Raw genomic sequence first — 72089 nt, forward strand, 5'->3', positions numbered from 1 at the left:
TAGACACTCACAAATCTCAATCGAGCCGCCACGCTCTCCCACATAGAGCTCCACGACTCCGGCCTCACTCAGCTCTCTGCTCTGCTCCAGGCTTCGTCTCAACGTCTGCGACACTCCTAAATCCAGAGACACATCCGCCGACTACGCAGTTCATTTTTCGACCCCAATTACCAGCCGCACCACAACCTGATCCTGCGACGACGGACGATCCTGTGCGACCTCCCACCCTACGACCCCAGTTAGATGACATCAGCGAAGAGGAGGAAGTTAACTTTGATGGTTATGAAACGCGAGCAGGGCGTACAATTCACCGACCAGCTAAGTTCCTTGATCAAGTATTTTTCCTTTCATCCCCTGGGAGGGGGAGTTCTGTAGCGAGTAGATTATCCCAATAATATACTCGCTCCAAATGCATTGTTAATATTCCTGTCAACCTTTGGAGATGAATGAGGTGAGGCGTTGCCTGGGCAACACGGTGAGGTGTTGCCCGAGCATATAAGCAGCGGTGTAGCGAACATTGGCTAGTCTACTTTCAAGTGTATTAAAAACTTTCATTTTATTCCACATGCATAAGAAATTTTATAAACCATTTGATAAATATATTCCAGAAACTGATTGCACAGTGTTTATCCAAGACAGTGATGAAATACTGGCATAAAAATAATTTACAACTGGTTCTCTTAAATTCTCTTAATCAGAGGTACTCCAAGTTTGTCAAATCTTTAAATTGTCTTTCATCCTGCAGACCATTCAGCATTTACAACATACAAGTGCAGCTAATAACTTCTTGCACAAGACTAAGATTTAAACCTTATTTGAATTACAATTTATTCTTATTACCTACCAAGTCAAGGTCATAATTAAAATTTAGCTTTTGTGACTATAAACCTTAAACTGACCTTGCACCAAAGCACAGTGCAACCTCAATTGTCTCGACGAATTGGTAAACCTTTAAATGTTCAGATAACTGGAAACCTAGATGTAATTCTTTTTTTTTTTTTTAGGTAGTACAGTATATTGGAGATGTGCTCTAAAGTTATGGTGCTTTAATAGAAATGCATCAATGTATGTAGGAAACCAATTAAATAATTGTGTTATTTGGCAAGAACAAGTATCCTACACCTCTGAATTATGCCGAGATTTTATAGATAGCATTGTATGCATTGGCATTGTTGTATTGTATGCAAAAGCATTGTAGGCATTGTATGTACTAGCTATACCTATAAGTTAAACAATCCTTGTAAATATTTATTGTATGTATGTACCTTACCTAAATAAAATTGTATTTTATAAAATTGTATTGTATTGTAGATAATGGAGTTAACCACCTCATTACCAAGACATGCTTCAGTGAGCGGGGATGGAAACCTAAAAATTCCATGTTTGCATAATGGAGGTTCCACTGTACATGAAAATGTGCCTAACTCCATTAAACAGGTCTTGAACAAACATTGTCTACATAATATTGGTATATACAAGATTGTCAATGATCAGGTCTCCATGAATAACAATCACTGAGCTGTACTCTATTCATTATAAATCTAACATGATTATTCGCACCTGGACTTCAAAGACCCAATTACAAAAATATAAAAACTAATAAGCACAAAACCTCAACAATATATAATAAATGTAATCTTTGCTACCCCTCAACTTTACGCTTAACAAAACATTAATTAAACCTTACTTGTGAACCTTTCCAGGTATTCAATAAACAATTAGCTTGCAAGCCGAGAAGCGTTCTCCCCAAGCTATAATGGGTACTCGTGTACACGATTTCTAGAATATTAATGCAAGTAACTAATTCAGCATAACTAATTTTTCAGATTAATAAATAAATAAATCTTTACATAGATAAAACAAATGCCAATTCATACCCATTAAGCCATTTTCTTAACAGGGTAGCATATGCCAATCGTTCATCTATATACTTCAAACAAATCTTAACCTTGCCCATCCACCAGCAAATCTCATCATTTTCTTCCTAAATACCTCTGTACCAACCAAATGAGTAAAAGCTGGATTAAGTTTAACATTGCACACTCCAAAAACCAAGCAACACCTTTTCCTTTCCCTCACACCAATGTACATATTGTATATATAAGACCAAAAACTCTCCACAGGATGTGTATCAAATAGGCATAGTATTATCAGTAATGTGACAAGCTATTTATTTTGCTTTTAGTAAATTAAAAAGGAAAGTTATCTAAGGTTTCTGTAATAAATTAATGAAAATCCTGCTGGTGAAATGCTCAAGAAAAATGTGTTCAATAATTCTTAGCTATACTGTATATAGTACTGCATTGTTAAGAGCTTCAATTAACACAAAGCCAAATCCCATTTATTCTCTCCACAGGTGTGAATAATACCGTCTAAAAGGCAGGGCGTGTTTGCCAAGCCCTGGGATTTGGCATTTTGTTGCTTCACTGCTAACAGTAAATAAATTCCACTTTAAAAAGTGACAAAAACAATAAATTGTGTACAGCATGCTAAAAAAAAATAATACAACTGTATATTCAATATTACAATAATTATTCTTCATATGGCGAGCTGTAAGCCTCCATTGGAGGACATGTACAAACGAGATTGCGGTCACCATATATGTCGTCTATGCGACCCACCGTTGGCCACCATTTACTCTCAGGCCGGATATATGACTGGAAAAAAAAAATCATGTAATAATTTTTATGTAGCATTTTTGAACACAAGTGTATAATACTGTATTATTATTGTAACAAAATTAATTATAATTATGATTACTGTAAACATTTACATACACAATGATGTGAAATTGTGTAAGTATTCTAAATCAACAATTGTTCATGTGATATCTACACAATGTCTCATTCATACACACAATTATTGCGAGGTGTTGTACTAAAGCATTTTAAGGTCATATGTAACATCCTATATCTAAGAACTAGCATGTTTACAAATGTATATTTGTATTTTCCCTCCTCACAAGTTACCCAAACACCACAAAGTTTACTTACAGCAGGGAAGGCTGCCTTTTCTCGTGTGTATGGCCTGTCCCACTTTGACGATATCACAGTAACTAGTGGATGAGGCGACATGTTCAGTGGATTGCATGCTGGATCACTCCTACCTTCCTCAAGGTCTCTAATTTCTTCTCGTATTGCTGTAAAACGACAATACTAATTAATAGCATGATCAACATATGATACTTATGGTAGTGTTATGTCTGTAAAACTATTGAAAAAATTAATGTAAAATAATCCCAAGCTACATGACCAGAAGTTCTTACTGGCAAACCTGAAGTTCACGATACACACTAAAGGAAATTTCTAAATGTATATAAAGACAATATTATGTTTATTATTCACCTATTTCTATCTACTATCGGCATCGTTACACATGATATATTTCTCGGTACAATGCCATTTTTGAAGTCATTAACTAAAATGCAAATCTGCAACAGAAATAAAAACTATTAGTGCCAATTGAAGGATAATTTAGATGCATCCAGTAATGTGAAGTAAAATATGTAGCTAAAATAGTTTTGAAACCTTAACTTTACAGTATACTGTAGCTACTAACTACCACTATTCTTAGATAGTCCAGTACCTCACAGGTATTATTCAGTCCCGATTTTTCTCTATACACACCATACAGAACATAACTACATACAGTATTGTACTTACAAATCATAGCATCACAAAACCTGTCAAGTTCTGCCTTGTCTTCAGATTCTGTTGGCTCCACCATGAGGCTGCCTGCCACTGGCCATGACATGGTAGGTGCATGGAAACCTGTGGAAGTTATCATGCTAATTCAGACTGCAGAAACAGTTTTAAGAATTATATGCATCATTATGAGGTACTGTATACATAAACAGAAAATATTTGAGGGTAGGTAAGCCAGCTAAGAGAAGATACAATGTACTGTAATTATAAACAGCAAACAGAGGGAGAACGCCATGTACATTATAAATAAAACATATTTACCATAATCCTGAAGACGTTTAGCTACATCTGTAGCCTCAATGCCTGCAGTCTTCTTAAATTCACGCATATCTAGGATGAACTCGTGAGCAACCAGCCCCTTGTTGCCACGATACAAAACCTGCAGAGTTAACAGTTATTAATTTATTCACCTTAATACTGTCACATCAACACACTGTGTACGAGTTCTGGCTTTCCCATAGCAGTCTATCATCAACTCAGAGGTTCATATGCCCTTATTATGTACATATACAGTATATAACATAACGGTAAAATACAGAATAAGAATTATATATTACTGCGTTCTTATATGTTCGTTGTTGTGTGGCTTTCATTCCCTGCCTTAATTGTGGCTCGCTATTTGATGACAAACACGAGTGGTTATGGGCCATGCCACCCGCTCCCAGAGAGGGGGCGAGGAGACGAGTGGTGTAGGGAGGGGTTGGTTAGGGAGCTGGGCTAGGCTAGGGGTAGCTTATCCACCAAACATCAGTCAGTTTTGGGCACTCATCTAGTGCAAGTTGAAACTTCACTGGTATTAAGAAACTACTCCAGCAGTTTGGTAAGAATTGTGGGTTTGGTAATATAACTTGTTTTTTCTTTATTTTATTTTATTGTCAGTAACTGAGCTATAATTTGTGTTTGGTTTTGCTTCATTTGTAATCATTACTATTTAAGTGTGCAAGACATATATTGCAGGTATTTAGTTTTTGTTTTACAAAATTAACTTTTGTATTAATTTTGGATTTTTGACCGATTCTGTTTACTTACAATCACAGCAACTTAAAAAAAACAAAAAAAAAATCACGTTTATGTTGTGTTTAGCAGTCGATCAGCTGGGTATAACCGCAATACTTTAATTAATGTAACACTATTGTATATTGTACCATATTTTCTGCTTTACAACCACCTGTATAAGCCAAAGGGGCCTGTTATAACCTAAAGGCTAAGTGGTAGCAAATTAAATATTACTGTAAATAACAAAAATATGAGGAATGCAGTCTTGTAGTCTTTCATTAGATACCAGTTTTCTACTGACCTAACATTATTAATAAAGGACATAAGAAAGCATTTCGTTTCATTACTTCATTAGGGCATTTTGAAGTGCAGCAGGAGTTGTACGTTTGTGAACGGTGACAATGAAAAATATATTCAAGTGTAAAAAAACACAATACCAGTGCCGCTTTGGCACCACGCGAATCGTATTGAAGCTATGAATTGTTATGGTGTTAAAATACATGATTTTGTTATCTAAAAGTCGACACTTTCCGAAGATCTACTGTACTGTACCTTGTAATGTTTTTCAAGACGTTTGGCCATGTAATTTGCATTCAATATGGCAACCTGGGTTGCTTGTCTTAATCCCTTAGGGCCCATCATCTGATAGATAGAAGAAAAAAAAAAAGAGATAGATGCTGTTCATGCAACAGAACTAAATTTCATATATGAATATTCTAATTATTTGTTAATATGCAATTATCTACATTTCACTTTGAAAATGTCTATAATTTTATAATATAATTTTACCCCTCATTTTTCTCTCACCTTAACATATGCCCAAGAGATGGGAAGGATGGCTGCAGAGCCATAAGGTGCAGCAGAAACAACACCAAAACTACGAGCTCGCTTCTGCATCAGTGCCATCGGATCCACAATGGGGTGACTGGGCAGATATGGTTCCAGATGGCGCTTACTAAATAGCAAAAGAAAGTGCTGTATCAGTTTAATCCAAATTTTCAGCAGGATTGAGCCAGCTCAGGTTCAGAACAAAACCTGCAGCATGGTATCAAATTTCAAGGCTAATCCATTCTTGTGGAACAAACTTATATCAGTATTAAGTTTTGAAAACCAGGGGCCAGATTCATGAAGCAGTTACGCAAGTACTTACGAACGTGTACATCTTTCCTCAATCTTTGACAGCTTTGGTTACATTTATTAAACAGTTGACAGATATGGTTCCATATCTGAAGCATGAAACTTCCCCATCAATTGTTGTTATTGTTATAAACAGCCTCCTGGTGCTTCAGAGCTCATTAACCGTTTAATAATTGTAAACAAAGCCGCCAAAGATTGAGAAAAGATGTACAGGTTCGTAAGTGCTTGCGTAACTGTTTCGTGATTCTGGCCTCAGGAATAAACCTTAAACAAGCAAGACTTATCTACTGGCCATGTGAAATAAAATAACTTTCACAAATAATCTTACTACATCATGTAAAGAACATTTGTCTTCAACATCTTAAATTCTTCCATTTCCTACTCTAATTTTTTTAATAATGACAATACATAACAGTTATCATGCATGTTTCCCTATTCACAAGTTTTGAGAAAGAAATGGTAAGATATCTCACACTCCAATAGGGCCCATGCCAGGACCACCACCACCATGAGGAATGCAGAAAGTCTTGTGCAAGTTCAGATGGGAGACATCGGAACCAATATCCCCAGGACGACACAACCCAACTTGAGCGTTCATGTTAGCACCATCAAGATACACCTGTCAGGAGACTTTCGGTCAACTCATGGTGTTAAATTTGAAGTTTAGTGCAAGAGAAATGAATGCTTCAGAACAGCTATATACACATAGGCGAGCCTTCTAGATTACACTATTTGGCACCAAAGCTCGTGTAGATTATTGATAACATATTTAGGTTCGGATTTTTTTTAAGTTGCTCTTTATAAGATAGGACAATTATGTATAATATAAAAGGCAACAGATACAGGAATAAGCACAGGTACCAAAACAGAACAGAAACTAATAGAATAAAGCATTAGATTAAATACACATACCTGACCACCGGCTTCGTGAACCAATTCACACACGTTCTTTACATTGTCCTCAAACACACCATTTGTGGAAGGATATGTGATCATCAGACATGCTAGATTTTCTCGATGTTTCTTGAGCTGAAAAAATGTAATCCTGGACTATATAACTAAACATGACATTTTAAAAAGTTTCTATTTAGCAAAATTTCCACTAATGTTAGTCAAATTATAAATTTAAACTAAACGACAATTTATTCTTAAAGCACTACACTCTATACCTTTTTTCATGGTCCAACTCTTCTAGTTGTGACCACTGAAAACCGACCACCAGATTTTCAATCGTATTACAATATTGTCTTTCTTCACAGGAAAGACTATTATTGTAATAAGATGGCTCTACCAACCAGCCCAACCACTTGGGCTGGATGGTAGAGCTGGATCTCGCTTCATGCAGGACCAGCGTTCAAGCCCCGACCGTCCAAGTGGTTGGGCACCATGCCTTCTTTCCTGTCCCATCCCACATCCTTATCCTGATCCCTTTCAAGGACTATATAGTAGTAATGGCTTGGCACTTTATCCTGATAGTTTCCCCCCACCCCCACCTTTCCCACAGGTTGGCCCATCGATATTAATTTTATAAAATTATAAAAGTATATTGCAGGCCCATCCAAGTCAGAACCCCAAAAGGAATCAATTGGAACTTATGTTAATTGACCATTAAACCACAGTACGCTAACTGAGAAAGAACCAGATCATCAGGCCTACAAACAAGGCACCTGGCAGTTGTTGAGGAATGCCAGAAAGCAGATTCCCCAGAAAACGAAGAATTTGAAGGCCAATGCAAGTCAGCCAAGCACGGCCTGTAGGCAAAGTGATTCAAGTGGAATCAAACTTGTATAAGAGGAAGCTCAACCCCCTTAGAATAGACGTACAGTAACTGATAAGGTAGAGCCTTATCCTTATCCTATAAGGTAGAGCCTTAGGGTCCTCTGCAAACCAGAGGATATGGTTGGAATGAAGTATAAAATAAGATACACAATGTGGGTAGCATAAACACAATCACATTTAAAATAAAATACAGCAATTGCCTCCCTATAAAAACAAAAATTCCAGGGAAAACCAACTCCACTTAGTTGACCAACTGTAGAGGGCCCAATAGAGACCAAGTGAAAGGAATTCTGTCATGCTGGCCCACGAGTACAAGAATACGCAGGCTGGGACTGTGGGTGACTTGAGTGTCACGTGATGGTGGTCGTGTGCATCACACTTATGGTGGTTTCCCTGCAGCAACAATCACTTGCCCATTTACTTAGTGATTACATTCACTGAAACAGTCACTGTTTTGTTTTGCCTATGCTTTCTGGCAAGTTTTTTCCTGGGCTTGGGTTTATCTACGATTCCAAGGCTTCCCTGTGCCTCGAAGAGCAAACCAGATTCTGGTCAATATTTATACTATATTACAGTATTTCCTGAAAAAATAATGTTAATAATAACCCTACAAAACACACACATGCAAAGAAAACAAAAAGAATCTGCAGAAAATTACTATACACCATACAACAATTATCTGGATTTCACAGTGAACGTTATTTAAAGAATCAATTGAATAAAATTTTTGGATTAAACAATACAATAGCAGAATCAGTTCATTATTTAGATGAAATAGACAATATTAATTATAAGAAGGTAGAAATATTGGACGTTGCGTTGTTCAGTATTTATAAAAGAAAAAAAATATGAACCTTGTCAGAAAGATGCTTGTAGTCAATGGATCCTTCCTTGTCTACATTGACTGCTTCAACTTTCATTCCTGCCATTTGAGCTGAAGCAGGATTTGTACCATGGGCAGAGGTGGGAATCAGACAGACATTTCGATGGCCTTCTCCTCGAGCATCTAGGTACGACATGATGGCTCGCAGACCAGCATACTCTCCTTGAGCACCACTATATGGGAAAAAATGTTTATCGGTTTTATTGTAAAGCTGAAGATTGGTAAGAATGTGCACTATACATTTCTTTACAAATAGCCAATGACAGCTAAATATAATTAAACAGCAGAAACTTTGAAGACAATGAGAAAATGTATGGAGATATACAAGGCGATTATCATCAATGCTCCCATCTCCCATTATAGATAAAGAATGGTCCAAGAAGTGCCTACTAGCATTTAACTCTTGAAAGTACAGAGACATAAGCCAAGTGATGGCAACAGGAAGCCAAAGAGAATGTACCAAACAGGAGAGGAAACGCTCCTAGAATTTAACAGAGAAGACGACCTGATGATGATACAGCACTGAACCTGGCTCCCAAGAAAAAAGTTCTCTACTGCATTGGTGCAGAAAGTCTAACTGCCCCAAACTACACTAGATCCTAATGAAAGGTTAATATAACCATGACTTAAAAAGCAACCATGTGGGATAAATTCAAACTAGATCTGCTAAAACAGTTGCAAAGGTCACTGAGGAGGATATGAGGTATTCAAGTCTTGAGTCTTGAGATCGAGTCTTCACTCACTCTCACAGTGAGAGGGAGTGTGTGCGAGAGTTTGAAAGAGTGAGTGAAACATGCACAGCTGTGCATGCGTGTTCATGTGTGTGTGTGTGTGTGTGTCACAGAGGTATGGTCATGTTATGTGAATACTGTAGATGGATTTTAAAGTAAAGATGATTTGGGTGAATTGGAGGGTGACATATGATGGCTAAGATATGGCAAAAATTAGTACGTGATAACGTGCAGATCGTGTATGAACAATACAATAGATGTGGTAGGGAAGAAGGCTAAACAAAAGAACCGGGCGCAAGTCCTTAACTGTAGCCTCTGTTTAACTCAACAGTAAAATGGGTACGTGGTTGTAAAAACGATTCTTCTTGGGGGTCATATTCCAGGGACCTGCCCGAAATGCTACGCTTACTAGTGGCTGTACAAGAATGTAACAACTCTTGTATATATCTCGAAAAAAAATGTCTCTCAAAAAGAAGCTTTAGATAGAGATAAAGAAACATGGATATACTATATAAAGAAGGAGGGGGGGGGGATTGCTTGAGTGAAGTGATTGTTCTCCAAAATACTTATTAAATATGGAAGGAATATCAATGGATGAGTGGGGCAAATAATAAAATAACAGCACATCAATGATTAACATAGCTTAGAAATGTTGTGGACTCCCTCAGTTAGCCTTTTACTTTCCCACTCAAATATTAGTGCAAATCTTCCTAACATATTTGAGATATAGATACATATTGATAAAGAGATACAGATTACTGTATATACATGTATAGATTATATATATATATGCTCTGTATATATGTAAAAACAAACATTTTCACACACACACCTATTAGGTTGGAATGAAATCTTGTCATAGCCAGTAATTTCACACAGGTCATGCTCTAGCTCTTCAAACATGAGACGATAGCCGAGAGCTTGTTCTGGTGGCACAAATGGGTGAATCTCTGTGAAGTGCGGGAAGCTGCAGGGCATCATCTCCGTTGTACTATTTAACTTCATTGTGCAAGAACCCTTTAAAAGTGTAAACTAATATTAACCTTCACTTTCTAAAAAGATATCGACCATCATATGCATCAACTTTCACTTTCTAAAAAGATATCGACCTTCATATGCAATGTAAATATTAATCAGCAAATGCTTGCATTTTAAAGTTAATAGCAAGACTGGAAAAAGTCCACAGAAAAAGTTCTATCTTACCAGAGGAATCATTGAATGCACAAGAGAGACATCTTTGTTCTCCAAGCTCTTCATGTACCGAACCAACTGAGACTCAGAATGGTGGATGTTGAATATTGGATGCGTGAGGAATTCTGAAGTCCTAGCGAAAGCTGTGTTTGATATGTGCTCCTTGGGAAGGGCCATATCACCAAGATTCTTCGCAACCTGCAATTATGGTTTTAAAAAAAAGGAACCTGCAACATGGAAACAATAAAACGAAAATGAAATTACGACGTATGTGCCATGTGTTATCGGTCTTCATCTGGAGATCAGGCAATTAAGCCCTTAAGTGATACACTGTGCAGGTATATGGATTTTTTTTACCAATTTATAATACATTATTAACCTTTAATATTTACTGTATTTAAATATAAACCTTAACACCAACCTTAAGTAAAAAATAAATCTAACATGCAACCGACAGAGTTTAAGTCTTAAGTGTGAGATGGCAAGACCTGCCATTCAGTGACAAGGCACGGGATAAAACATTGATTTTGATTTACCATCTGGCCATTACACTCAATAAAAGAAACATGACTAACTCCTGAGCCGAATATTACTCCTAAAGAGAGCGTAAGGAAGGTGTCCTTACACCTTACAAGGTGTAAGGACACCTTGTTAAAGCATGAAAACAAGCTTGAGAAAGATCAGAGGTTTTCAAACTATATTAGTACCAGAAATGAGAGGGCTAAGGCTATGAGGAAAGGTTGAGGAAACTCGCCCTCACGACCTTAGAAGAAAAAGAGGGTTTATAATTACTACATACAAGTTCCTGAGGGGAATGGACAAAGTACACAAAGAAAGCCTATTTAAATTAAAAGGAGGAAGCACAAGGGGGCCATCAGTGGAAGCTGGATATGCAATTGAGTCTTAGAGCTGTAAGGAAGTTCTCATTTCCAGTACGAGTAGTAGTTGGAAAATGGAATGCATTGAAAGAAGTGGTCGTTTAAACCAATTCCATCCACAACTTTAAGAAAATGATGAAAACATTTATGTTGATAGGTACAGTAATTTGTACCTTATGTAAAGGGCAAGGAGGCGGGACATAAGGAGCCAAATCTCACTACCCTGTAGTCACCGGTTCATAGGCACGTAACTAAGCACAATAGTGGTACTGCAGGCCCTATTTTCTAGTACTAGACCAGGGCTGCAGGTACATAAAAACACAGCTACAGCAAGTACTGAAGACACTAAAAATATGAAGCAAAACTGCTACGAGGGATAATGAATTTGTAAAACTCGTCTCAAATTAAATGTCAACATGCAAAATTGAGAATAATTCATAAACCAGCTTGCTAAACAGTTTGCAAATATACAAGTCAAAAGTTAAGTAAAATGTTAATCGGGTAGATCTTAAAATCCCCTTTGAGCTATGTATTAATAATATTCAGTCTACTAGCTATTCTATGGTCACAGAAAAATATGCTCACACTGTTGAGAAGATGCACCATGTGGGAACAAGAGTTTTATTATGATAACTTCACGCAGATGCAGCAAAGAACCACAGCCTACCAGGTTATTTAGTGCCAGGTTAATAACCTACCAGGTTATTTCGGTTGGCATGTGACCTGTTAGCCTCGTGTCTAATGTATGTAGGTAACCTAGTAACCATCTCTACTATTGTCACTAAGCACAAGGGTGGCTCTTGTTCCTCGTATTCAAAAACGCTCTACAGCTCTTACGCAAAGATTATCCATATACTGTAGTTGGTTCCCTCCTGGTGTTTGGCTCTATGACATCTCAAAATAAAGAGGATAGGTGAAGAAAGCTTTAATTGCATTACTTAATGAACACATTTGTTTCTTATTCTTTGTTAAAGAAATTGTGCACAAGCTTAAAGCACAACACTGTACTGTACCTTCTCTGCAGTTGTATGCTTGCAGTTGAACACCCAAAACAGGTCATCAAGATCTTCTTTCTCCACTGTCTCATCCAAGGCAATGCCAACCTGAAAGGATTAATATTAGCAAAACAGTTTCAATAAATATGAAACTAGCTACAGTAGGTGAATAACTCGATATTATATTTTCAACTATTGTACGTATTGTGCACTAGACAGCAGCCTCAAGGTTCCCTTCCAAGAGAGGGATAGTTGCTCCTCATCCAGGAAAGCTAAAATTGTGTACAAAATATTTACAGTACCTTCTGAAATCATGTGTTTTAAATATTTTAAGTTTGCAAGTTTTTGCAATACAGTACAGTACAATTCACGATATATTAACTTTTGAAAGTGTATGAAGTATATAGGAGAATTTTCAGTAATGCTTGGCCTTGATATGGTACAGTACATAATAATATCGAAGGGGCGTGGGAAAATGAGTAGCATATACCTTCATCTTCAAGATTCACCAGGAGTCCAGGGATATAAAGCCCAATATTCAAGCACGTGACAATCACAAGATATACTATACCTGATATACAGATTTTATAACAACCTTGCTTCCCTTGATAACCCTTCGTTTTAAAAAAAGTGGGCACAAAGAAACAGGCCTAACGAACACAGTGCACATTTGTTATTAATGGAATTAACTTTAACATTCAGGAATTAAATACTGAACATACCGTTTCATCTCTGAAGTAACGGAGATTGATCTCTTTCTGCTGAGCTCTCATTCTAACTTCACTTATAGCCAAAGTTGCATTAACCTGAAGAATAAAAAGGTATTATAATAAACATGGCCTATGGGCAATTTTCCCCACCTAACACCATCAAAGTTATAATTTCCAGTGTAGTTATCACACTTCACCATTCGGGTAAAGGCTTTAATTACCAACTTTCATCAAAGATAAATAACAAATTTTTTTTTATAATTGGTAGACTATTATTATAATATCCTATTACTATTTTTTTTTTACTCTAATGCAAGGCTATAATGTCAATACAGTATGCACGGTGTCCCACATGCAAGGTCTTTTATTTTTTTTCAAATTTGAAAGAATTTGTCAGCCTGATTTGTGAAGTCCATGTAATTTCCCTTGCAACGAAATTTGCAAGCACTGCAAAATAATTTTTGATTCCTACTTTCCCCGTAAATGTTTGCAATCACTAGCAAATTTGGCGAGCAAGATGGTCTATCCATCTGGAGGCCAGATTAAGACCATACTGAAAACCTCAATAGTGATTCAAGAGGTGCACCACACCAAAACCTTGCCAAACCCTGAATCACGGATAACGAGGACAGTTTAGAAGTGGAGAACCAACTAGTTCAGAATAAAGTGATGGTTCAGAGAAGCTTGCCAAAGAATGGCAAAATAAGAAGAACACCCTCCACAAGGATGAAGAATAACCAAACCCCCAAAAGACCGAAAGACACCACTCAAAACGTCCAGGCAAACTGGGTAGCTGGGTCCAGAAAGGTGCACCACTATGCTGGCACTGAGACATACCACAAAATGGTTGATGGGACCAACCGCAGTAACCTTAACATCCTAGGACCTTCCCCAAGCCGCTGGAGGAAGGACCAGATAAGCAGCCTACATTTGCATTGGAGTTTGGAGCCTCAATAGAGGATACAGTGTGTCAACAAGGAAAGCTCAGAACCCCAGGAAGTTGGATCCTTAAGCCCATCTCAAGACAAGAGAATGAGTTCAGTGATAAAGTTCCCCTAGTATTCTTTACATTCCCAGAGGAGGTAGCCAACAATGCTGCCTCTGCCAGCCCCAATGTGTTGGCGCACACACTTTCACAGCATAAAAACACTATAGGAGTCCAAATACACAGATGGAGATTGTGACAGAACAGGCCAAAACCAGCCAAGGTGGAAGTGGTAGATAAAGCCGGTTAATACTCAGCATAAGCTTCTAAGATGAGGTCATATAACTCTTGTTTAATCAGCAAGGAATTGGCATCAGCACCACCTACAAAGAGGCTGCAAAATCCTATATCACAGCTCAGTCCCACTAGGCAGCCAAAGTACAACACGCATTTGTCCAGAGCCAACAAACAGCACACACACCCCTATGGGCAAAAAGTCAAAAACACTCGCTAGGTCACACTAGGTAGACAACAGGAATGACCAAGGTCTAAAAATACCAAAGCACATACTATCTGCAAACGGCAGAATCAGGTACACATCAGATGGGGAAGCCATGACCCAGTGAATAACACTAACGAGACGATGAAACAACAGAAACAATGGATACCTGCCACCCCCACTATCAAGCAGACAGGCAGGCATGCCAAGCATAGGGAAAATATCTCTGAAGCAATACACTAAATCTCAACATAGACCACATGGCAAGGGCAGCCACAGATTATGAAAATTCACTTATGCAACCAAAGTTCCCCTTTGACTAAAGTGCAAAACCACAACACATCCTAGAAGATGACCAAGGACAATAGGCAGGTTTAAAAAAAATGCACAGTACAGTCAAAAGACTTTCTCTCCCATCCACATGGCCCACAAGGAGCAACAAGTTTTGTGGACTGTCTGGTAGTGATGATTCAAGAGGAAACAACTCAAAGGAGGAAGGCCATAACCCTGCAGAGCAAGCACCTCTGGTGGGGTATAGGAGAGCAAGCTGCTGTTGCTGGACCCTGCAGAGGCAGCAGGTGTTGAGCCGATGGCAACAGGCATAAGCGTGAGAGGGCCAGGTAGTCGAGATTTCAAGTAAATGTTATTTAGTTTCAAAATTAATGACCAAAATACATTATATTTTAAAGGTAAAGGTAAATTAAGGCAATAAACTCTCAGGCAAAATATATAGATTTAAAATACAAATTAAATCATTTTAAATTCTGTCAAATAGATGCATAATGAACGAAGAGTATATTACTTTTATTGTGTCGAAGAAGAATTCACTTTCAACAATATGTCCTGAATCTTGAAGCCCCCTTGCCAAAATGATAGCAGCATTGTGTATGCGATTTGCAATGCGCTTCAGCCCATCAGGTCCATGATAAACTCCATACATTGCTGACATGTTTGCAAGCAATGCTTGTGCAGTACAGATGTTACTGGTTGCCTTATCGCGTCGGATATGTTGCTCTCTCGTCTGCAAGGCCAGGCGATATGCTTCCTTGCCATTAGCATCTCTGCAAAATACTCATTTCTCTGTATACAGTAACCTTATTTGATTACACAATACATACAATGTAATGAAAAGAGTACAACAACAGTACTGTACAATCAAAAGTTCAAGATAATGACTTGTAGCCACAAGAACTATTTGGATAAGAATTCTTTTTCAAGTACTGTACTTGTGAAGTAAAATATGTAGTGCATTATTTACATCAAATTAGATTGTTTAAACAAAATCCATGTTCAGAGGTTCATAGAAATACTGTTAAAATAATAAAATTGAAAGACCATTAGCCTCTAAACTCATCTGAAAGGACCTTGGTTCATTATTTCCCAATTTTAGATTTAGTGCCCTTGAAAGGCCCAAAATATAGGTCTGCAATGAACATGAGTAAAGGTACGATGAACATGAGTAAAGGTACAGGCATTAGAGTTTTTGAAACAGTGAATTACAATATGTGGAGTAAGGTACTTATAAGAAATTAGAAGAATAATCCATATAGTATGGTATTATAAACTGAAATGTACCAAACAGAAAATCAAATACCGTAAACATTAATGGTTCTAATTCCTTTTGCCTTAATCACTTGACTGTGAATGTCAACCTGTGTTGCACAACACAAAATTGTCCTTCAATTCTGAAGTATATTTGTCAACTGTCAAACAAGGAACAAACATTCTCTATATTCTGTAAGGGGTAGACACTAATCTTACAACCTGGACAATATTAAAATAAATGTCCTGGTATGAGTGGCTACCTGGCAGCAATGTCCCAAAACACTGCTCCTCACATAATGCCACCTGCCTGGTTGATGGGGTTCTGGGAGTTCTTCTACTCCAAGCCTGGCCCGAGGCCAGGCCTGGGGCCGGGCTTGGGGCTTGCCCTTTCCCAGCCATATATGGTATTCCATGATAACATGTGTGGTCTAATGTAAACACTCAACCAGAGGGTTAAGGAAACACTACATAATTTTTACATCTTAAATGCAATTCGTAGAAATGCAAAAACAGCACTGCAATGAAAAGGGATGAATCCCCTACCTTGTGACTCCAATCATCCTGCCAGGCATCAGTCGTACAAGAGGGTTCTTGCAAGCAAAGAAGCCGGCGTGTGGACCACCATACCCTAGAGGAACACCAAGCCTCTGTGATGTCCCCACTGCAATGTCCACACCTAATTCCCCAGGAGGACGGAGAATTGCCAAGGCCAATAGGTCCGTAGCACAAACCACCATTGTCTGAAGTTAAATGAATTTTAGATCAATTTCAGGATACAATGCTGAATACAATGAACTTTGTCTAATAATACAGCCCATCCTCCTGTCTAGGTAGTACTTATAACAACAATGAGAACCATCGTACATATTGTCGGAAAAGGCAGTTAGAAAGTAGAACTCGGTACTACTGAATTCGGACAAACCGAAAAGGTTTATGCATTGATGTTGCAAACTTGACCTTACCTTCCTAGCCCTAATACACGGTATTACAGTACAGTATATATATGTGCACTATACTTGGTCTAGGAACATTTAAGTTAGGTTTTTAGCTTTTTTTTAGGGATGGAGGGAATTCTATAAAGTGAATAGTACCAAATTCTACTATCTAATTGTCCATTATGTCTATGTATGTACGATGGTCAACATAGTTGCAAAAAATACCATCTAAACAGGAGGATGGGTTGAATAAAATAGCTACTAAAGAGTCCATATCAAAAAGCATTACAACTTATAGAAGAAATATGATACTCAAACATATTTACCTCTGCAAAAGACTAATTTATAAATGTACAGCACTATACTTTTGTAATTTTTCCTCATTAATATTTAAGTGGTCAAGTGCAAGCTAGTTCCTTAACCCCTTCTTGTACATCATATACTCTAGAGTGTCTTGAGCAAAGACGAACATGAACCACTAAATTATTTACTGGCCTCACCAAGCCAATAATGTCAAGGTGAGACCCATGCCACCCTCCCTCCTTCACTACAAACTTTGCATTCAACTAAAATATTTCACTCCAACAACCCACATTTTTCAAGCAATTTCTATAATGCCTTTCTTTCAAAGATACACTTTCCACTTTGACAAGTTATTCCAGTCTTTCTGCCCCACTGTGTAGTAACAATATGGGCACCATCACGGACAATCATTCTCTGGCACGTCTCCCACGGGAGCCTCTCATTCTCTGCCATGTCTCCCACGGGAGCCTCTCATTCTCTGCCATGTCTCCCACGGGAGCCTCTCATTCTCTGCCATGTCTCCCACGGGAGCCTCTCATTCTCTGCCATGTCTCCCACGGGAGCCTCTCATTCTCTGCCATGTCTCGCACGGGAGCCTCTCATTCTCTGTCATGTCTCCCACGGGAGCCTCTCATTCTCTGCCATGTCTCCCACGGGAGCCTCTCATTCTCTGCCATGTCTCCCACGGGAGCCTCTCATTCTCTACCATGTCTCCCATGGGTGTGTCTCATTCCTTGTAAACCTTGTAATTAATAGCACCGGGTTAACTTTCTCCCAGTGGTGGTCCCTGTCTTCAGCTCTACTCCCACCACAGCAATCTCTCTGTGCTACACTTTCTCATCCAACACCGACTTTTTTTACACATTCTTTGTTACACTTCCTTTATCTTACATTTGGCTTTACCTTGCTTCTACTTTTGCCTTCCTTATCACCCTTACTTATCAGTGCAAGTAGCCAAGCATTTGATTCACCAACAGCCAAACCACTATCAAATTCTTGACCAAATGCTTCTTCAAAGTACTGCATTAATATTTAGACCACATTCTGAAAGGGAAGCTCAAAAGAAACCCAAATATTAAAGGTAAACTGTTGAAAGTGATCAAACACTACAGAATAATTAATATAAAAATATTTTATGTACTGTATAACTATCTTACAAAAAACAATGCTTCAACATACCTTTAGTAATGTTGATTAGCCACTTGTTGAAACATTCTACCGATTAAATATTAACATATATAGTTCAAATTGAAAACTGACTTATCTATAATAAATTCCTACAAGCTGACAAGACAATAAATAAAAATTCAACAAGAGAACTTACTCCATTTGTCTGAGCACTTTCGATAACTTGTGAGAAGTCTTTAATTATTCCTTCTGTGTCAGGATACTGGATAAGCACGGCACACGCATCACGATTTGAAAAGTCGATATCAAATACATCACCAATCAGAACTTCCAAACCAAGAGGAATGGCCCGGGTCTGAACAACAGCAAGCGTTTGTGGATGTAGTTTGTCTGACAAATACACTTTTCTGCGCTTATTCTGCCTAATGAAAAAGAAAAGATTTTTATAGAACAAAAAATGTATTCAATCCTAAACTTGCTTTCTACAGAAATTATTACAAATGTACTGTATTACCGATTTTTTTTGTTGTATCTTCAATACCTATAAGCTAAAGCCATGGCTTCTGCAGCAGCAGTTCCCTCGTCCAATAAAGATGCATTAGCCACAGGGAGACCTGTCAAGTCTGTCACCAGTGTCTGGTAGTTGAGAAGAGACTCGAGGCGTCCTTGAGCCACCTCGGGCTGATAAGGTGTGTATTGGGTGGTCCTGAAATAATTTGGTATCAAGGACAAATACATTAACTCCATTGTTTGAGAGAAAAAAGCAACTGATTGAAGTATTTAATTAAATTTCAACAACTATAAGAGTGAAGGTAATTAAAGTATAAACATTTTTGGGAAGATGATTAGAGATAATTACAGCATAGTGTTGCAATCTTGTGTAAAATACTTTTAATAATACTTTACATTCAGTGTTAACTTTAATCTAGCCCTAGTGAGAAAAGTTTAAATAATATAACTTGCACTTAGTTTGCATACCATCCAGGGTTCTCAAAGATGTTCCTTAGAATAGCATGAGGCACTCTGCAGTTGTGGTAACCCATTCCAATGTAGGAACGCCATATTTCATTCTTCTCCGAAATCTCCCTAATCCTAGCAATGATGGAATGCTCTCCTACAGGCTGGTTCACATTCAGGTCCCTCCCAAGGCGAATGTTTTCGGGTACTGCTGTATCAGTCAGGGAATCAAGCGACTGAAAGCAAAAGTCAAAAGATAGAAATTTGATAAATATCTGTATAGTAGTAGTAAAAATACCACTGTATAAAACTTAATCAGTGTGTGCACCAAGTGACATGTTTTGCAACATAACAATGCTTTCAGTTATTAACATAGGGCATATAGGCTTATAATAATCCAGATTTTTAGGACCAGTCTGCCAAAATATACATCAAATGCAGTACTATATATCCAATAGCTGTGTGCTCATCTATGTGCACTTTATCTCTGGATCTGTGTCATCATATCTCACAAAGCTCCATATCTCTCACTACCCAGTGACAGAGATGGAGCTGCTTTCTCAAACAGCGAGGCTTACAACACCACAGTATTCCTCTACATGCATCCAGATAACCACCCAATCACACAATAGTCGTCAAAGGTTACTCGCCTTCCTGATATGCCTTTTACACCTTGGCAACACCCAGTATTCATTATGGATAAGTAGGAAAACTGATCTGCCCTTAACAGCATGAAAGATGCTGTGTTCAAACCCGTTAGGTGCCGATAGAACACGGCCTCCATGTAAAAAACCTGTGGTAAGTGAAAGTTTTTTGGGGTAGCATAGAAAATGTGATTGGTGTGATACTTTTGAATCTTAGAATAATTGTAAATAGATGATCTAAATAGTAAATTGGAAATAGACTAGAATGATATAATAGGTGGTGATTGTGTCCCAAGAATAAATTACAATACCAAAGCTGTAGAATGAAAGATTCCTGCAGTGAAAGCGTTATGTATTGCTAATACCTGCACATAAGTACAGTATACATAAAATACATGGTGCAGGGTAACAGTCAAAATCATACAAAAGAGTGATCAAGTACTTATTGAGAGAAGTATTCCTAAATATTTGTGTGATTTGAGAGCAGCACGAGCAATATCTGGAAGTTTGTCTTATCACATGTTGGTATTATTTAACAGATAAGATTAAGTGGTGAAAGGGTGATAATACCTCACAAGAATCCAAAAGATAGGCCTAATATACTAAAATTTGTAGTGATAAAACTGGTAGCTGAATACAGAAGATGGTGTTGAAAGTGACCTTGAAGAGACAGTGAACAATTTAACCTTAAAATAGTTTCATGTGGGACATGCTAATGTTTGGTTTAACACATCAATAAAATGTAATGTAGAGTTGCACAAACTGGTAAAGGACTGAGAGGAACTGTTAGGTGGGATGAGGAAGGCAAGAGCTGTTGATAGGACCACAGGAATCAAGTGAACTTAATAGATATCTAGTGAATGACAGGGAAGGGGAAGGGGCAAGAAACGGAATATGATGAGAGTAAAAGGTTAATGAAGCAATGAAGCAAAGAGAAAATTTTGGGTTTAAAAAAAAAAAAAAAAAAAAAAGATAGCCATACCTCATACTACATGTATAATTACCATTTCCAACAAAACTCCATTTGCCTGCACCTCTCTATCCTCTTTACTCCCCCCCCCCCCCCCCCAAAAAAAAGGGGGGAGGGAAGCAGGGAGCACGAGGCTGGGGGAAGAAGGCCGGGGAGGAGTTCAAAATAATTATCAGATTCGAGTGAGAGGTAAACAGCCCGCCTTTCAGAACTCGTCTTATTGTAGGTGGCGCTGATGTGCACGTAACTATCGCTGGCAGTCTTAAACGTGTGGTTAGGCTGCCAAGTGGAGTTGGTCCCAGACAGCAGGTGTCCAGGTGTGTTGGGTACTTGAGCGGGGAGGTTATCTTGAGATGATTTCGGGGCTTTAGTGTCCCCGTGGCCCGGTCCTCGACCAGGCCTCCACCCCCAGGAAGCAGCCCGTGACAGCTGACTAACACCCAGGTACCTATTTTACTGCTAGGTAACAGGGGCATAGGGTGAAAGAAACTCTGCCCATTGTTTCTCGCCGGCGCCTGGGATCGAACCCAGGACCACAGGATCACAAGTCCAGCATGCTGTCCGCTCGGCCGACCGACTCCCTCCAGGGTGGTGGTGGTGTCTGTCTAGACACTGCTTCTGAGCACATATTGTTGTTCTTGATGTCGATTTCTTACACTTGAGTATGAAGATATGTTGTTGAATAGGAGGTAAAGGAATAGGCAGGATCTCCTTGCCTAAGCAAGGGATTTCCGTAACGTGCCAAAATTGTAACCTTTTGTTAAATTGTCTGAATGTCTATTGCAAATTGTCTATATACCTAGTGATACAAGTAATTGTGTGTACATCTGGTAACATCCCTGGAAACACAAACCGAAACTGTCTCTATTTTCCGCTTGTTACAACTTGTAATAAAGTTGTTACATCTTGGCTTAACGTGTTTATGACGTATTAGAACGTTGTTACAACTTGCTATATTGGTTGTTATAACTGGTTAGGAGATGTTAAAACTTGGTCGAACGTTGCACCAACGTTGTAGTTTCGCTGTGTGTTTGGCGGGATACTACATGTGTAAAGGAAGAAATATACAAGTTTATCACTCAGAATGTTCGGTAAAATGTTTATTGTTTGTGATGTGTCAATGTATGTATGAACACGTTGTACTGAACGGGGGAGAATAGCTTGAGCTACCTCATCCCTTTGTGTTACCTCAAAAACTTATTTCAATTAGGGTTTTGTTTTTATTATGATTTTGTTTATTATGATAATATAAGGACTATAAATCTGACACTCGCTTATAACTATAAACTAATTAATTGTAGTCCTGGGACATTATGACTTCACTGTCAATAACAGCCCATCCTCCAAATAGACAGTACATTTTAATACTAAATGTAATAAGTACAATCCTGACTACTGTATCAGCATAGTTCATAAATACACTTAATCGCTAGCATCATACCAAAATATTATGAATATTAGAGTTTACCTGAAAAGCTGCATTGAAAACCACGACCTAACCTAACCTTGGGAGTGTAGGAGGACAAGCATGTATAAATAGCATTTATTGCTTCTTAATTACAATTAGTACTTAACCTATAGCTATATTGATATTACACTTTCATAAAACTAATAAAACAAAACTAGTCTTTCAATAAATTATAAAGTCAGGATATTTTCAAATTTTGTATAAAATCTATCTTGTTTAATAAAACTGAAAAAATTCTTCATATTTAAAATTTGTGTATATAGAATTGAACACAAAAACTTCAACCTAAAAATTGATTTTTTTTTTTGAGAAGAGAATATAATAGGGAGGTAAATGTAGCAGCACAATTAAGTGTATTTATGTACTATGCAGACAGTCAGGAATGTACTTGTTACATTTAGCATTAATAAAACGTACTGTCTATTCGGAGGAAGGATTGCAATAATCAAACTGGCTCAATAGTCGCTATGCGACCAGGAGAATTCCAGAGCTTAAAGCTACATCATGTACCCCATCAATTCTCCTCCTCCCCCCCCACCCTACTCGTGGCCACCACACCACCATCGGTCGGTGTGCTCTACTATCCCTACGGAAGCCAGCCTTAAGACCGTCCGTAGTAACACGCCACCAAACTTGAACAAAATAAAAAATTTAACACCACAAGCATCGCTCACTCAAGGCTAGTGGTCAAGGCAAGTCGCCAGCTCGATACCAAACATCACGAGTTTCCAAGAAATAATATATTTTTTTCATTTATGTAACTAGCGGTGGGTTTGTACTGCGAACCCATTCGATTTTCTTAAGAAACAACTTTGGAGAGCTGCAACAGAATTCATAGACACCGTCAATTGTACTAGTATAAAAATAGTGTATATGTGGTGTTCATAACCAATACAAAGTATATACACCCAGGTGTATCCCGCTTTTGTGTATATTCTGAATGCTTATGGACTATGTTCAGGCCTGGGCGAGGACCGGGCCGCTAAGTCCCGAAACCCTCGCAAGGTTTAAAGACTAAAGTATACTTGCTGGTTGTTAAGCGAGCGAGCTATTGCAGTGACCTCAACACACTAAAGGTTGATAGGCATTAAGCCCAGCACCAAACCTACATGTCAGGTATTAAATTTGAAAAAATCTAATACCTGACATTTGCACAGGGCGCTCAAATGTGAAGCCAAACAGTCGGTATTAATTTATTCAATTACAAAGTGGTATGGATGATTAAGCATCAAGCATAACGCCTAAGAAAGAATTCTCTTTAAATAACTGTATCCAGGACAATATAAGCTGGCAGCGTCACCTTGAGGTATTATTCATTCAACTAAAACTGTTAAATAACGTTGCGCTTCATCATGCTCCCGTTGCACTGAGCTATTATTCCTCAGTATATATTCAGGCCATGACCTTGTTCTACCCACACCACTCAACCCTCGCCTTGAACGGGACACTGCTCCCTCAGTGTCAAAAGGTAATGACCTTCATTTCGCCCTTAGCCCAAGCGTTGTAAGGTTAACGCACACTTCATCTCCACAGCTTAGCCGGACGATACAAGCAAACCGGCTCAAACCACCTTTATCTGTCCCCAGGCGGAGAATGGGGGCGAGGAGACGGTGAAAAGAAGGGAGAAATGAGCAGAGTGGGGCGAGTTGCGTAGGAAGGGTGGGGGAAAAATTATGTACCTAGAATAGAGCTTTAAAATATTCATGATAAATTACAGAAAAAAGGCTCTGGGGAAAAGGGTGGAACACACATATATACGATTAAAACGTCAGAATGCTGCTAAATAATGGTCTTATTTGGGTGCAGGGAGATTCTTATACTCCGTGTATCTAAATGCAAAAACACAAAATCACTATAAAGCGACAGATCCGTCACCGTGGTAATATCAGCCTTCGGTGCTTCTCTACTAACGATCTTGCGTTGCAACAGAGCCATAATATGTACAAGAGGCATAACATTGTCGATCCGGCGCCCATTTATTGTAAAAGTACATCCATCCAGCCATCAATAGCGTCAAATACCAAATCACTCTACTCAAAGTAGCATAAACAATTTTTAACTGGGCCTCCACTCTTCAAACCGAGTTATTTGTTACATTACTTGCACTAAAACGAGTACATGTATCTAAGGCCAACAAATTTATTGTAAGTGTCTTCCCAACTTTAACGATGGAATCATTGTCTGTCACCTATCTGATTCCATTTCTTATTGGCCTCCAAATGCATACTAGAATTTACGAGTTTGCTAAAACTCTTAAATTCTACAGGCGCAAATTTAAATCCTGCAGGCATAAATACAGTGGCACTTTCGGAGCACTAATCCTGCAGGCACAAATTGAGGCACTTTCACAGAGTGGTAGACTGCCGGAAAACGTTAAACGAGAATGTGGTGGAGGCCAAAACTGTCGGTTCAATTCAAATAAGTTTATTAGGTATAAATACACACAAAGGGATGAGGTAGCTCAACAACATACCACAAACAATTGCCCAAATTATAAATCTCTCCTATGAAGAAAGATTAACAAAGCTTAAATTGCATTCACTGGAAAGGCGAAGAGTTATCCAACCCACACCCACGAAGCGGTGGGTGTGGGTTGGATAAGTTTGGATTTGGGAGGGACTTGGGTGAATGCTGGTTCGGTAACGGGGTTGTTGATTTGTGGAACAAATTGCCGCGTAACGTGGTGGAGGTGGTGTCCCTCGATTGTTTCAAGCGCGGGTTGGACAAGTATATGAGTGGGATTGGGTGGTTATACAATAGGAGCTGCCTCGTATGGGTCAATAGGCCTTCTGCAGTTACCTTTGTTCTTATGTTCTTATGAGTTAGGGGTGACATGATAGAGGTTTACAAGTGGATGAATGGACATAACAAAGGGGGATATTAATTGGATAAGTTTAGATTTAGGAAAGACTTGGGTAAATACTGGTTCGGTAACAGGGTTGTTGATTTGTGGGACCATTTACCGCGTAACGTGGAGGAGGTGGGGTCCCTTGATTGTTTCAAGCGCAGGTTGGATGTGTATATGAGTGGGATTGGGTGGTTATAGATAGGAGCTGCCTCGTATGGGCCAATAGGCCTTCTAAGAACATAAGAATAAAGCCAACTGCAGAAGGTCTATTGGCCCATACGAGGCAGCTCCTATTTATAACCCCCCAATCCCACTCATACATGTCCAACCCACGCTTGAAACAATCGAGGGACCCCACCTCCACCACGTTACGTGGTAATTGGTTCCACAAATCAACAACCCTGTTACCGAACCAGTATTTACCCAAGTCTTTTCTAAATCTAAACTTATCCAATTTATTCCCATTGTTTCGTGTTATGTCTTGTGTTGATACTTTTAATACCCTATTAATAATTCCTGCCTCGTATGGGCCAATAGGCCTTCTGCAGTTACCTTTGTTCTTTGTTCTTAATATCCCCTTTGTTATGTCCATTCATCCACTTGTAAACCTCTATCATGTCACTCCTAACTCTTTGCCTTTCCAGTGAATGCAATTTAAGCTTTGTTAATCTTTCCTCATAAGAAAAATTTCTAATTTGGGGAATTAACTTAGTCATCCTACGCTGGACACGTTCAAGTGAATTTATATCCATTTTACAGTACGGCGACCAGAACTGAACTGCATAATCTAAATGGGGCCTAACCAGATCAAGATATAGCTGAAGAACAACACCAGGTGTCTTGTTACTAACGCTTCGATTAATAAATCCCAGTGTCCTATTTGCCTTATTACTATTTGCCTTCTGCAGTTACCTTTGTTCTTATGTTTTGAACAATAAGTATATGCCGAACATGTGATACACATATACATTTTCTTCCTTTACACATGCAGTATGTTACCATACGTACACACACACATTTTTATGACTAAAAACCGTCAGTAGTTTCAGTTATTGACAAAGCGCTGGAAGACGCGCCTTTGGGTGCATGGAATCAATTTAGGGTCTTTGTTTGGAGGACAGGCTGATGTATCAATGAGAAAATCTACAGGAGCCGTAATGAGGATTCCAACTTATGCGCTGGGTATTCCCAGACACACTCTAGACGACTAGACCACGACATGGTCAAAAGAATTGCAACCTTTGGTTCTACTGAACCCACGAGGATTCCCGAGGATTCCACTATACCCGAACCAGGGTTTCACACAATTCCCCCCATGCATTCTGGCTCTGTCGTCTAGGAATTCTATCTCTGACGCCGCTCTTTCAATGGATATTGTTTGGGGAACAAACTATCCCAGTGTATAGGTTCAAATCCTTATGGCTTCTGTGGATTTTCTCAGTTTGAATGTTATCAATTGCGAGTCATGCGTAACATTTTAATTCATAAACACTTGATTTGGCGGCTGGAATAACGAGCATTTGGCCTTCGTTGACGAGGATGGTTGCAATTTTAACATGCTGTTCATTCAAAATATGAATTGCCTCAAATATCAATTAATATTAGCGTATTGTCCATAAATTTTGTTGTTTAAGAATTGGTGGAATGAATTGTATTTGTCGTACATGAATGAAGCATTTACCGAGTTGCAATTCGAAAAGAATCCGTCAGTGAAGCACTCTTCGAGAAATGTTCGAATGCTATCAATTGCGAGCCATCTGTAGAGCATTTTTCCATTTATAAACAGGTTGTTTCGCAGCTGCATGGAATGAACATTTGGCATTTATTTATGATAAACAGTAGCCTAGAGTTACTGTTTACCATAAGGATGCTTACCGTACAGTGTTTCGAACAAATTCTAGTGCTGGTTTAACAATTTTCGTTAGAAGAATTGTTGCGTAGTCTGTTGACCCCATCAATGATTATTACAGATTAGCGAGGATTTTATGTTTGCCTAAATATGGTCATGGGTGTAGACAGACGTTTGAGTGAAATGAGTTTCGCGATCATATCCATAAGCATATAGATTTTCATACATGTGAAGTTCCGAGTTTGATAACCTTATGGTTTTTACCCTGTCGGAGTCAGGAAGACTTATAATATCGAGTTATAAACGATTGACTTTCTTGAGGTTACAACCCACAACCCTGTACCTCGACTCCCAGGTACTTATTTACTGCTAGGCAAACAGCCAATTGTTTTTATTTATATATACACGAGTTCTTACATTCTTGTACAGCCAATAGCACGCATAGCGTTTTGGGCAGGTTCGTAATCCAAATTTCCCCTGGAATATGACCCGCTAAATCGTTTAACAACCAGGTACCCCATTCACTGCTGGGTAAACAGAGGCATGCAGAAGGATTGGCGCCTAATCAATCATCCCCGACCAGGAAACGAACCCAGGAGAAATCGCTCGCGAAGCGCCGGGCGAGTGTTTTATTACTGCGCCACGTGGACTTGCTGCCCATCCTCCAAACAAACCCAAAAGTAATTCCATGCATCCACCAACCCCCCCCCCCCCCCGTTTATGAATGAAAAACGGATTACACGACTCAACTGATTTCGTTCAAACACTTCCGGAACAAGTACTTCACTGATGAATTTTCTTCCAACCACAACGCTGTAAATGCTTCACCCACGTACTACAAATACAAATAATCGCCAACAGAACCTAAACACCTATCCCTATATATGCACATTATGCTATTATAATATTAATTTATATTTGAGAAAATTTCTGTTTAGAATGAACAGCACATAAAATTTTATGAATGTGCCTGTAGGGTCGACCACTGGATGTAATAAGAACATAAGAACAAAGGTAACTGCAGAAAGCCTATTGGCCCATACGAGGCAGCTCCTATCTATAACCCCCCAATCCCACTCATATACTTGTCCTACCCGCGCTTGAAACAATCGAGGGACCCCACCTCCACCACGTTACGTGGTAATTGGCTCCACAAATCAACAACCCTGTTACCGAACCAGTATTTACCCAAGTCTTTCCTAAATCTAAACTTATCCAATTTATACCCATTGTTTCGTGTTCTGTCTTGTGTTGATACTTTTAATACCCTATTAAAATCTCCTTTGTTATGTCCATTCATCCACTTGTAAACCTCTATCATGTCACCCCTAACTCTTCGCCTTTCCAGTGAATGCAATTTAAGCTTTGTTAATCTTTCTTCATATGAAAGGTTTCTAATTTGGGGAGTTAATTTAGTCATCCTACGTTGGACACGTTCAAGTGAATTTATATCCATTCTATAGTAAGGCGACCAAAACTGAACTGCATAATCTAAATGGGGCCTAACCAGAGCAAGATATAGCTGAAGAGCCACGCCAGGTGTCTTGTTACTAACGCTTCGATTAATAAATCCCAGTGTCCTATTTGCCTTATTACGAACATTCATGCATTGATCCTTTTGTTTTAAATTCTTACTAATCATAACTCCCAGATCCCTTTCGCAATTCGACTTCGCAATCTCAACACCATCTAGCTCGTATCTTGTAACTCTATCATCATTACCTAGCCTCAAAACTTTATATTTATCAGCATTAAACTGCATCTGCCAATCCTTTGACCATTTCAAAACTATTTAGATCAACTTGAAGTGATAGTGAGTCTTCTTCCGTGTTAATTTCCCTGCCGATATTTGTATCATCGGCAAATTTGCAAATGTTGCTACTCAAACCTGAATCTAAATCATTGATATACATTATAAACAACAGAGGTCCCAGGACAGAGCCCTGAGGCACTCCACTTACAACATTTTCCCACTCTGACTTAACCCCATTTATACTAACTCTCTGCTTCCTTTGAAATAGCCATGCCCTAATCCAACCTAATATAGCACCTCCAATAAGAACATAAGAACAATGGACAACCCGAGTCAAGGACGGGTTGGGGACTTTAAAAGGAAAGGATTGCATCGGGTGAAAGGAAACTGCCCAAACGCTTCTGTTGGCAATATTTATTAAAATCTTCTTTAAACATTAGGTGATTTTGTTTACGTTTGGTGTTTATGAAATTATATTATGAGATTAGTTAAATTGTTACATCTGATTTACGATTTTTTATTGCGTTTCAAGTTCAAGTATGTTTATTGAGATAAGCAATAAATATATCTCAAAGCTTAGGCTATTTCTACCCCCCTCTACTTCAAGTCCCTCAAGGGGCGCACAAATTCAGTGAGTACAAATAGACATATAACAGTACAAGAATCCCATTTAACATTGCATACAGCAAGTACAGCATATAATTGTTACATTCTTGGGGCAAAATTTTTGTAGCTCCTAAGTATACTGTCTATTATACCATTATCACACATCCAAACAATTTGATGTGGTACACTATTTATTTCCTTATTTCTATATTTTTCAATAAGGTGACACTAATACATAATGTTCTAAGGTGTGGGCGTACGGCATACTACATAATTTACACTCCTTATCTTTTTCACTGACATTGCGTTTCAACTGTTACGTTATTGTCAGAAACTTCGATGGTAAATAGGGCATATATTATATATCATATATATATCATATATATATCATATACATATTATATACATATTATATACACACCCACGAGTTCTTACATATATACATATTCTTACACACACACACATACATACATATATCCGTAGTTGTATATGAAATGCACGGTATCTATCTTGCATTCTATCACGGTATAATTGCTGAACCACCCGTTATCTGACTTGGTCCACGGGTCAACACGTACACCATTCATAAGTGTGTACTTAACCGTTCAAACTACGGTTTGCGGACTAACATCTACATCTTGCTTGTTTGTTTTGACTAACAAACTACATCTTGCGGACTTCTAATATCTCGCGATACAGTTGGAGTTAATTAGCTAGCCAAAGAGCGGCCACCACGTGCCTTCCAGCAACAGGTTCAAAGGGCCTCTTGGGTGTGTAACACCCAGGAGACGAGAGCAAGGGGAACAGCCTCTCCCACACTCAGAGATGGGAATGAAACAAGAGGACACCCTCTCCCACCCCCCAGGTGGAAATGGGAGCAAGAGAACACCCCCCCCCCCCCTCCGGTGGAAAGGGAGCAAGAGGACATCTCTCCACACGAAAGGCAATCAAAAGGCGCTCCTCCGGCCCAAGAGAGGAGAGCAAAAGAACTCTTACAATGTACCTATAAACATTTTTTTTGTAATTTTGCTAGAAATTACCTTCTTAACATAAAATTAGGTTTACATTCTTGTAAAGCCACTAAGTGGCTTTACAAGAATTACTCTCATGAACCCAATGTACTGTATCTTTTATATAAATAAATAAACAAACGCCCTCCTCTCTTGGAGGGGGGGGGGAGGGTTTAGGAGAGCAAAAGAACTCCCTCTTAACGCCCCCCCCTTAGAGAGGTGAGCAAGAGGAATTTTTCTCTCCCTCCAAATGAGGTAAGCAAAATTATGTCTTCTCTCTGCCCAAGACGCGAGGAAGAGGTCACACCCTCTCCTAGAACTGAAGGACATGAGCTACGAGAGGTTAGAGAGGCATTAAATGTCATAACTAGAAGATGAAAAGGGGCGATATGATCACTACGTACAAAATAGATTTAAACTAACTAAAAGCTGCCAAAGAAATAAGAAAATTCTCTTTTGCAAACAGAATGGTAGACGGTTGGAACTAGCTAAGAGAGAAGGTGGTGGAGGCCAAAACCGTCAATAGTTCCAAAGCATTATACGACAAAGAGTACTGGGAAGACGGGACACCACGAGCGTAGCCCTCATCCTGTAACTATACTGAGGAAATTACACCTCAAGAGATAGGAGCAAGAAGACACCTCCCCCCTACAAGAACGAGCAAGAGGACACTCCTCCCTAACAGGAGTGGGAACAAGAGGGCACCCTCCTCCGCTAGTAAGAGAGCAGCAGCAGCAAGAGGACACCCTGCCCCTAAAGAGAACAAGAGTACACAAGAGGAGTGAGAGAGTACATACCTCATATCCTAATAAGGCGAGCATGGCGTGCTGATCCTTGTCGCGAGGGCCTATGTGGCGCACAGAGAAGTCATCAGCGGTGGGTAATAACGAGGCCATGGCGGGCGAGGTGGCCAGGCCCCTCACCTGACCACAGCAGGGGTGAGAGGTGGCCACCCTGGCCACAACACGGGCCATGTTGCACCTGTGGCCACCCACCACCTGATCCACCAGGCCACACAACCCAGCTGCTTTCAGCATCTTTGTTTATACACACACGGCAACCGCGGCTTATCTTTCCCCCGCCCCTAACACAGCCCCCCCGACAATATCCACCGTCCTATTGCTTCAGATGTCGGGAACTCTCCTTAGACGTGGTGTAGAATATAGTAGTGTCAGTATGAACAACTTCACACGGAGAGAGGTAACATACACCCGCCCGCCCCCGCAGCTGACCACGTACTGGCTCTGGCAGCTCCTCTGCAGGGTTGCCAGGTCTAAAGTGCTGAAAGTAGCGAGCTGACGGCCTAAAGGTAGCGAATTTGTAATAAGAGTAGCCCAATTTTTTTTTAGTGAATGATATGGGTTTCAAAGTAATATATTTTGATATATAGAGTACACTACACGATGCTAATTGTTTTATTAATATTATTTCTGCACATACACACACACATATATATATATATGTGTGTGTATATCACGAAAATAAACACGCGATTAAAAATGTGACAGTGTCAGACCACGGAGGAAAATTGAAACAGGAATTTCCTTAAGTACTTTCGTATATTAATACATCTTTAGAAGGAGTGGCCACTCCTTCCTCTTGATGCTTCTATATTGGTACGGAGTCTTGAAGTGGGTAGAATATAGTTGTGCATTATATTGGCTGTTGACCAGACCACACACTAGAAATTGAAGGGACGACGACGTTTCGGTCCGTCCTGGACCATTCTCAAGTCGATTGTGATGAGGACAGGTAGGGACAGGCATTAAATAGGCAAGAGAGAGCTGAGGAGGAAAGTCAGGTGTAGGGGATAGTAGTAATGAGAACTGCAGCAGGCCTATTGGCCCATACGAGGCAGCTCCTGCTGCCTCGTATGGCCTGCTGCAGTTCTCATTACTACTATCCCATACACCTGACTTTCCTCCTCAGCTCTCTCTTGCCTATTTAATGCCTGTCCCTACCTGTCCTCATCACAATCGACTTGAGAATGGTCCAGGACGGACCGAAACGTCGTCGTCCCTTCAATTTCTAGTGTGTGGTCTGGTCAACATACTTCAGCCACGTTATTGTGACTCATCGCCTGCATATTGGCTGTTGATTGCTGGTGTTGACTTTTTGATGTGTAGTGTCTCGCAGATGTCAAGCCGCCTGCTATCGCTGCATCTATCGATGATTTCTGTGTTGTTTGTTAAGACTTAACAAACAACACAGAAATCATTAGGTACTTTAATTAAGTACTTTTTGGTTTTACTTTTGAACAGGGCAGAGGTTGGACAATTTTTTAATTTATCAGGGAGTGAGTTTTAAAGACTGGGCCCCTTTAATTTGCATGGAGTGTTTACACAGATTTAGCCTGACTCTGGGGATATGAAATAGATATTTATTTCTGGTGTGGTACTCATGTGTTCTATTACACCTATCAAGGAAAAGTTTCAGATCAAGATTAGCATTTAGGAACAAGGGTTTTGTACATGTAGATAGCACACGAGAATGTGTAGAGTGAGTATATGTTTAGCATGTTGAGGGACTTGAACAGGGGGGCTGTGAGTTAGGTTCTTTTAATTGTCTTATACAATTTAACGAATAAAAAGGTTTTCATGCCTTAACATCTTTATATTATGATAATCACGACATATCTGCATTAAAATCAGTGTGCAATTCCGGTTTTGGCCTCCACCGCCTTCTCACTTGTTCCCTTGTAACTTGTAACTCAGTTGTAACACTTATATGCTGTGCTTCCTATTTTAACCTGCTATGTTAAATGGGATTCTTGTAATGTGGTTTGTGTATTTGTACTCACTGAATTTGTGCGCCCCTTGAGGGACTTGAAGTATAGGGGGGGGGGTAGAAATAGCCTAAGCTACTCTATCCCTTTGAGATGTATTTTTTATTGTCTCAATAAACATACTTGACTTGAAGTTGACTTTAATGTTTTTCCGCAGCTTTATTTCCTTAGTTTCCGAGCTGTTTTCTTTACCGTGTATGTTGTAATAAACTATTCATATATTTACAGTTGTTTCTCCCTGTGAAGATTATTAAACAATGGTGATTATAAGGGCGCGGAAGTTCAGCCTGGCCAGGGCCGCCAGCAGCCCTTGGGCCCGCCCCGGCAGCATCCAGTCTTTAATTTGGCACCTTTGTGGCACCTTTGTGGGACCTTGGTATAAGCCTAACATGTATATATACACTGGTTGCCTGTCCCCTCTACACAATGATTTATTATTACCTATTATTTTATCATTTAATTTAAATATTAAATAAAATAATTTATTTAATTATTATAGTAAGTACTTAATAATTTAATAATAAGTAGTAAGTACATAAAAATGATTAAAAAGTACAGTTTAGTCATAGGAGATTCCTAGATTGGAATTCACTACCAAATTTCAATATATCCAAGTATTTTTAGTGTGAAATGCTTTTATATGCATAAATTGTTGTTTTAATAATATTACGCTTAACCACTTGGGCTGGACGGTAGAGCGACGGTCTCGTTTCCTACAGGTCCGCGTTCAATCCCCGACCGCCCAAGAGGTTGGGCACCATTCCTTCCCCCCGTTCCATCCCAAATCCGTATCCTGATCCCTTCCGAGTGCTATATATAGTCGTAATGGCTTGGCGCTTTCACGTGATAGTTCCCCCACCCCCCTGAATAATATTACGAGAGCAGTATTTACGGGCTATTCATGCCCATGCCACCTTTTGGGTGGCTTAATCTTCATCAATCGAGAGCAGTACGTCCTAACCAGACGTTATATGATGATATCCTGAACAGTTGATAAATAAAAGTAATTGCGGAACTCCAGTTATCTAATACTTATCATAAATGGTATAAAACCTTATCATAAGCCAAGGCAGTGTTAAAAGGGAATTCGGAAGTTATAATAACACAGCTGATGCCATCTGTCGGCAGATAAGAACACTATCAACTGGCTGGTCAACAGTGGCCATAAGATACAGCTTACGCCATCTGTTGACATCAAATTACACTTATAACAAATTACCCTGCAAAATACAACTAACGCCATCTCTGTTTTTTCCAACGCACTATAAATAGCCAAACAGCAACCCATAAGGTGGGTTGTTGTGCTCGGGTAGGAGGTTCCAAGCTCCGCCCACAGATGGTATGGGGTGCATAATAAAAAATATATCATTGGTAGAAACTCTTTGTTGACATTCACACAACAGCCAATCACAGGAAGGGATCAGCTAAAAGCTCCATCCACTTAATAAATCATCTTTATTCAGCACACCATCCTTGCTTATGACATTCTGCTTCAACTTTAATCTACCTAAAAAGTGAAATGTTAAGTATTTAAAAGTATTAATATAGTGACAATTAAATACTGCAGGATGTAACAGGTGTTACAGAAACAGGGGCTGGCTACCTAACTTGTGAAGTCATCAGTGGGTGTTGCCTCACACAAATAATATCGCCGATACAATGCCTCCGCCCTCTTATTGGTCTACATTATTCAGTTAGAGGGAAATTCCTGTCTTGTATAAAACAGAAATTGTTGTTCTTTTGTACAACAACAAGGTTATTGAGCAAAAGGGCGTATTTCTTATTTTGCATTTTATTCATATAAGCGTTGGCATTCCCCGCAACAGCCAATCACAAAAAGGTATTTGTTGGAAACTCTGCCTTCAACAAAGTTGATTCCTAATGAACTCTATCAATAAATTCGTTTAATAAAAGAGTATTTAGGGTCAAGCTACAGATGAACATTATAAGATAACGGTGTTTTACCTTGCAGCTTCGTTAGATAGAAAATGGTCTTAATTTTAAAAATAAAGAACTAGAAAGCGTATTTTATTGCTAACTTTTCGAGAAATAAATCCCAGCCTCATGTTTGCGAATATTTATGCATTGAGTTTTTGGCTTAAGTTCTTATCATAATCCCTTTTGCAATCTCAACACCATCTGGCTCGTATCTTGTAACTATCTTCGTTACTTAGCCTCAAAACCTTACATTTGTCTTACATATCCTCAACAGTAGATAAAAAAAAAGGTAATTGCAGAATTCTAGTTACCTAATACCAGCATGGTATAAAACCTTATTATAAGCTACCAGACGTATAGATCAGTGTTTAAAGTAATAATAATACATTATTATTAATGTAATAATATTATTAAAATAATAATAATACAACTGATGCCATCTGTCGGCAGATAAGAACACTATCAACTGGCTGGTCAATAGTAGCTATAAGATACAGCTTACGCCATCTGTTGACATCAAATTACACTTATAATAAATTACCCTACAAAATACAACTAACGCCATCTGTTGCTTTTCCAACGCACTATAAATAGCCAAACAGCAACCCATAAGGCGGGTTGTTGTGCTCGGGTAGGAGGTTCCAAGCTCCGCTCACAAGATGGTATGGGGTGCATAATAAATAAAATGGTGGCATATCATTGGTAGAAACTCTTTGTTGACATTCACACAACAGCCAATCACAGGAAGGGATCAGCTATATAGGTGCCATCCGCTTAGTAAATCATCTTAGTTCAGCCCACCAGTCCTCCTTATGGAATTCTGTTTTAACTTTAATTTACCCAAAAAAAGTGGTGTTAATTATTTAAAGTGTTAATAAAGTGATAATTAAATATTGCAGGATATAACAGATGTTATATAAAAATGGTCTGGCTATACCTAACTTATGACGTTATTATTGGGGGTTGTCTTGACACAAATAAAGATACATTGCTCTGCCCTCTTATTCGAGTAAATTATTCAGTTAGATGGAGATTTCTGCAACCCGTCCTCGACTCAAGTCCATTACATTCAGCGGTCGACCCCACAGACGCATTCATAAATTTTAACATGCTGTTCATTCAAAACGGGAATTTTCTCAAGTATAAATTAATATTATAATATATTGGCATATTGTGTATATATAGGCATAGGATAGGTTAGGTCAGGTGTTTAGGTTCTGTTGCCGATTATTTGTATTTGTAGTACGTGGGTGAAGCATTTATAGCGTTGTGATTCGAACAAAATTCGTCAGTGAAGCACTTGTTCCGGATATGTTCGAACGTCAGCAGTTGTGAGTCGTGTGTAAACAGCTTTTCATTCATAAACAGGGGGGTTTGGCGGCTACATGGAATCACTTTTGGATCTTTGGAGGACGGGCTGGATTTCTGTCAGGTGCAAAATAGAAATTGTTGTTCTTTTTCACAACAACCTTGTTGTTGTGCACAAGGACCTATATATTTCTTAGTTTAAATTTTATTCATAAAAAGAGTGTTGGTATTCCCCGCAACAGCCAATCACAGGAAGGTATTTCTGGAAGCTCGGCCTCCTTATGGACTCAGCACATCGATCTAGCTCATGGCTCTCTGTTTCATCTCTTGTATATACAAACTATGACTTTTTTCGATTACTGTTATAATTAATAATATGAGATATAAAAGTTTTTACACAAAATGGCTAAATTCTGCCATTAAATGGACTTTGTCTGGTATACATACACCAATTTATTGCCATTCATCCATTATTAATTTCAAATGTAATGTATACTGTCTAGTTTTTTTCCTCTCGCCATTACTTGGTGCATTATTTGAAAGTTGTCTATTTATTTATCGATCTATCTATTATCTTGTATTTATATTTACAAGTTTCTGTGCTTGGAAGAAAAATCTGCATTGAATTGAGACTAATTTATTAAATAATTATTATTAATTACAATTATTTATAGCTTAGTTACTTTCATGTAACTCGCAATCGTACATTCTTAACATTAATAGCCCAAATTAGCACTTCTTGCTTTTAAATTAGCCCAAAAAGTAGCAAGTAGCGAAATTAAAAATTTGGGAGCGCGGGGCTCTCAAAAGTAGCCCAATTCGCTATTTGTAGCCCAATCTGGCAACACTGCTCCTCTGAGGTCCAGTCAGTTGACTATTTCCTACCAAATATTTCATTCTTCTACGTCATGTTCCATTATATTACATTCTCTTTATAGCTTGCAAGCCCAACGTAATTTTTATGTATGGTTTCAAACGGTATTTTTTACGCGTGTATAATCTAAATAATATATGTTTAAAACATCTTTAAAATACAATTGTAAATATATTAAATACTTCAACATCAAAGGCATCCTAGCTGACAATAATACATCCCGTCTCTATTGATGTTGACATTTCATTCTAAACTGCTTATTATCCTATAATTCGCCAATGTTTGCAATATTAATAAATATACTCTGTCAGCAAGTGTGTGTGAACAGATGCAGAAAATACAGCCGTTATAAGGTGCATCATGATATAATTCAACGACTTCTGTTGTATTTTGTATAATTTCAATTGCCTTACAACACACCCCCAGTAACAACCAATCACAGGAAAGCTTGTCTTAATACTGACCAATCAGCGGGCAGCCAGATGCCAAGCCTCCACGAGGGGCGTGACCTTACGAAATTTATTCCAGATGTTCAACAGTTTTGGCGGAATTCAGTTATAATTAAAGTTGCATAAGTCTCTATATACTGTAACTTCATTAGGAATAATTTGCACGAAAAGTTCACGTTGTCCCGAGGGCCATTAATTCAATTTATGAAAATAGTCGGTTAGATATTCGAAGTTTTGGCGGTTTATTATCTTTTACTATCAATGTAAAATTTAAATAAAAAACTATTATTAGTAACGCGTATGGTGCCATATTAAGGGTCAATATTAATTAATACCTATCCTGTAGTTTCTAATTGTCATGCATATTCGGAAGTTTTAGGTTCCCGAGGTATTTATGTCAGCCAAAAATGATAGTAGCCATAGTTAACACTTTCGCGCTCCGTGGACGGAAATAAAATACGATGCTTTGCATAAAAAATGTCCACGTTTTATACTACTGTATTCATTTTGTGGGCGGGGAGGAGGAGCTAACAATTGAAGGAAACGAATAAACCTAACATTAATTACTAGGTCTAGTATACTAGCATTCCTTTCTAGTATTTAGTACCTTCTTGTATATATATATATAAATAAATAAATAAATGAGTGAGGAATGCATGAGGAAGTGAGGAAGATAAGGGGCCTCTGAGGGTTAAGGTTGGACAGGTTGGGGGCCTCACGGCTGAGTGAACACCGCTCGATATTCGTAGCCCTAAGGGTCCGGGGTTCGATCCTCGGCGGAAACAAATGGGCAATTTCTTTCATCCTGATGCTCCTGTTCACCTAGCACTAAATAGGTACCTGGGAGTTAGACAGCCGCTACGGGCTGCTTCCTGGGGATGTATGTGTGAAAATTTGGATTAATGACTTGCCCGAAACTCTATGCGTGCTAATGGCTGTACAGGATTGTAAGATTAAGGATTTTGCACATGGGACAAAATCTTACTGAAGCAACCATACGAGTCATAAATACTCATACAAAGCCCAAGTAAAACAGAAACAAGCAACACTTAGTGGGCCACCCAGTGGCTTAGGGCCCGCGCAGAAATATCCCTGAAATAAAAGATTGTAAGAACTCTTGTATATATAAATAAATAAATGATAAAAAAAGGTAGGGGAAGAGTGCAAGTAAGCATGTAACTGGGTAAAATTAGAGAGACTTAAGGTAAAGTTGGGGGTGGCTCCCCCCCTCCCAGTCATACTGACAGTGGGGCACCCTTTTAAACCTAAGCTTAAAACCTACACAAAAATAATGAACAGTTTACTTATATTAAATAAGTAGCTGTGTAAATTAATATTCACAATAATTATGTCTACAAAAGGTTGAATGACAAGAAATGCGCTAAGGGGAAAAAAAGAGGAGTATAAAATTATGAACAGATCATAAGTTAACATAGCATCAATGAACGTATTAGGATGAAGCTGTACCTACTGGTTCTCCCCGAGTCCCTGAGTTAGTTTAGTTCATTTATTATGCACCCCTATACCCATCCTGTGGGCGGTAGTGGAAAGGGTTACAAAGGCACATAATGGGCTCAGGGACTGAATCCCACAATTCATTTAGTTAAGCAAGTTACAAATGTCTCCCTGAGGGTGGCAGCCACTCCACCTTCAGATTCACCGTACTGTAAAATAGGCATCAGTCAAAGTAGATGCATGTGTGTAGTCCCAGACAACCTGCTTACCATCTCTAAAAAAAACTGCAGGATAACTCCATCCGAACACTTGTATTTTGTCAGGTCTACATATTTGAGGTTCCTATAATGTGGGACACTTAGCTCTAGCCAAACTTCTAATGATGTTACTGACTGCTGTATGTCTATCATTCCGTCTGACTTTCGACGGATGCAACCATGGTGGCAGTACTGGTCCTTGAAGACCAAACCCATGGGAAGAACACTAACCTTCGCTTGAAAACTAGTACCCATGGGAAGATCACTAATCTTAGCTCGAGGATTAGTACCCATGGGAAGAACACAAACCTTTGCTTGAAGACTAGTACCCATGGGAAAAGCATTAGCCTTCGCTTACCCATGGGAGGATTACTAACCTTCGCTTGAAGAGTTGTACCCATGGGAAGATCATTAACCTTCGCTTACCCATGGGAAAACACTAGCATTTGCTTGAAGACTAGTACCCAGGGGAGGAACCATACCTTCACTTGAGGACTAGTACCCAGGGGAGGAATACTAACCTTCTCTTGAAGACTAGTACCCATAGTTAGATCACTAACCTTTGCTTGAAGACTAGTACCCATGAGAACACTAACCTTCTCTTGAAGACTAGTACCGATGGGAAGATCCCCAACCTGCTTGAAGACTAGTACTCATTGAAGGAACACTAACCTTCATACAAAATAATCTGTCAACTCTACATTAATTTTGTTAACTAGTAAAAATTTATTGACCCAAACCAATCTAATGTACAGTACTTCCCTAAGGTTAGATAAAACCAAAATAAAAATTAACCACTAGGGTTTATTACTATATCTAAAATAGTACATTAATTCTGTGTATTTACAAGATTACTTTTATAGTCTGTCGAGCTTAAAATCTACACAAAAATAATGAACAGTTGACTTATATTAAATAAGTAGTTGTGTAAACTAATATTCACAGTAATTGGGTCTGCAAAAGGTTGAATGATAAGAAATGCATCAAGGGAAGACAGGAATATATAATCTTGGACAGATTTAGGAAGATTGCTTTGGGAAATTGGTCAGAGAGGGGTCCTGAATATGGTACTGTGTTGTGCCAGCTTTTATGTTTTAATACAGACTTTGTCATACATTACATGTACTTTTATGTACAGTAGACACTTTGGCATATGTACCTTATTAAAGAATATAAGCCTGAGTGCTGTGTGCTAGTATTAGTGATGTGTACAATACAATCATACAAGAAAACATTTATATCTAACTCATCCCCTTCACGGGAAAGCAAGCAATAAAGTACTTTAATTCACAAAGAAATTGAGACAAATTTGAAAGTTTCAGGTCACCCATACAAGTTTAGTATGTCCGTGAGGACTTGCAGACTATATTGATGAGCCACATGGCTGACTACACATGCCTCTCCAGTCATTCTCCCCAAGCAGTTCATTTTTAAAATAATCATTAATAGACCTCCAATTTAGCCAATCACAACACATGAGGAAACTAAAAAAAATTGAACTGAATTTATTCACTGCTAATGAAGAATGTTTCCTTGGCATTGCTAGAGAAATAACAAATATTTTATGTATTATGATTAATATTACTTAATGTACACACTCACAAGATAAACAAAATTATTAATTCCAAGACAAATTAGTGATTTGCCAAAAATATCCACAGTGATAACATGCAACAAAATTAAATAATTTGGATGCAAGCACCTTTCTGGAAACATTTACAAAAATAAATTTGGCACAAAAAGCAAAAGGTGACCTTAAAAATGAGCTACATGTTGTAATGTTATATTATAGCACTCGGCACACTTGAGTACAACAAAATACCCATAATGGAATGAGAAGGGAATGGTATTAAATGCAATCAGTGGGTTTAGTGAGTTAACCCTATATAAGTCAAAAGAAAACATTAAGACCAGAAAGCTATACATATAGCACTGGCTGTGTTACAGAATACTTAAGTTCCTAAATAACATTCAGGATGCTAATACAGTAGTGTAAGGACATCAGACGAGTGATGTCAAAGGAGTCAGATTCACTTAGGATTTTATGAAGGAACGTACGACTATGAAAAAGAGAGAAAATAGAAAAAAATTCTGATCATTCTGAAAATCAGCACATTTTACAAGAAGGTGCACAGCTGTTAGTAAAATAATGCAGTGCTGACAGTAAGGTGCAGGTCTTAACTCTATACAATATAGTCATGTGGCATCATGAAAGGAATATTCCAGTGGAACATCTTGTCGGTAAAAAAAAATAGTATGCTGTAAATATGCAGATCTACACACAAGACAAGTATGAAGCTACTGTACTCAAAATGCATTGTCTACATACTCATAACTGCATTTAAAGATTTTTCAACACATTATACGTAATATAAGACTAATATATAGCAGATGACATTTACCTCAATTTAAATGAAATGTCAAAATATAAAACCATCAACAGCAATATGATTCCAGGTTCCAGCATTCTTTGCAAAATTTTTTTACAAGATAAAATTTTGTATAAGTACTTTATTAGTCTTGACAAAATTATCCCTTTCCAGAACTGTTCTTATGAAAGACCTATACTATTTTTATTGTACTATGTTGTCAAAAGAATACTTACATACTACGTATAAAATATTAATTCATGTACTTTTTATATATATAGTAATTCATTTTGTAGGAGACAGGAAACATGTATGTATATGTGTTGTATATGTATACATACACATTCGGCTTGTATGGAGGTCCCCCCTCCCCAAGGTCGAACCACTGACCCTCCCCAGGTTGTAACCCCACAGCAATTGCCTAACTCCTGGGTACCTATTTACTGCTAGGTGTACAGAGGCATCTGGTGAAATGAAATGTGACCAGCCATTTCTGTTCCACCCGAATTAAAGCCAGATCTCCAACTGCGAGTCAAGAACGAAGCCAACTGTACTACGAGACCCTTAGCCAACTGCAGGATGTCACAGAAAGGCTCATGCGAAGTTGATAAGGGAAAATGGGAAATATAGTCCCAATTTCAAACTGCTTATTAATTATTTTTGTAATCAGTGCTAAATACATACGAATTATGTATGGGTATATACATGTAGTGCATATGACGTACAGTACAACACAACAATAAAATAACTAGAATGATTTATAAAAAATATAATGGTAAGATATTTTGTTCAAAATGAATACAAGACAAAATTGTACAGTATAGTACTGTAATAAGAAGCAGTAAATACAAATTAAAAGCACTGTCTAGTACAATTATGTTTATTTTGTCTTGGGAATTTCAGATCAGAATCATTCATCACTTCCTTACATTCAGAAATGCTTTACATGCTTTTCTTTGGCCAAATTTACCAATTACACCAGAAAATTCAAGCAACTTTGCTTTGTCATTGTTGTCAAGTAACTGAACAGATTAAAAGAACTAGAACAATTTATAAAAATGAACTGAGTAGCCCCCCCCCCCCTCAAAATTGTAGGCCTATGCCAACTGGCTCACCTGCCTTTCCCTCCCCATTCTGGCCTGGTCACAGATCATATGACCTTGAATTGCAAGGCTTCCCATTCACTGTGGTAATTCTTGGTATTTTGGTCAATGCCAAAGCTCTGTTAACATTTAAAGTACAGTTGGAAAAGATCACCAAGGCAAATGAGGGGACCTTCGACAAGCCGCCGGCTTTCTTTCCTCATCGAGGCCACTAGTGTTAGTGGCTCTCAGGTAAACTTATTTCCAAATTAGTTTTAACAAATCAAAAGTAAATCTTTATCTAAATTATGATAAACTCATTCCACAAGATAAATATTGTGAAAAATACAGTATTCAATATAATGTAGTTTGTTAGGAATCTTTGTCTATTAGATTCAACTTTTAATAATACAGTACTGTATTCATATTCAAACTCTGTATTTGCTCACATAAATTAATGTCATTAAATATAAATTGTGTATAGTTAGGCCTAAATTTGGCTCGGTTAGATGTTTAGGGTCACTTAGCAATTACAGTACAGTATTTGTTTTTGTAATACACGAGTGGAGCACTTGCATTGGTGTGATTCAGGGAGGATATCAGTTTGGGAAATGTTCAAACAATCAGTTGTGTGTAACGCAGCTCGGTATCGCAACAAAAGCCAAATGCTCATTAATCTAGTGGCCAAAGCCCGTTTATGAATGAAACAGCTTACACGTGACACAATTGATGAGGTTTGAATATTTCTCAAACAGTGCTTCCCTGACTACATTCTTTAAATGCTTCACCCAAGTATTCAAATTACAAATAATCGCCAACAGAATCTAAACACCTAACCTAACCTACGCTTAACTATACACAGAACTTTAATGAGGAATAATATTAGTCTATATATGAGAACAAATCTATTTATAATGCCCAGTATGTTAACATTGATTAATGAGTATATGAGGGCTGCTGCCACTTTAACAAGCCTGATCTGAGGCAAGTTGGTGTAAAATAAATTTAATTCATAAATGGGGTTTAAGAGCTGGATTAATGAGCATTAGCCTTTGTTTATGAGGATGGGCTGCAGGAGAGCCTTGCCCCCAAAACTGGCAGACTTTTCAGGTGAACTAGCCTACAGCCTAGTGATGATCAGGCACAGCACAGCTAGGGGCAGTTACAAATCGAGGTAATGATCGTTTCCCCTCAATGCCGTCACTTGCCTAACTTTCTTCAATCAAAGGCTTGGTTGTTCGACTTTGCAAGTCTCCCAAAGGCTTAGCTAAACCAGTCCTTAACACAGGAAGCTTCAAAAGTGGGAGGGGGGCCATCCCAGAAAATATTAAGTATCTAGTAGGGCAGATCCCACTAAATCACTGTCATAGATAGATCCCTGACAAATTTTTACTTATTATTCAACAGTAAGAACAGGATACTTCAAAAGTATATAGCACCAGTATCTAAAATTATTTACTCCTTGGCCAATGGAAATGCACATATATTAACTACTAAAATTCAACACCAACTGTTAAGCTTGATATGATAGTAAAACTATCACATTAGCAAGATAATCGAGTGTGAAAGGCAGCAAGTGGACGGGATAATTTACGACACAGATTGGAGCTGTACACGCACTTTTTGCAACAAAGCAATAACAACACGAGTCAATACACCACAGCACAGTACTACACACACTACATGAAGTGCCTATTAACGCACAGTTACAAAGCACACCACTTCACACAGTTCTTCATAATTATATTCCTTAGCATTACAATTACAAGAAATTAAGATATTCCAGGTAAAAGAAAAAATTCAAACTTTCAATAAATTTTTTTATCTAAATTTTGGATAAAAAATATATTTTTATAGTATTTATTAAGTTGTCAATAACAGATGGTGCAACATCTTAAGACAGTTGCCAGGCAACACTTTACAAGACAACAGTGTCAGTAAAAGACCATTACATATGGGATAATTTATCCAGTCTTCGTTAGATATTTCCAGGCACCATTAAGGCACAATTTATTATTCTGGAGGGATAGTATTAGCACACACTTATCTTGACTAACAGTCTTGTCACAATTATGAATGAACAATTCCAACAGTTTATGGAGGTAAAAGTTTCAATAAACAAAATGCTGTTAGACACAACAGCTCGTCTTGACGTGAACTTCATCACACTAAAACATGATCATTACCTCAAAGTTTGCTATATACATAAGATTTGATCTTCATCAAAAGATGATGGATGCAGTCTTTTGTTCATCTTTTTGTGATTACAGTAAATCCTCATTTGCAATTTATCAATGTTTCACTTATACAGATATTTATACAATACAGTACATGCTGCTTATGATAAAATATAGGTTTCCTCTAAATTTCAAAGTTAAAATTAGACTAGATAAAATGTAGAAACAAAAGTAAAAGGACTATGTGGGTCAACTTTAAAATGTATTAAAAAACTAGTTTCTTATTTGTTTTCTGAAATCTAATAATTTGCTTAGAATATTTTGAATATAAAGGTAAACAAAAATTAATATCAGACACTACCATCAGAATTATTTATCCCTACAGCAGGCTGATGACAGTTTTAATAGAAATCATGTTTTCACGTAAAATGAGCAACAGAATTCCCCGCCATACAAACCGATACTAAAACATTAAAACAAATTGGTACTGGACATTAGGAAAGATTATCTTGTCAACAAATTGGAGTAAACATGGGGAAACAGGTTTTGCAAATACACGATATAATGAAATGTAACATATCCATAAAATGTGGATGTTTTCCATCTTTGCTGCTAAGTCTATATGCCATGGAATGATATACAAGTGAATATGCAAGGAAAGAATTATGGGTATTTGAAAAAAACTACTTTATGAGATGCAGACTTATTTCATTTCTAGATGTCACTCATTGAAGGTTCAGAATGCACATACAAGTTCGTCCAAGATGCTATGCATCACTACCTCCCTCGCCATAAAAAGGGTTTTGTATCCTTTTAACTAATAAATGTAATATCTCAAATCAGTTGATTAACTAATTTAAACTTAAGTTATAGAAACTTTCAATGGTTTGCATGCTATACAGAGGTTAGTCACAGTGTTTGCACTTATGCTCTTGGCTTTACAAGTTGCTTGTGTATGCACTCTGAGCAGAGGACCAGAGAGATTAACATACTTCAGAGTCGAACACACAAGGCAGCTTCTTGGTAAATGTGTCTAGCAACGTCTTTTAAGGTGGACAATAGACAATGCCATAGAAAAAGTAAATCCATAATATAAGCAAAGCTGGCATGATGGTACTGTATATGGCACCTGATACAGCATGTATGTATTTTATACACCACACACAAACACACAGACACAAAGTATTAGTATTTTTTCCAGCACTTAAAGCTGGCTTGTCCCTTCAGAATATTATCTGGACATTTCAATCATGCACACAAATAAAAAAATATATCAAACTGCACAAAATAAAGTTTATAGTGGCAAGGAGAATAATTATGTGCTTACAAATTCAACTTGGGAAACCACTAAATATATAGACTATCAGTAAAATAAAAATGAAGTGTGTTAAAGTGCAGGATAGAAGTATAGAGAAGTTTGATAGATGCCAAGAATGCACGTTCTTTCTCATTGTTGTGACAGAGCGGATAATGTCAAACACACAGGAACAAGTAAAATAGATAGAGAGCAAATAAGGACATTCACTCACCTGGGTATAGTACCCACCCATCTGGACAGATGCCCCATGCACTTGGACAGATCCCCCATCTAGAAACTTGGATAAGTAAGGCTATACCAGCAAAAACTAAGAAAGCTTGTAAAAAAAATTAAAATTGTATTTTTCTGTATGACACAAATATTCAAACATTAAGTATGATAATTAAGAACACTGCCACTTCCAGAGGGAACAGAGACCATAATGTTCAGAGTAAATAAAAGAGCCACTAATATGTAACTAAAGATGATGAGAAAGATATGTTGACCTTTTAATACCTGCTATGTACCCTTGAGCAATTACTGGATGCTATAGTAATTACACTGCACATAAATGATGGAATGACCTGTACAAATAATAAATGCTAGTTACAAAAGTGAAACACAAAAATAAACATTTACAAAAATTATTTACATACAAGAGAAAAATAAATGGCAAGATCCATTTTGTCAATTTAAACAAGTGAACCAATTTGACACGGTATATACAAGTGCATGTGGTAACTTTACAATTATAAAAACACTTAACATTACATTTTTTTGACAGGACAATTTATGCATAAATCCGAAATGCTGTTTTTTTTTGTCACTAAGCTTTGCTATGGTACTCACATTTCATTATTTCTATTAACATACAAAATAATGGCATTCTCTTTACTATAATCAAAATATTTTTGACTGCTAAAGTTTACCAAACACTCTCAATGCTTATATTAAACATGAAACATATTAAGGTCAGATTTAGACTAAGAAATCAACGCAAAATAAAGCCTCTTTGGTGATATATGTCACAATATGTATATTTATTTATATATATATAATATATGTATACGTATATTTATATAAGACATAAATACACTAATTACCAACCTCTTAGGAACACAGACGGGGCTCAACGACAAGAATCTCCCAGAAACTGTGCTCGTGTACCTCGTTTACAAGCTGCCACTTTTCAACTTCCCAACTAAAATTATTAGCTGCCAATACTGCTTTTTGCTGATATACAATGAAACAGGATGAAAATAATGAAATACATTAATACACGTGTTAACACACAAACATGCTTGGATTTTCTTTCCTCTTTCCTTGTGCATACTGAACCACACGATTTTGTGATTGTTCTTGCACTGTAAAAATCCATTTAAAAAATTCTGTAGTGAAAATTTATAAAATCTTCAGAGCATTATTTTAATTTCAGTTTTCAATGTTATTCCATGGAATGTCTAATGGTAGTTGCTGTATTTAAAAAAAAGGTACCGTGGTATGATATATAATACATATGCATGAGCTGCCAATGCTGACCAGAAACTGTACACACTATAGCTCACTCTTCTAGTGAGCTCAGGAGTACCAGCTGCTCAAACTGTTTCTTACATATAGGCACATGATAACCCTTCACGTTTAGATAAAAGGCACTTACAGAGTAATGTAATACAATTACACAAATGCCAGGGTATTAGCATACAGCTAGCAAGGAGAGTGTCTAAATGATCTCATCAATGGAACCAGAAGAGATGGGGGCCCTGCCTGACGTAGAAAAGGATGCTGAAGCAGCTCAAATGCAGTTGCTCGCTGACCTGGATCTCTGACCAGCATCTTCTCCAAGAAACCTTGTAGGCGTGGGGATATCTGCAAAAAAATGTACAGAACAATCTTTATATTATGGCGCCAAAACACAATAAAGTACATTACCTTATATTTACAGTTCTGGTATAACATCCAATAATGTAATGGCTATCTACATAAATCATTTGGCATTTTATCTTAAATATTTTATTTATATTTATTTTATTAGACTGTTAATCAAGAGCATCCATTTTTGTATTATCTATGAAAAGACAGCTTCATAACGATTAAAAAACACATATTACAGTAGATTTGGACTTTTCTGTGAAATAACTCAATAGAGAGCATAGTGGGGCATCATAGTTACAAACTACACAAATGTACACTTTGTGATAGGAGCACCAAACTTTTACATATGTGGCAAACTTTTACAAATGTACTGTACTGATATTGTGAAGAGATACTGAAACCGTTACTGAAATTTTCAATTGCCCTTGGAAAAAGCAAAGGCACTGGAAACTTGTGGCTACCATTTTTTACAATGACAGTTTCCATTAACTTTAAATTCACATACCTACTCAACCTGGTATGATTGCCTATCGATAGTGGATGATGTTCAGGGACATTACTAATTTATTTTTCTGAATATTGAAAAGGAGTTTTTATTGAACTGAAGATTTCATATATTACTGTACTGAATAGGCTGGGAGGTATTAAAGAATTTATATGTTAAATGTAGAGAACACTAAAAGGAAAGCAAAAACTACTCATTCTGAAGAATGATGTTGAACAAAGAATGGTAACCCTTAAGATTTCTTTCATTAAAGTCTCGGACAAGTCCACACACAGTAAGGTAAATGACCTTGGTTTATATACAAAAAAATTATTTCCTCGCATGCTTGGAAGAGCTCATTAAAGCTAAAACACGTTCCTGTCACAACCAACTTAACTGTATAGAATGCTTCCAACTGCATCACATTTGGATCTGATCTGGGACAGCCATGTCTCCAGATGTATTTCAATCTTTTCAGTCTTTACTGTTCTTGGGTCAGTACTGTCACCTTGTTGTATTAACACTTTCGCTCACCCCGCGCGCCACCCCTCGACAGGGCGATATGGGCCCCAGCGTGTCACGGAAGCGCGCGTTAATTTCGAAAAGTGTATACTCTCTTCAACTTTGTCACCTCAATTCTCCTTCTACGAGATTAAATTTGGTATCATTGTGTTCGCAATAAAATTCTCTACAACACTAAATGCATATAAACTCCAAAAGCCCAGCTAATTACCCGCAGCAAACAGAGAAAGTGCGAACGAGTTACCCGGGAGCGCGCAAACGTGATAAAATGTTTTCACTATTTTCACTCTGGTCACCTCAATTTTTGTCCTAGGTCTTTCAATTTGGTCTCAATGGGTTCGTAATAAAATTCTCTAGAGGAACATTAGCATATAAAAAAAAAAACCTGGTCACGCTCCAACCGCCGACGAGTTGAAGACGGGCCACGCGTTAGCCGTGAGTGAGTGCTCAGAGGCCTTCCTGCTACACTCCCAATTCCCACCCTTTTCAAGCCTTTCTTTCGCAATTTTCTTCCTGGAAGGGCCTTGTTCATGATTACTATCCATCGTGGAGTAAGCGTAGATAGTTTCTAAAGCCGCAGTAAGAAATATAGCCACGGGAAATAGCCGAAATGTTCACACGTTTGAGATGCGAGGGGAGGCGACATTGGTCACAACAGTGGAGCAAAGACAATGGGCCCACGGCATGTGCCAAGCCGCCTGAGGGCCACGAGGCTCAACAAAGAAAATGGGAAGACATCGGCGCACATTTTAAAACCAGTCCCAAAAAAATCGGATAAAAACCTGATTTTTGGCGAATTTTTAAAGTGGATGACGCAATGCTGCGTCATCCCCGGCATTACCGCCAGTAAACGGATGACGCAATGCTGCGTCATCCCCGAGCGAAAGTGTTAATGGGTAGTGACCTAGCAGGCCAATTGGTAGTGAGTGCACAGCCTGGCAGTTTGAAAGATTAGGTACCCCTAGGAGTGTGCAGTACTGTATATGAATAAACTTTCCAGATATCTTTCCAGTGCAAAATATTGACCTACCCTGATCTGACAGGGTAGGGGCCCGACAGCTGAGTGGACAGCTCTCGGGATTCGCAGTCCTGAGGTTCCGGGTTCAATCCCCGGTGGAGGCAGAAACAAATGGGCAGTTTCTTTCACCCTGATACCCCTGTACACCTAGCAGTAAATAGGTACCTGGTAGTTAGACAGTTGCTATGGACTGCTTCCTGGTGATGTGTGTAACAAAAAGGAGGCCTGGTCGAGGACCGGGTCGCAGGGATGCTAAGCCTCAAAATCATCTCAAGATGACCAAGATAACCTACCCTGACTGAGAAAGCTCATACAAATGAAATCAATAAGATCTTACCTCATCAAGTACGATAGCTCAGAAAGAATTATCTTAAAGTAAGTCCACAACAAACGTTTCAAAATTCTTGCCAAAAACGTAAGCCAATGCATGTAGTTACCTTATGAGAATTCTTCAGTTTGGGTGGTGGCATGTCTCTTATTCTTCTCATAGCCTGCAATGGAGGCTCATTGAAGAATGGAGGTTCGCCATCCACCATCTCAATCACCATGATGCCCAATGACCAGATATCCACTTCAGGCCCATAAGGGAGTCTGGATATAACTTCTGGTGCCATCCAGTATGGAGTGCCCACTAAGGATTTGCGTTTGGGCAACTCTTGAGAAACTTGCGCACAAAACCCAAAGTCAGACAGTTTAACCTGTAGAGGAAAACAGTTCAGAAATATTTAATAATTTAATGTTATGATGAATAACCTACAGAATTAGAGGGGGTGTTTCAACAACCAATATCATAATTCTATGCAATCAACATATGTTTTATTCATGATTATTCCGTCAATTTATTACAATACTAAAATTTTCACAATTCCAATGCTTCATTCAGTACAAAAGCAGCAAATTGTCTTATCTATCTAGTGGTTCTCAAGCTTAAGTGCAGATGTAGCATTTTTAATTTAGACAACTGTGGACAAACACTAATAAACACGATTGTTGAATACTACAAGAACAAACAACCCTTTAGTATTTTGGCAGTGATATTCCTGCTAGCAATTTACATGCCTAGAAAAACAAAGGTTCACCGAGGTACAGAAAAAAGTTGTAAATAATTTAATTGAAGCAACATTATTTTCCTCCACAGTTATCAAAACAAAAATACTCTCATCATCAACAGTTATACAGTACAGTTAATGAAAAAATAAGGCCCACCATTAGGTCTTGTGTATGAAGAATGCTGCTAAATAACAGTTTATACATGTACAGCTAAAGTTACGAGAGAAGAAAATAAAAGACTTACCCTGCCATCACTTGCTAACAGAATGGAATCACTCTTGATGTCTCTGTGAATAACTCCTTGTGAATGAAGATATGCAAGGGCTTTAAGGCACTGTCTACACACCTGGAAATATAATGACAAACAGGCACGCATCAGAGTTGGAATGCATACCATTAATTGCTCCATAAACCATCACACCTTCAAAACTTTTGAAAACAATAAATCGGTGATAATTGTGTCGAGTATATAGTACAGTAGCGTGTAAAAATGTGTGAAATGTAATAACAAAACTTACAGAAAGCTATGTGGTGCTCATAGTGTGATAAGCATATACCAGTAGTTACAGTATATATGTACATACATTTCTCATATGAAATATTAATACTACTATTGACATTTCTAATGTATCATTCGACCACAGAGAATTTAATTAAATAAAGCAAAAAATAACAAATTAAAATGTAAAGAAAAACTGCCAGATGGCACCCAACGTCCCCACTTGTCGCCAAGCGACCACAGCAACCACATGGGAAAATACAAACATGATATAACTATGCAGCGACACTTATGGTCACCGAAATGACTTTCCAAGTGTCTTAAATTTACTGCTTCATTCTAGCATAATTTTGTATCATTTTAATTAGTTTTTGTTGTTCTAGGTGAAGTAAGTCTGTTAAATTGTTCTGCATGGTACTCACTCAATTCAACAATGTCAGCTTCACCAGTGTTATTTTTTATAATATTTATGTACTTATTTTCAAATTTCCTTCATTATATACACAAAATACATACAAATCGAACTTACGGGGCAGGGAGACTGATTTCTCAACCTTCCTCAAACACTTTCAAACTTTTTGTGCATTATCTACATGGTAAATGCTCCAACTTTTAATAATGGTTCAATATCATAACATGAACAGGAAAAAATATAAAAAATTGAAAGTTTCAAGAATTTAAAATTAAGGTGACTAATTTAATATTTCACCAATTTTTATTTTATTCATTATGGACTCAGAATGGCATATAACGTTCATTTTCCTCAATTTAAAACCGAATTTGAGAGTAGTTACTTAACATATTGGGATGAAATTTTCACAACACTGTTGCCAAATAATTGGAGATTTGTATAACTTTTCAAATAATTTTCATTAAATTTGAATATTTTTTTTTAACTCCCAGCCCTTTAAGGGATATAAAATGAAAAGTGGTCACCGAATATAAATCAGTGATATCAGTTTGAAGGCATGACTGAAGGCATTGGCATTCCCCAAGGAATGCCAAACCCACTAAGCTCAAAATATAAAGCAGCTGCTACTGCTGCTGCCCCTGGCAGAGGTGTGATGTGTTTGTTAGCAGGCAGACAGGTGAGGCAGGCTGTACCCCTGGGTGACCTGGACTACCACTTGGTGGTACACCTGGATACTATCACATAGCATCTTGACACACTGGACAAGCAAGTAATTATCAAAAGAAGGCACCAAACCAGGAAGGCTATGTAGGACCATCAAATGTGCGAGATAATCAGAGGGCGCTAAATATCACCAAGGATGCCAATACGAGAACAGAAACACATAAGGCGAACGATATCAAAAGTATCCGAGTCGCCACACACACTGGACAAACTACTGCTTAATGTGCTGCTATTTTTATAGCTTGATTATGGATAGAAGAGTTAGTTTGCTTCACCTGTTTTTCTAGACAGTTTTTCTTGGTTTATGCTTGATTTCAAATCCTCGTGTACCCCTTGCCTCTACGAGCAGTCCAGGTTTTGGTCCTGGTGTTTGGTTGGCTTGCAGAAGTCCTGAGGCCTGGTAGTTTTGTGGATGCCTCTTTGGTACCATTGCACAAAGCAACTCCTGAAGGCCCACCTACAAATCCTCATACACCAAACAAGCACCAGGTATGCCCAGCCCCAATAAGCATTGCGAGAAGAATAATCAATTGAGATTAGCCACTCAATTAGCCATTCAATACTAGCCCTGACTGAATCAGGGCTAGTATTGATTTTTATGTACAGATGTGAGGTGATGATGTACTTTGAACATGAAATAAATAATTTGACAAATATGGAAAGAGAACAGAGTACAAATTAAAATATCAGAAAAAAATAAAAATTCAAAAAATAAAAATTCAATAACAATGCAAGATTGAGGAGAGAGCATGACATGGTTCAGTATTGTAATGAATGAATGTACGATTGATTTGTGAAGGGAGCATAAATGATTATATTCGCAGAGTATTTGAGGAAGTGGGAATTAAGTGTGATCAGCACAAGGGATAAGGTGATGAACAAGGCTGAGTGGAAACAGAGTGCAAACAGGTAGTGAATTATTCATACCATACTCACAAGGAGCACTGTGTACCGTGCTATAATAATTATCCACAGCAACACCCAAACATTTCATACTTATGAAATGTTTGGGTGCTGCTGTGGATAATTGTTGGTGATTATATATAGTATAAATTATATAATTGTACACAAGTTCAACCTCTTACCATTTTATTCACTTTTTTCTCTAGATTGATACCACCCCCATTCCATAAAAGTGAGAAATAGGGGGCAATAATTTATTTAGGTACAGAGGTGCTAATCTGTGCCCAATCCTTAAATGGCTCAGCTAAATAAAGTCACTATCACGATGCACATGACAAAAAATAACACGTAAAAAATGTAACAAAAATTACACGTGGAGATTCAAGTAAAGGAGGTATTTGCAGATAGTGACTGAGGTCGCTTAAGGGTCAATATACAAGTTATGTTATTGTTAACTAAATTAAACACTTCTAGTTTTGAAAGCTAAATGGAAAACAAATAAGAATAATCAAGTTCTGAATGTCCATACTTGAAATGGATAAGGTAATCATCATAATACCATGTAGTTTATATAAAGAAAGCAATTTACTAACTGTAGCAATCTGCTCCTCATCCATTCTGGCATGTGTGACAATGTCAGTGAGTGCTCCTCCCTCCAGAAATTCCATTACAACCCACAGCTCGTCTTCCACCAGGAATGAATCGTACATCTCAACGATGTTGGGATGGTGATAATCTCGCATAATGACCACCTCATTAAAAAGAAGCTCTCGCCTCTGTTGTTTCCGTAGGTCCATCTTCTTCACCGCAACCTAAGCATGAATTGAAAAAGCATTTTCATTAAATAGGGTATACTGACATACATGTTGTCATCTACGTACAAACCTTAACTAAATAATGCTCTACTGAATCAGAACAAGCCCATAAAACACCACCAATGAACATTACTTTGTTTTCCTCTTAATGAAGACATTAAGAGGAAAACTAGCCACTTCATCCCTTGAAACTGTAAAAAACTTGACGAGTTCTAATGTATTTTTTCTAGTTAACTGCTTTCTGATCAACGTGAATTTTAAGTTCACAAGTAAAAACTAAAGAATTCAGAAATGTTAAACAAGGTGAATTGGATGCATCTAAATGTATTTCCACTCATTCATATATTACCTAAATTAAATATGTAATAAAACATTTCAGATTGAAATTATAGTACTGTACCTGACTACCAGATTCTCTATCACTGGCTATGCAGACAATGCCAGTTGATCCTTCTCCAATCTTAATGAAGTTGTCCAGGTTATACCGTGGGTCCCCCGGACTAACCACCATCTGTAAGGCTGCACGGAACTGCCAGACAAAAAAAGTGTTAAGATTACAGCAGAGTACTTACTATGCAAGAATTTTATATTTAAGGGCATAGCAATGAATGTAGACTAATGTAACTAGCCCACAAGTATCAAAATTACTCACAATTATCTATAAATACTTGAGACAAAACATGTTCCGGTTCAAGCCACCCACAAACCTGTTCATGAGATAATCTCTGCTGGTCATGCTGTTTGGCACCTGGATGATGTTGCGTGGCATTCCCATGAGGAAACCCAGGAGGAGATTTCCCAGGTAAACTTGTTGTGTTGTTGGCATTTGCTCCACTTCCGCCCACTTCTCTTCCCTCCCCACTGGCTTTACGGTCTCGTAACATCACTTGCGGCATAGTGTTGTGGCTGGAAGTCTGCGGGTCAAAGCGATTGCCATTGTGATCTTGTTGAGGAGCCCCAGATCCTTTACCAGTTGGAGAGTTCTGCTCCGGTGTGGGTGCTGGAGGCTGAAAAAATATTACACTGCCCTTACTTGATGTACTGCATGAATGCTTGCAATGATGATATGCTTCATTAATTCTTTTACATGATCATCCTCTTAAACAAGGAAGTTTTCAGAGGGGTCATTAAATCCAATGATTTAGTTGCTACACCATATTGGATACAAATTAATATTGGATCTCTAACAGGCTTGTCCAAGATAAACTCAAAAACACATTTCATTTATTTTTGTCACTACTGTACCTCTGAGAACATACAAGAAATAATTGAATATTACAAATGTCTTGAAAATTCTTAATCTTTCACAACTTCTCACCAAAGGAGCTCTGACTTTGAATAGTCTTTTGAAACACCACACTGGTATCTTCCTTTTACCAATATTAGAGCCTAGGTGAATCAATTGAACATTATTCATTTTAAATTTGGGAAAGACCAAATATAACCATGTACCTTTGAATATACTTGGGAATGAGGCGGAAGCTGGTGTGGCAGTGGTGGTAATTTTTGTACTCCGTGTGGTGGTGGAGGAGGGGGTAATTGCTGTTGCTGCTGTTGTGGATGCTGAGAGGGATGCTGTTGGGTCTGAGGTTGCTGTTGGGATTGTGACTGCTGTTCTGGTGGTTGTTGCTGCTGCTGTTGCTGCTGATGCTGCTGCTGTTGCAGGTGGTGTAACTGATTTTGGGAAGTGTGATGTGGAGGGGGAGGATGACCAGGAGGAACACCATGAGGCGACTGGTGTGATGGTGGGAGAGGCTGAGGTCTACGCTGGTGGGGATGCTGTGAGGAAGGAGACTGGAGAGGATGTGGTCCAGGATGCTGATTCGAGGGATGAGGATGTTGATTTGGTAATTGGTGAGCATGTTGATTAGCATGTGGAGATGGACCAGGCATAGCAAGCTGATTTGGATGTGACTGAGATTGATAGTGTGGCCCATTGTGGTGACCAGGGACACTGCCTGCTTCAGGTGGAAGCTGTGCAGGGGGTCGTCCACCCTGAAAGGGGAAAATAAACTTTAGTGAATGTCACACATTTCTCTCATTATTAAGAAATACACAGACCATTGCAATCTCTTAAAAAATACCAGTACCTGTATTCACCATAGCTGCCAACTACAAATCGAAATTTGACTTGCCACCAATGTGCAACCAATGTAGAGAAATGCTAATAAATTATCAAAACAAGAGCTATGTCAATATTACTATACTGAATAGCATTATGCAATTCACAAATTAAAATGAACAAAGGTGCCTATATGGAAGTAAAAAATTGTATCTGTAATAAAAAAAAAAAAAAAATTCACAGAAAACATTTGCTAGCGATACTTGGTTTAAAGAGAGTTGTTAAACAACATCAACATATGACCACTCAAATATTCATTTTCTCAATGAATGTCAAATTCTACAAGTTCTGTTATAAAAATCATTCTCTCTCTCAGGTAAGGTGGCACATAAAAGTTCAATCTGATAACATGACTTTTAAAACCTACCGAATCTGTAGCTTTAAATCTATCTGTATATAGTACCTGTATACATACTGTAGATTATATATTTATTTTTAAATGCTCAATAAAAAATTTGTTTGAATACAGTATACAGTACTGTACTAGGAGGATCTAGTTTCTCTGGTATAACTTATGAATGATGCTGTTGTTTAGAGGCTTATTATTTTTGGTTTATCTATTGTGATAGTAAGGACTTTCTTAGTAATAGTAAAGACTTATTGTAAGAGTCAGGACTTTGGAAAGTTTTACAACAGACTTTCTGTGGTAGAATTTTTGGTACAGTTATGCCAATATATTGCTAATATTTATTAATACATTAATAAATGAGCTATTTTAACATTAAAGTTATGGTGTAAAAGAAAAAAAAGTTCTAGCTAGGCTAGTACTAGTTACAGCGCCCAAGATGTGATCCACGTGTTTTAGGGCGAACTTTGAAGAGGTTTCATCAAATTTTTAAGCCAATTAAGATTGACAATTGAAAAAATGTACTGCCTGTAGGCTAGGGGCCTCATCAAACTATTTATATAATAACCAAAAGTAAAATAGAAGCCACTACCAAAAGAAGCTAAAAACAACACTAATTAAATTTATATAGAATTAAATTTAGAAATAGAATACAACAGAGAGAGTATTATTATTATTACAAATACACTGTAAAAAAAAGTGTCACCTCACCTGGAGAATAGAAAAAGGGGCAGATGACTGAAGCAGAAATAATATCACTGTACATGGTAAATCTACATTAGCTTGGCTAATAGCTAGTCACAAGGGAACTCTTACAGTTTTTAAATAATTCTCTTAAAATTTAAATCGCTACACTAACCTGAGGATGGCCATTATGAAGGTTCTGATGATGTGGAGGAGGAGGAGTAGGTCCATGCTGTCCACTGCTGCCAGCTGAACCTGCAGATGAAGGGCCAGAAGGTGTTCTTATGCCACCCATTCCCCACCCATCCCGCCGCACATCTGGATGGTGAGGACCTCTCGGATCTCGGGGATCCCACCGCTCTTCTCCATTAATAGGATGACCATGGGGTGGTCCTGGATAGGGAGGTCCAGCATATACAGGTCCATGTGGCCCAGGGTGGTGTGGACCATGTCCCTGGTGAGGACGGAGGTGTGGAGGATAACCAGGTGAACCTTTGGGGGGTTGTGTGGGGCTGAGGGGATGATGAGAAAGATGACCAGGTGGGCCTTGTTGGTGTCCTGGATGCCCCTGGAAGTGGCCTGGATGGTTAGGGTGAGGCATGTGTTGGCCAGGTCCAGGGTGCTGTTGGTGCCCAGGGTGCTGTGCATGGCCTGGATACTGAGAATAGGAAGGCCAGTTGTGTGGGGCACTGTCTAGTACTTCACCTTCATGAAGAGTTGGTGGGAGGTTGTAGCCACCCCACTGTTCAGGCCGCCGGTGCCTTGGCGGACTGGAGGAACGCAGTGAGTTGGATCGTGCTACACTAGAAGTCTTGGGTAGGTTAGCAGGTCCATTACTACTGGTATTATTATTGTTGTTATTGTTATTATTGTTATTACCCCCACCACGTTCTCCACGTGTGTTTACCTGTAGCAATAACAAAATAAAAAATGATAGAATTTGTATAATGTAAATAGAGTTTAAGCGTATTTAATACTGCACTCCAGATAAGTACCTGGCCCACAGCCCGCCCCATTTCCCCCTTTCCTCTGCAAGTAAACAGCACCAAGAAATTGGCCACTAGTTTAAAAAGAATTTTTGCTATTATCTTCATGTGCCCGATTGTTACAGTATATATATATTTACAATTCTGACAAATGTCTGCAGATGATTGCTCTATCATACAGTGAATAAAAAGAATTGTATAAAAATTAATATTACTGTAAAAGGAAAGCTATGCATGCTAGTGGCTTTACAAGAATGCAAGAACTCTTGTTTATAATAAATAAATAACAAATATAATACAGTATATACAGTGGTGACTCCGTTAACGAATTTAAACCGTTCCAGCACTGAGCTCGTCTTGCGAAACGAATTTCCCCATTTAAAATAATGGAAATAAAATCAATCCGTTCCACCACCGAAAAATATCAATACTGTATATTCAATTTGTTTTATTTTTTCATAGAAAAATGGAGCAGTCTACCTGAACAAACCTTTGTGACTAGTTTTTTTTTTTAATTTTTTTTTTTTTTTTTTAATTTTTGTATTTTTTATAGAAAACAGAGCAGCCTACCTGACATACACTGAACAAACCTTTGTGACTTTTTTCTTTTCAATTTTTTTTCCAATATTTTAATTTTTTTTATAGAAAATGGAGCAGCCTACCTGACATACACTGAATGAACCTTTTGATATTTCTTCTTCTTTCAATTTTTTTTATTCTTTAATTTCTAAACAAAACAAGAAATTCAATGTTTTGCAACATTACAGCAGTCACCCCTTTACATCCCAGTATCATTAGCATCTTTTAAAAAATATTTAATTGATTTGTATCGTCGGAGACATCCGAGAATTTGCGAGAACCAGCGGGAACGCTAGGAAGCATCACATGGTTTTCTCGTTAACCGAGTGGAAGCTCGTCATTCGAGACAAATTTTCTGCGAGTGGCTTGCTCGTTACCTGAAATGCTCGTAGATGGAGCCGCTCGTCACCCGAGGTTCCTCTGTACATATATAACGTTTGTATACTTGGACAGCAAGTATCCTAAGCCTATAAATCCAGCCATAGGCTAAGCCATCAACCCATAATGATTCTTAACACCCAGCCCTGCATGCAAATTTATCTTGTTCAATCCTGCTTTCATCAGCTAATCTATTTTGGATTGAATATTCCCTCAAGCTTTTGAATTAAAAAATCACTCCCTAAATATCATTCTATATTTAGTAGGGTTGAAACATCAAATCTTGAGAAAAAACACTACAGTACAGTACTTATATTTGACATTTTCTGCCAATCTTGCATTTAAATTTTCAATTACTGTCCTCACTTGGTACTTCATACCATTTTATGCTCTATACTTTTGACTTTAATTTATAGGCCATAATAACCAACATTACCTGCGGGTTTTTACTGGGATCAGCCAGGTTGAGTGTAGCAAATCCCCGGCTGAGTCTGTTTGAGGAGTCTTGTCCTCTGGACGTGTCTGGTGGCATCTGAAAATATAATAAATTTTAGCATATACACGAAGCATCTCTTGAGCTTGACACTGTTGCGCCCTAATACAAGCTCCTACTGGGTCTTCAGGACAGGATCCAAATAGTCAGGGCGTGGACTATTATACTGTATATAGCAGTGCTGCATGACTAGACCATACAGTAGTGCTCTATGGTCAGTTCAATATGAACGTGAAGGGTCATACTCGTGTTAGGGAGCACAGGAGATCATTCACTCCAGCACAGTGTCAAGCAGATATTGGATAAGGATGTTAACTTTAATGATGAGGATATCGGATAACCTTAGACAAGGATATATCAAATTATACAATTAATAAAACTAAATAAATCTATTAATCTACCCATATCATTGATAACTTTTTTCTGAGAGGACTGCTATGTGTAGTTTTCCTTTAACACTCAAGAGAATCTTAATTGTTTGTTGACAAACAAAAATACTCAAAACATTTCCAAGAAATCCACATGCTTCTTTGACAAACATGCAAGTGAAATAGCAACCAACTGCTAACACTGAAACAATAATGTGTTTTATAAACAAGAACTTTCTCGGCAAGCACATGCAAATGAGTTAGAGAAATAGGAAAAGAACACAATGCATATGTGTGTAAGACATAAACAATGAAAATAAAACATGGGAACAGTGGAGGTGACAGTGGCTGTAAGAAAAGAGCTACCAATGAAGTTAGTAGTAACATTCCAATTATCCCATGGTAGTACCACTAGGGCATACAAAGCCAACTGGACTACTATGTACTGTAGAACCAGATAGAAAGAAAATGGGTTCACATTAGATGTAGATACTGAAAACAAGTTTGGAAATAAATAGAAGGATTTAAAGACAATGGAAAGCAACAACTTTCTTAAAGCAATGCCTGAAGTAAATGTAACACTAGGGAAAATGCTATACTATTATAGTGAACTACTGTACTTTTTAAGATCTGCAACTGTAAATAGCAAAGGTAATAATAGATAATCAGGTTAATGTAATCCTGAATATTCAAAGTGCATAATACACCCATGTTTGGTTTTACCTTCATGTCGAGCATATCCACGGGTGTAATCTCCGACGGGTCAACGAGCGGCATGGGCCTGCCTTTATCCAGTGCATTTGAAACAATTCCTTGCCATTGAGGTGGCAGTCCAACATATCTAGGAAACATAAATCATGAACTACATTAAATAAAGACACTTAAAAAGAGGAAATGGAAACAATTTTATACTGTACAATACCATTAAACTAGAAACACCTGACATCAGCAATTTACATTTTGACCCGAAAGCTATTTCAAACAATTTTTAACCACCACAGTACTTCATTAGTTGGTTGGTTATAATGAAGTACTATATTGAATAGAACTGTAAAAAAATTAAATAATGTATAATACACATACTTTTGTTCATGGTGATCAAAACCAGTGTGGACGCGGTGCTCAAAGTTACTGGGTGCTGAAATCTGCACTTTCTTACTCTTCTTCTTAAACATTGTGCCCCGCGTCTCTTCACCTGTCAGAAGTAAATATACAGTGAAACGCTTGCAACAGTTTTCCCCAAGATGTTTATTTGCAAGTACTTATTGAATCATAAATCAAAATACTGTACTACACACACATGTACACTTATCATATAGATCAGTAACGGGTCACAGAACACACACTACTGTATCCACCACCATTTAAAAACATACTGTACTTGCTTTCACATTACCACAACTGAGGGTGGCTTCATATACAGTATTCACAATAATTTCAGCAACCTTCATGTGATAAAACCTTTAAAGAATAATTTGAAATATTTAGTGAGAAATTTAATATGTTGACTTGGCCATCACAAACAACAACAGTTAAAACGGCAGGTAAAAAAAAGAATCTCAAAATACTGAAGTCTGCCTCAGCCAAAACTGCTTTTAACAAGAACACTGAAGTAAAAAAAAATTCAGAAGAACAAAGATGAGTAACAAAGAATGATAAAAAATGAGAAATGGGACCTCGTGTAATTTAGAAAATGAATACTCTGTACTGTATGTGAAAAATTGTTTATATTCAGAATTTAGTGACTATGCTCATGACCAGCAATTGTGAATCATCACAATATTCTCTCTCGCCAACTCAGCCAAAGTAAGCTACATAATTTGTTTTTAATTTCCCATGACCAGGGAATGCATTTTAACAATATTTGAAAGAATGGGTTATGTTACTCTTAAGAACAAAAAATCTCTCATATGGACAGATAAAGACATCTTAATTTACATTCTCTAGAAAGGCAAACAGTAAGAGTTAACATGATTGAAGTAAAATATACAAATGGATCAAATGGCATTACAAGGGAAATATTAACAGGATGCTAAATATATCAACACAAAATAAACATAACTATAGATTCAAACTGGATAATATTAGATTCAGAAATGACAATTGGTTCAAAATATGGTTGTAGATTCACACAACAAATTACTGTACAGGGTAACATAGGAGACGGCATGTGACTGCTGGATTATGAGAGTTTGGCTGCGTAAATAGGTTGGTACTTTTACTGAAGTCTCCATACTCTTATGTTCTTATAACCATTCCAATACATCTTTCCAATTTTGTTTTTCCATATTTATCGCTCAAATAATTAAATACGATGACACTTGTGGTCACGAAATCAAATTCCTAAAAATACCTAATCATGCATAATTTCCATATTATGGTGGCAAGCATTCTGTAAGCATAAACACCTTCAAACAAAGTTTTCCCCAAGAACTATTAATTGCTTTCAGTAACTTTCTACACTTACGCCATCACAAAAATAGTAATTCTAATATAATTAAAACCTTAATTTAAGTAAGGTATAATTAAAAACTTTAATCTTTTCTACATATACATAGCCTAGCTATTCTTTAAACAGCCTCCCTGTTAGGGCAATAACGGACCTTCCTAGGATGCAACCTACAACAGCTGGCCAATTCCCAGGCACACACCTACATTAAAACCACACCATATTGTTCGACTAGATATTTTATTTAAGGAATACAAATAAAATATTTAACCAATATGAAAAACAAACAAAAATCACGTTTTCTGAACTTATCGATATCATTAATTTGAGAAACTGATAACACCAATAAATTTAATATCAGGGAATGAAGTTCTATAGTTCTCACATTTGAAATTTACTGCACGACTGCTAAAAACTACACTTTTGATAAATCATTACTGTAACAATGCATATTACATACAGTACTGTTTAATGAAATGAGTGCCCCAAGTACAGTACATAAATATACAGTACAGTATTACTTTTCCAATAATTAAAATTTTTATTTACACTGGCTATTATATTAAAAAAAGCACAAGATGCTAAATATTTGTTTATACACCAGTCATTAGTCTGCTCCAGCAATCAATAGTGCTGCACTGGTAACAGATTTGGTTGCAACTTCACGAGTAAATTTTACAACATTTAAAATGTAACAGGCGCATGCAGTAGGGTAAAATATAAGTTTATGGATACTACTTTTTAAAGCTGTGGTCCCATTTCAGCTGAACTTTGGCGCATAGTTCCTCAAGGTATTTTACACAAATTTACCAAGGTAATGACATAAAACCCTTTAAGAATTGTTAACATTCAAAATTGCATTGCAATTGAATTGCAATTTTGATTGCAAATTGTAATTGCAAATTGAATTGCAATTGAATTGCAACATTCATTTTAAAATACAACTCAATATAGCAACCATCCCTTACAAATTTCATATTTTCTCAGCAAAAATGCCAAATTGTAGCTAATAATTATAAAAATGTTCAAAATGGCAAACTATATACCCCAAAATTATGATAAATATGTAGTCATCAATTTAATTAACTTGTTTATTTATATATTTTACAATAATTATCCAGTAATTTTCCCCTTGATCTCATTTAATTGGCTCCATGCATGCTAATTCCAAATACTTTTGCAACCATCCAATAACATTTTTTAAAGAATATACCGATACCAGCAAACTTGCATAGCAATTGTTCTCCTCCCCCCCCCCCCCTCCGAACATCTATATAGAACACCAAAAATAGAAAGAAAGAATTTTCAGCTTGTAAACTGTTATAATAAAGTAGCATACCTGAATTTAAATTTTACCCAAATTGGACATCTAATAGTGGAAAAATTTTAACTTTACAGGCTGGCCAAAGTCTGCACGAGACATGATTTTTCCAAATCACTTATTAAAATCTTAAGGTTTCAATAAAATATGAAACAAACAGGAAATAATAAATTAAATTAAATTTACCTCCAGTGTAGATTCGTTGCATGTTTCCACACTATATGGCTAGGTTTGGTTAGGTTAGGTTTATACTTGATTTTGTTAAGCTCTTCAAATGAAGAGCCAACCAAATCGATCAACCAGGCAGCACCATCTATCAATTGCTGCGCAAATGAAAGAGCAATTGTCAGTACAGAATCATCAATCATCGGAGCAGATCACTCATTATCGAGTAATATCACGATAAACTTATGCCATTCTTGGACGAAACTAGGCCATTTAACAAAGAGTTTAGTCTTAAACACATCATTTGGATATTCCTCCACCATCAAGCTTAACTTGCTAAATAAAATGTGTGTCTATAGTATACATTGTAATGACTGAACTGGTTTATAATCAGAAGGATAGGCAGTTTTGTCAGTACAGTATTAAGAATATAGCAAAAATATGCCTTTAGGACTGGTATGAATAATACTGTTTCATCAAGCTGGCCAAAAATATATGGCATTAAATAGAAAAGTAATAATTTAAGGTAATTATCAGAAAAATGCACTAAGCCAATATGGCTATATAGCACTGTATAAATAGAATGGTAATAATTTATTACACAACTAACAACTAAGAAAAATGATAATACTGTGAAGTTATACAACAAGAAACTTTAACCTATGCAAAGGCACTTTTAAACTTGAATCTTAAGCAATCATTAATTGTGAAATCACTTCAGAACTGAGGTCACCTGCTTGTGAACCGAGTGACTCCACTTTTGTATTGTAACTAACAGGTGGTTATTAACCACTCAAGATAACATTTCATTTCTGATGTTTAACTATTAGTAGTGTGCTTTCACAACTGAAAAAGATGTCAGTGTGAACCAAAACTGTGCTGAAGGAAACTTTGTCAAAAGAAAATACAGGATTATATTACTGTATCTTTTGATTTTCAAATTGGGGTAAAACTGCCCGTCTCAGCCACTCCAGCAATTTCTGTATTACAATTCAAATTAAAAAAAATTCATCACTTTCCATACAGTAAATTTGGCATTAGTCAAATCTTTTAAACAGATATTGAACATACGGTACTAGTATACTCCCAGTAGTACAGTCAGGTTCATTCTCAACTCACAATTGGGAAATCCGGGTTCGTATCTCGGGCAGAACAAAAATAGTTACGCATGTTTCCTATCATCTAATGCCAGTAAACAGGTACAGTACTCAGAGTTAGTCACCTTGTTGTCGGGTTGCATCCTGGGGGGTCAGTAATTCGCCCTTAGAGGGACCTCGATGTAAGCCTAACATGTATATGTACACTGGCTGCCTGTCCCTTAATTTTTTTTTAACCTGTATTATAATACATGTTTAAAAAAACTTTTTCAGTACTAGTAGAATAGGTATGGCAGCTTCCTGCCTTAATTAGAATCCAAATTTGATAACACTGCATTCAAAATATATATTTCACAGTACTGTAACAAATTACCTACAGTGTCGCAACATTTAATTCAGAAATTTAAAATTTGTTCATTCTCTCGTCCTTCGAAAATTATTCAGTTATTATTGAAATGTTGAATGTGTTAAAATAGAATACTGCTTAACTAAACACAAATGTAAATTGCTTAGTTCAAAGAACATTGTGATCCAATTCCTGAACCCATTTAAATTAATTTTCTGCCCAAAAGAATGGAACAGGGACCATAATAAAGTAATCAAATAACAACGATAAATAATGAAAAAAGTGTCTAAGAACACATTAATATTTTCTTTTGCAATTTTGTTAATTGTAGGAATTGCAAAATTATTGAATACTTATGTATACCTGTACTGTATATTTATTATTTTTTCCATTCTACCATATTTCATTTCTGCAATGCTGTCATGTATATACAGTACATTATATCCATACATTTGAAATTCAGTTGTCAAGGGTAACCCAGGTACAATCTCACAGGATGTAAAGGGTACTATGAGTACTGGAAAACTGTGGTTGAATAAGCACACATTTTGTCATCCAGTATTTTAGGTGTTGACCAACACGAGTGTATTAACTCAGCCACACACTGCAAATACCTGAGTGACTATGAATTACACACACACAATGGACCATTCTCACACTAGAATGGCTATTATAGTTCCAGCAGTAACCAGGACCACACTCGTCCAGTTGGAGTCACTCATGAGGAAGACAAGAGGGAGACCTACTTGCACCAAAAGACGCCGTCGGAGGCAACAGTCTACTCTCCCATTAAGGAGTCAAAATGTCACGAGTGCAGCCTTGAGCCAGCAGGCCACAAGAGATGTTTCCTCCCAACTACTACTACTCTCACTCCCTCGTACCTCTTTTTTTAAGCCTCTTTTACACTTATGCTCTTGTATTCTTTTGCAGATCCTTTATAAAAGGCTAATGAAAGTTCTTTCTATCGTAGTGGGCGTGCCGTAGAGCCCCCCGCGCCCACCACTCGGCCACAACGTGTGGCAAGAGCATTTTTGTTTACCATTTCTCCTGAAGGATACAAAATACTGCGAGAAAAACGCGTTAACCTCTTTACCTGTAGTCAAATTCTCTGGCTCGGCGCCTTAAAATCGCTCATTTACACAGGCCACCACAAACTACACTGCCGGCTGCCACGCCCCTCTAAATCAAGGACACACAACAGAGAGCAAACACTGTAATTTACCGCAATTATGGGAGAAAAAGGATCCTAGCAGGTTAGATCCACGCCGCCATGTTGTTACCTGTCATCCGGGACCTGAACCAAAACAGGTGGGGAGTAGTGCTGTGCGTCCCGCCGCTCCGCATAGCTATGTATGCTCAGTAATTCACTTTAACTTGCTCTATCTGCTTGGAATGTATTTTATATTATTAGTAATTATTTATATTGAAACGCTTGATATATGAGCGAGACAGAAAATACTAATTTATTCGAAATATACATAGAAATAGAAGATAAGTTAAAGTTACATTTTCTGTAATTCATGTGATGGTGACCATTTTCTGTGGAAGGGAAGTGGGGAACAAGAGGGTGATTGTGGGGTGGTCAGTGTAACCCAATACTCCCCTCTTAACTGTTTGGGTTTACACACCCCCCAAGCTAACCCCTTTAAAACGACCTTTAAGTTCCTTTAACATTCATTCTATCGTGAAACACACAACTAGCGTTCTCAGTATTTGCCATGTCTTATATCTTAACGACTGGTCCAATACAATGCATTCTTACTTTAGTATATATTCTATTATAAAGCATTAACAAATACGGGACTGGCTAGTATGAGCCAAACACGTCACACCTCAGCCTTAGTCAAGTGTCAGCCCAACTACGGCACAGCTAATGATTCATGCTTCATGGTTATTTGTCCTACGGCTGAATAATCCGGGTGTATATGTATGTATGTATGTATGTATGTATGTATGTATGTATGTATGTATGTATGTATGTATGTATGTATGTATGTATGTATGTATGTATGTATGTATATATATATATATATATATATATATATATATATATATATATATATGTCGTACCTAGTAGCCAGAACGCACTTCTATGCCTACTATGCAAGGCCCAATTTGCCTAATAAGCCAAGTTTTCATGATTTAATTGTTTTTCGACTACCTAACCTACCTAACCTAACCTAACCTAACTTTTTCGGCTACCTAACCTAACCTAACCTATAAAGATAGGTTAGGTTAGGTTAGGTAGGGTTGGTTAGGTTCGGTCATATAATTACGTTAATTTTAACTCCAATAAAAAAAAATTGACCTCATACGTAATGAAATGGGTAGCTTTATCATTTTATAAGAAAAAAATTAGAGGAAATATATTAATTCAGGAAAACTTGGCTTATTAGGCAAATCGGGCCTTGCATAGTAGGCATAGAAGTGCGTTCTGGCTATTAGGTACGACATATATATATATATATATATATATATATATATATATATATATATATATATATATATATATATATATATATATATTATACACACACTAAGGGGTACCACCTCCGGTGGAATAGGGTAGTAGCATATTGCTGTGTATACCTAAGCTTGTTAATAAAAAAGAAAAGGTCCCATAGCCCCGAAGATGAAAATAAGAGTATTCAGAGAAGAACTTGTGGATTCTCACCGAACACTAGTATTTTCTTTTCCTGCCACCCTTATTCTTTTTTTTCTTAATTTTATTACATTGTGTTTACAGAAAACACACACACATAACAATCACTGTTCGAAGACCTAATCCATCTCTTCGGAGGTGGGGGGTGTGCCCAAGATACAGCAAGCATTTCCTCTCTGGATCGCGACACTGAGGTGCTGGAACAGCAAACTGGCCACTCTTGAGTCGTTAGTTTTCCTAATGAGTTCCTCACCCACCTCCTTTAAGAACTAAAGAGTACGACTTGATTAAAGAGTACGACTTTGATTACGTCCAAGAGTATGACCTAATCAAACTAGGAATGCTCTACAAATCAAGGGACCCAGAATGTGGAATGACCTTCCCAATCATGTCAAAGATTGTACCTCTCTCAACCAGTTTAAGATGAAAACTAAGTACTACCTAATTAACTCCATGTAACCTACCTTACTTTTAAATGTCAACCCATGTTTTACTACAGTATTAAAAAAAAATGCTGTTTGTTGACCAACTTGTATATTGGCTATTTTCTACCATGTTCCTCCCTTTTTTTATCTTTTATTTTTTTCTTTCAACGTAATTTATACTTTAAGCTCAATTACTATTAAGTTTTTCAAGTGTTTTTTTCCCCCCCTCACCTTGCCCGAAACGCTATGCGTACTAGTGACTTTAGGTATTGTATGTACTATCTCTATCTTTAAATCAAACAGAATGTTTGTACTGTAGCTCTGCAACTATGTATGTACTTTTCCTAAATAAATTATTATTATAACTTAAGTGCACATTTACCCAAGGTGCCCAGGGTCTCAGAGCCTACCGGTATCACTGGTCAAAGATAAGGATGCCAGCAATGCTAACTGTGTCACCTTCCTTAGCCTTCACCACATTCTTGGGTGGGATGCGAAAAAGGGGGGACACGGGTGGAAACCTAATACCCAAATGAGCCACAGGGACGTTAGGAAGAATTTGTTTAAGTGTCAGTAGTTAACAGAAGGAATGCAATAGGCAGTGATGTGATGGAGGCTGACTCCATACACAGTTTCAAATGCAGATATGATAGAGCCCAATAGGCTCAGGAATCTGTACATCAGTTGATTGACAGTTGAGAGGTAGGACCAAAGATCCAGAGTTCAACCCCTGCAAGCACAACTAGGCGAGTACATCAAGGAACCACCTTTGAGAGGGGGGGGGGGGGGCATTTTCATTAAATACCCCTCATAATGGGCTCTAGGTTCCAATATAATAATCAATACTTATTTGTACTTCAGTTAAATTGTTGTATACTTGATAGTGACATTTATTTATCTTCTATTATTATTATTATTATTATTATTATTATGCCTGGCTTGAGCCCTTGGTTGGGATGAGTAGTCATTCAGTTTGAATGCATCACTATTCAAAATGATTAGTTAAACAATTATGTAAATTATTTTTTTTTAGCTAAGATTGTTAACAAATACATACAAGTGAGAGCAGAGGGCAATAAGCATAAAGATATAAAATTATTGCACAATAAAAGGACAAAATGGGGACAATGGGAAACTATACATAGTGTGAGGGCAATCTGAATGTCTAAAATATGGACATGACAAAGTGGCATTGAAGTCTACCAAACAAAATCCACCAGAGGGATAAAAGGTGCACACTTTCACTTCCCTTCTAGTGAATCCATGGATACCTGACGACAACTGCTCTACAACCCACACTAAGCATCACCTTGGATTTCATACACAGTACAGTATTGCAGTGCTCTTTAATGAAGAGCCTCAGAGCATGGACAATTTGAAGCACTTTCTTTATATATAAAAAAAAAAAAAAAAAAAAAAAAAAAAAAAAAAATTACGATATACAGTATAATTTAGCAGTTAAAAAAATGTGTTATAAGATTGTACTCATAGGCTCCTGTTGTAGTGATCTACAAGTTCAACTCACAATTGAGGATCCCGGGTTTGATCCCCAGGTGGGACAAAAATGACTGGGCACATTTTCTTTCACCTGATACCTCTATACACCTAGCAGTAAATGGGAGTTAGGCGATTGTTGTGGGTTACATCCTGGTGATAGTTGATGGGTGGCCTAGTGGGACCTGGATAGAAGTCTTAAGTACAGACTTCCTGTCCCCAACAATGGAAAGTGTAGCTACTGTATATGGTTCAACCTAATTTTGTTATACTCAAGTTGAGAGGCTTGTACTTTATGATGTACAGTATGTCCAAAATTAAAGTACAGTATCCAAGTTTTCCATAACTGATTGTCATTATCCACAATAAAGTTTGTCCCAAAGTGTGTTTAAAGTTTTGGTTCACAAGTCGTACACAGTTACCACCAGCCATTTGTTGAAATAACTACATATTAATCACAAGCTATCCATTACTTAATCCTTTACTTTGGTTGAAAATTATTCATGAACCTATTTTTATAGGAAATAGATAAAGGACGAACATAAATATAGCAGCAAGTGTTTATTTACTTAAAAATTTGCTTTTCCAATGACTCGATTTAAATCAGCTCAACTTTTTTCCTTGCCTGGAAAATCGAACATCAAACGAGTACTGTACTTAACATTTATCAAGAAATTGTAATACTGCATACATCACTGACATTGTACATCTTCAATTCCAAGAAAAGCCCTTATAATGACTGTTCGAGAGACTCAATGACTGGCCCAAATTAGTATCACAAACACCTGGAATGGATCTTTATGATCAGTAGCCTCACAAGTACTGTATGACATCATTTAACACCTACGGTAATTATATTTAACTGGCTTTGAAGTAGATTTTTCTGATATCCTGTCATGCAGGATGAGAGGTATCTGTAGTGTATAGAGTAAAAGTCCTTTTATCTAGCCCTGGTGGGATCTGATGGTAATCGCATATCTGAAAAATGACAGATACCCCGATAGCTAAGAGATACATTAATTTTATTATTTTTATTTCTGGCTCAATACTAAAATCTGTGCCTTTTCTTTATCTGGACTGCTTGCTGATGTACTAGCCTTTCTCTGGCATGCAGGTTGAAATACTATCCTTTCCCTAGAGTGCTAGCTGAAGTACTTATTAAACAAGAGTATATTATTAAATATTACAGAAATAGTATTACAGCACTGGATAGCATAACAAAAGTACAGTTTAGTCAGATTTCTATGTGAGGGATGCATTCATAGAAACATGCAGAACTAATAATTTAAACTTACAGTATATGGGGAAATATTTACATCTCCAGAAATCTCAATAAGTCATCCTTTTATACTTTTCCCAATAAAACACCTACCTCATGTGCTGAACACTGGGAGGTGCCATAGTAATGTAATTAAGATTGGGCAGAAATACATGTTTGTTC

The 72089-nt window shown here is 37.6% G+C and overlaps 3 protein-coding genes across 13 annotated transcripts in view; all 3 read right to left on the reverse strand.

The window, feature by feature from the left end:
• Positions 1–541: 541 nt before the first annotated feature.
• Positions 542–31719, reverse strand: LOC123771017 (glycine dehydrogenase (decarboxylating), mitochondrial). The gene is made up of 19 exons (XM_045763229.2): positions 31242–31719; positions 19318–19532; positions 18881–19045; positions 18536–18761; positions 16517–16713; positions 15231–15489; positions 13017–13100; positions 12313–12402; positions 10434–10619; positions 10063–10247; positions 8471–8672; positions 6750–6866; positions 6311–6456; positions 5508–5655; positions 5253–5342; positions 3966–4083; positions 3663–3770; positions 2994–3139; positions 542–2657 (listed from the first exon to the last, which is right to left on the reverse strand). The coding sequence occupies exons 1-19, from the start codon at positions 31479–31481 to the stop codon at positions 2532–2534; spliced, it is 3048 nt and encodes a 1015-aa protein (XP_045619185.2). The 5' UTR covers positions 31482–31719; the 3' UTR covers positions 542–2531.
• An 8575-nt stretch (positions 31720–40294) lies between these two features.
• Positions 40295–67376, reverse strand: mbt (serine/threonine-protein kinase PAK mbt). 11 transcript variants are annotated; one of them, XM_045763221.2, is made up of 13 exons: positions 67290–67376; positions 64646–64782; positions 61773–61884; positions 61413–61530; positions 60265–60360; positions 58061–58792; positions 56186–56728; positions 55441–55740; positions 55134–55262; positions 54512–54730; positions 51626–51727; positions 50769–51029; positions 40295–48301 (listed from the first exon to the last, which is right to left on the reverse strand). In XM_045763221.2, the coding sequence occupies exons 2-13, from the start codon at positions 64665–64667 to the stop codon at positions 48140–48142; spliced, it is 2796 nt and encodes a 931-aa protein (XP_045619177.2). In that variant the 5' UTR covers positions 64668–64782; positions 67290–67376; the 3' UTR covers positions 40295–48139. The 11 variants fall into 11 exon arrangements, with proteins under 11 accessions (XP_045619177.2, XP_069165747.1, XP_045619178.2 ...); XM_069309646.1 differs by lacking the exon at positions 67290–67376 and adding an exon at positions 67161–67181; XM_045763222.2 differs by lacking the exon at positions 67290–67376 and adding an exon at positions 66949–67075.
• Positions 67377–71190: 3814 nt separating this feature from the next.
• The window catches only part of LOC123771015 (tumor suppressor candidate 2), a 6487-nt gene continuing 5588 nt past the window's right edge, over positions 71191–72089 (reverse strand). Inside the window, exon 3 of the mRNA XM_045763219.2 lies at positions 71191–72089. This exon is cut by the window's right edge and continues 1781 nt beyond it. The gene's annotated coding sequence lies outside the window, so the exon portion shown is untranslated.

The sequence above is a fragment of the Procambarus clarkii genome, chromosome 65, assembly GCF_040958095.1.
Source record: "Procambarus clarkii isolate CNS0578487 chromosome 65, FALCON_Pclarkii_2.0, whole genome shotgun sequence".
Lineage (NCBI taxonomy): Eukaryota > Metazoa > Arthropoda > Malacostraca > Decapoda > Cambaridae > Procambarus > Procambarus clarkii.

Excerpts from the sequence above, each read along its gene's own strand:
- LOC123771017 (XM_045763229.2), bottom strand. The coding sequence starts at position 31,481 with ATGCTGAAAGCAGCTGGGTTGTGTGGCCTGGTGGATCAGGTGGTGGGT. Across the intron at positions 13,101-15,230 it reads TCTTCTTCGACACAATAAAA|GTTAATGCAACTTTGGCTAT; the intron begins GTAATATACTCT and ends TTTATTCTTCAG. Across the intron at positions 10,248-10,433 it reads TGCATTCAATGATTCCTCTG|GGTTCTTGCACAATGAAGTT; the intron begins GTAAGATAGAAC and ends ACACTTTTAAAG.
- mbt (XM_045763220.2), bottom strand. The coding sequence starts at position 62,140 with ATGAAGGTTGCTGAAATTATTGTGAATACTGTATATGAAGCCACCCTC. Across the intron at positions 58,793-60,264 it reads ATCCCAGTAAAAACCCGCAG|GTAAACACACGTGGAGAACG; the intron begins GTAATGTTGGTT and ends TTATTGCTACAG. Across the intron at positions 54,731-55,133 it reads ATAGAGAATCTGGTAGTCAG|GTTGCGGTGAAGAAGATGGA; the intron begins GTACAGTACTAT and ends ATTCATGCTTAG.